Source organism: Carcharhinus amblyrhynchos, chromosome 28, assembly GCF_965287045.1.
Source record: "Carcharhinus amblyrhynchos chromosome 28, sCarAmb.v2.hapA, whole genome shotgun sequence".
In the NCBI taxonomy this organism is placed as follows: domain Eukaryota; kingdom Metazoa; phylum Chordata; class Chondrichthyes; order Carcharhiniformes; family Carcharhinidae; genus Carcharhinus; species Carcharhinus amblyrhynchos.
Window position 1 is genome coordinate 16202895 of NC_137351.1, and position 67018 is coordinate 16269912.

Below are 67018 nucleotides of genomic sequence, written 5' to 3' on the forward strand. Positions count from 1 at the left end.
GAGCAGTGACAGGCTTGTCTGACGTTGCTGTGTCCAGAAGCTGCTCCGTGCGTACGAACAGCAAATACTGCCACGTCCATCAACATGACAGCAAGTGACACTCGCACAGATTCCGTTATTGTTGCAATCCAGATGCTTCAAAGTTTGCTGCCATCATTATCCCACATTAATTCCCGACTGGACAGATAACCCTCTGTCCATGAAATGCCCATTGCTCTGTGGCCTCAGAGCCTGAGACGGGTTGTGTTAAACTCTGCTTGTTGCGGCAGTGTTTGTCCAACTGGGTTTGCAAAATCTCACTAACTGTCCTGTCTGGAGACAACACCCATCCCTTTAACCTGCGCTTAACCCTCTTTCCACTTACACTGTCTGTACCTTTAAGATTTGATTACCTGTAAAGACTCGCATTCCAACCATTATTTTATAAATTGAGTTTATGTATTTATATGCCCTATTTGTGAACATGACTCCCACTCACCTGATGAAGGGGCAGCGCTCCGAAAGCTTGTGGCTTGTGCTACCAAATAAACCTGTTGGACTTTAACCTAGTGTTGGGAGATTTCTCACTGTAATCAATTTCAGCACAGCACAGGGGCACTTTCATCTTGATACAGAAGTGAATCCCAATCATCAGTAGTGAGGCAAGAGTAAGTACCTGCGACATCAAAGCAGCTTTCGATTTGAGTGTGGCATCAAGGAGCCCTAACAAAACTGGGGTCAATGGGAATTGGGGGAAACGCCACTGGTTGGAATCGTACCCAACACAAAGGGAGATGGTTGACCCACACACACCATTGCCCACTCACTGACCCTCAATGACCATTAGCCATTCACTAACCCACACTGACCATCGCCCAGTCACTGACCCTCACCCACCCACTAACCCTCACCCACTTACTGACCATCACTCACTCTGACCCTTGGCCACTCACTGACCCTCACCCATTCATTGACCCACATGGACCATCACTCACTCTCTGACCCACACTGACCATTGCCCACTCACTGACCCTCATGGATCATTGCCCACTCACTGACCCACAGTAACCATCACCCACTCACTGACCATTGTCCACTCACTGACCCTCACCCACTTGCTGACCATCGCCCACTCGCTGACTACATGGACCATCACCCTCTCACTGATCCACACTGACCCTTGCCCACTCATTCACCCCACACGCACCATCGCCCATTCACTGACCCACACAGACCATCGCCCACTCACTGACCCACATGGACCATTACCACTCACTGCCTCACCCTGACTATTGGCCAATCATTTGTTGCCAGCTTGATTTGATTGTGATGTCCACCACAGTTGATCAGCCATGCCTTCGATTGGCTGACCTACACAAAAGCTATTGAAACGCAGAAATTGCTGCTGATGGGGGGGGGGAAAAATCAAGGCAAGATTTTATCCATGTGAACAGTGCTGGTTAATGATGCTTTATTGGAGCTTGTTTAGGGAGTGAGACAGACAGAATGAGGGTTCTGGGACAGCCACAATGGCTCTGTCTCTGTCTGGTCAACTCAGATCACTTCAGCTTTGCGGGAAGAGGTCGGAGCAGTTGCCCTAGGTGCTGCAGGATTCCAGAGAGCCGTACTCCAAAGCTGCATGGAATGGAATGGCACGATATAGGGGAATGGCTAGAATCAGCTCTGATGCCTCCCATGCTTTATTGTTTATTTAGTAGGGTCACAAGTTGGCTTACATTAACACTGCAATGAAGTTACTGTGAAAATCTCCTAGTCACCACACTCTGACACCTGTTTGGGTACACTGAGGGAGAATTTAACATGGCCAATGCACCTAACTAGCACATCTTTCGGACTGGGGGAGAAACCCATGCAGACACGGGGAGAAGGTGCAGACTCTGCACAGACAGTGAGCCAAGCTGGGAATTGAACCCGGGACCCTGGCGCTGTGAGGCAGCCGTGCTAACCACCATGCTGCCCCATGGCGGTTCAACGTGCTGATAAAAATGATAGCCTCTACTCCCTTCTCAAGAAAATTGGAAGTGTTTTTGCTGAAATTTCTCACCAGTTCATTTTACTTAGACATTTAATAAAACATTAAGATTCGGAGCACTGTCTGATCCAGGTCCTGTCATAGACTCCACACATCAAAATCCCTTCTAGTAACGAAGCAGCGTGTGTGGATCTGGATTTAGCTGCATTCTCCACCGTCCCTGTGCTCTCTCTCTGGGATTCACGACGTGGAGATGCTGGCACTGGGGTGGGGTAAACATAGTAAGAAGTCTCACAACACCAGGTTAAAGTCCAACAGGTTTATTTGATAGCAAAAGCCTCTAGATTTTGAAGCGCTGCTTCTTCATCAGGTGAGTGGGATTTCCGTTTACAAACAGGGCATATAAAGACACAAACTCAATTTACAAAATCATGGTTGGAATGCAAGTCTTCACAATAATCAAGTCTTAAAGGTACAGACAATGTGAGTGGAGAGAGGGTTAAGCACAGTTTAAAGAGATATGTATTATCTCCAGCCGGGACAGTTAGTGAGATTTTGCAAGCCTAGGCAAGTTGTGAGGGTTACAGACAGTGTGACATGAACCCAAGATCCCAATTGAAGCCGTCCTCATGTGTGCGGAACTTGGCTATCAGTCTCTGCTCAGTGATTTTGCACTGTTGTGTGTCATGAAGGCTGCCTTGAAGAACGCTTACCTGAAGATCAGAGGCCGAATGCCCGTGACCACTGAAGTTTTCCCCAACAGGAAGAGAACACTCTTGCCTGGTGACTGTCAAGCAGTGTTCATTCATCCATTGTTGTAGCGTCTGCATGGCGTCCTTGCTATACCATGCCTCGGGACATCCTTTCCTGCAGTATATCAGGTAGACGACATTGGCCGAGTTGCAAGAGTACGTACCGTGTACCTGGTGGAATGGTGTTCTCACGTGAGACGATGGCATCTGTGTCAATGATCCGGCACGTCTTGCAGAGGTTGCTGTGGCAGGGTTGTGTGGTGTCGTGGTCACTGTTCTCCTGAAGGCTGGGTAGTTTGCTGTGGACAATAGTCTGTTTGAGGTTGTGTGGTTGTTTGAAGGCAAGAAGTGCAGGTGTGGGGATGACCTTTGTGAGATGTTCATCTTCATTAATGACATGATAGAGGCTCCAGAGAAGCCTTCACTGGGATTGACAGCTTCCAGTGAATCCTCGCTCACTGTCACAACCAGAGAGTGAAAGGGACAAATACAGACACCAAGGTCAGCACTGGAGGCTGGGTCACAGGGTCAGTACAGGGGATAAAGGGATGGGCTCATTCAGTTTAATCCCAGCAATGTACTACACCTGCTGCTTCCAGGAGGTTAAAAATAATCACGGTTTTAATGCACAATGTTGGCGCTGTAACACGTGTATCCCTTGCTGCTTTCACCCAGGCTGGTGGGCTGACAGACTGATGCATTGTTTCTTGGCACATAACCACAGACAGTGGATGCAGCACCCTAGGATTTATATTCACATAATGATATATTCACGTAACGGGGCAGCACAGTGGTTTGCATTGCTGTCTCACAGCGCCAGGGACCCAAGTTCAATTCTGGCCTCAGTCACTGCCTGTGTGGAGTTTGCACTTTCTCCCAACTGTATGGGTTTCCTCCCACAGTCCGAAGATGTGCGGGTTAGGCTGATTGGCCGTGTTAAATTGCCCCTAGCGTCAGGGGGATTAGCAGGGTAAATGTGTAGGGTTACAGAAATAGGACCCGGTGGGAGTGTGGTCGATACAGACTCGATGGGCCAAATGGCCTCCTCCTGTACTGTAGGGATTTTACAATTCTATGAATCGCCAACTCTTTACAAATTATATTACAATATAACCTGATTATAACCTCTTGCATTTAGATACTGTCCAGGGTGAACAGCAAGAGCAGTGGGAAGTGACTGAGTGATGAGGGGTGGCTAGCGGTTTAATGGAGTGGGGTTCCTCCTCTGAGCAATGATACAAGGTGCATAAAACTCATGGATTGGGTGGGCTACAGGATGAGAGAGAGGGGGGATATCACTTAAATCTAATTTAAATGATATTTCGACAACTGCAAATTTACTGCGAATTTCTCTTGTCTCCTGCCTGCCGCAAATGCATCTGTCCATGGCAGTGTTGGTAAGAGTGACCGCCACACAGTCCTTGTGGAGACAAAGTCCCATCCTCACATTGAGGACACCTTCCATCATTGTGTGTCCCGGCTACTGTGCTAAATGGGACAGACTCCAAACATCCATGAGGTGCTGTGAGCCATCAGCAGCAGCCAAATTGTACACTAACACAATCTGTAACCTCATGGCCTGGCATATCCCCCACTCTCCCATTACCACAAAGCCAGGGGATTAACCCTGGTAACACGGTAGCAGAGTGCTTAGCACTGCTGCTTCACAGCTCCAGGGACCTGGGTTTGATTCAATTTAGCATGGCCAATCCACCTAACCCGCACATCTTTGGACTGTGGGAGGAAACCGGAGCACCCAGAGGAATCCCAGGCAGACACGTAGAGAATGTGCAAACTCCCCACAGACAATGACCCAAGCCGGGAATCAAACCCGGGTCCCTGGAGCTGAGAGGCCGCAGAGCTATTAACATACGAACCTCACTTGCCCTCCAGAGAGATGGTAATCTCTGCAAAAGGAATTGGAGACACTGCGCTCAGGTTTGGGTCACTTGCGAAGCTCTCTAGGGCCCTCTTGTGGCAGTAGACAATTCTCCAGCAGCACAGATCAAAGATCTGCATTTCTATAGCACCTTTTACAATAGCAGGGCATCCCAAAGTGCTTTAAAGACAACTAATAGATGTTAATAGCAGTGACTGTTGCAGCAACTGATTTTTGCATAGCAAGATCCCACAGCCAGCAATGTGATAATGACCCAGATATATCTTTTAAACAAAGGGAAGTTGTTCCACTGCGTCTGCAACCTAAATTTTATCAAACATTTGTTCAGCACCATCAGGTCTACTGTGACCAATACTGAGCACCGCTCTCTTGGACAGATGCGAAAGCTTAGGAAAGGCTGCAGGGAATATTTACAAAAATGGTTCCAGGGATGAGGAACTTCAGTTAGACACAGAAAACAGGAACAGAAAGGGGCTATTCAGCTCTTCAAATTACAGAGATGTTGTTCCCATTGCTCTCGAAGCTGTTGCCATTGGGTGGTGATGGTACAAGGGGCTGGGGAAGCAGATTTAAGGCTTTGGGCAAATTATAACAGGAGGGATTTGGGGAAAGCCCTTCCTCCACAGTGAGCTATTGAGCTGCAAATTACTGCCCAGGGGGTTGGGGGAAGGGGAGAGGGTGAATAATCTCAAAAGGATATTGGATAGGTACTTGGGGGAAATAAAGATGCAATGCCCAGAACCAGTGCAGGGGGAACTGACGGGAATGTGAGATGGAGGCAGATTCAATCCAGACTTGCAAAAAAGAATTGAGAAAACTGCTAGTAATATTAAAAAAAGGTGCAAAAGTAAGCCATTCGGCCCCTCGAGCCTGCAACATCATTTAATATGGTCATGGCTGAGCGTGCACTTTCCGTATCTCAATCCTGTTTTCTCTCCATACCCCTTGATCCCTTTAAGCCACATCTAGCTCTCTCTTGAACATGTCTAACAAACTGGCCCCAACAGCTTTCTGTAGTAGACAATTCCACAGGTTCACAACTCTGAGTGAAGAAGTCTGCACTGAGAGACCAGGGAAGGTTGGTGGTGATCTGGGTACCTAAAAACTTGAAGCTTTCGACCATTTCTACTTCGTCCCCACTGATGTAGACAGTGGCATGCCCTCCACTACGCTTCCTGAAGCTGATGACAATCTCTTTGTTTTGCTGGTATTGAGGAAGAGATTATTGTTGTCGCACCAGTTCGTCAGATTCTCTCTCATTCCTGTACTCTGTCTCGTCATTGTTTGAGATCTGACCCACTGCGGTGGCGTCGTCAGCAAACTTGAAAATCGAGTTGGACAGGAATTTGGCCAGACAGTCGTAGGCGTATAAGGAGTACAGTAGGGGGCTGATGACACAGCCCTGTGGGGCACTGGTGTTGAGGATGATCATAGAGGAGGTGTTGTTGCCTATCCTTACTGATTATGGTCTGTAAGTTAGGAGGTTCAGGGATCCAGTCGTAGAGGGAGGAGCTGACTCCCAGGCCACGGAGTTTTGCAGGAATAATGGCATTGAAAGCTGAGCTGTAAACAATAAATAGGAGCCTTTGTTTTCTAGGGTTGAGTGCAGAGCTGGGGAGATGGCGTCTGCTGTGGACCTGTTACGGCGAAAGGCAAACTGTAGTGGATCCAGACCATCTGGTAGGCAGGAATTGATTTGTGCCATGACTAACCTTTCAAAGCATTTCATAATGATGGATGTCAGAGCCCTTCACTCAAAGGGTGGTGAATCTCTGGAATTCTCTGCCCGTTGAAGTGGTGGAGGCTGCCTCGCTAAATATTTTTAAGACGCGGGTTGATGGGTTTTTGATAAGTGAGGGGATTAAGGGTTATGGGGAGAGGGTGGGAAAGTGGAACTGAGCCATGATCTTATTGAATGGCGGGGCAGGCTCAAAGGGCTAGATGGCCTACTCCTGCTCCTATTTCTTATGTTCTTATGATAGTCATCAAGGCACACTGCCTGGCTTTTCTTTAGTATAGGAATGATGGCACTGTTGCTTGACCAGGTGGTAGTGTAGTTCAACAAGCACAGGGTGATAGGGGAACAGAACTCAGTGTAAATTAGGGCAGGGATAGGAGAGTTTTAGATAACCTTAACATTATGGTGGGTAGTGTGTGGGAGAGAAATCAGAGAGCTTAGGAAGAGTTGAGTCTGGAAGTGACAAAGAAATGAAGATTTCAATAGGAGGGGGGCTGAATTATGGAGGTGGAAATAAGCAGGTTCTGTGTTGGTGTAAACATATGGTCAGAACCTCAACTTAGGAAGACCTTCATTATTGCAGTGAACTGAAATGGTCCCAACACAAACCGATGGAACACCACTTGGAAGCAGACACCCCCAGCCTTCAATCCATAAGAATGGAAACAGTTGCTTATTCACGCCGAGGCCAACCCTTCAACTCTATTGGCTTTTGTCTAGTGTCACATTGACTGGGTTTACCATCGACCAGCCAGTAAAACCTCAAAAATATCTACCAAGCTGCTGAGATGTGACCCTGCCAAAGTCATTCATGTCTCTAACAACCTCTTACAGGTTAGTTAGGTTTTAACTTTAGTTCTTAAGAAATAAATATTTTAAGGGTAGGAGGCATTTTTTTAAAAAAATGCTTAAATTACCTTTGTATTACTGGGGAGGGGTGATGATGATAGGGATGTAATAGGTGTGATTTGCATGTGGAAAACACAGCACATAAATCAGCTTTGAATAGCTTAATGTTTTAAAGTAAGCTCGATCTGATTTGCACCCTGCCATCCCAACACAGCCACACTGTTTATCTGCAGATATAGGGTTCAACTCAGGCTGCCATTGGTGGAGGCACAGCTAGCGAAAGTGAGTTAAGCACCACTACCATACAACAGTTCGAGAAGGTCAGATGGTACAGGATAAATAATTCATCAAATAAAGCACATGAACTTCAGGCTCCAATTAAATCAAGGCATCAAAACAAACTCTCATTTCCGCAACTTTATCTCAGGAAAGCTGGAACACAAAGGGAAAGTTAATTATAAAGATCCACTCAGTCTGCATCTAGAACAACTGCACTGAGTCTGGACACAGCCCCTCAGGAAGGGTACTTTAGCCTAGGAGGGGGAACTGTGCAGATTCTCATCAGAATTACATCAAGACTAAAGCAGTTAAATTGGGAAGATAGGTTGCATAGATTAGACATACATTGCCTTGAATTTACAAGATCATAGGATCCCTACAATGCAAAAGGAGGCCATTCAGCCCTTCAAATCTGCACCCACTCAGATTATTTTACCTAGGCCCTGTCCCTGTAAACCTACATATTTACCCCGCTAACCTACATGCCTTGGGACACTAAGGGGCAATTCAGCATGGCCAATCCACCTAACCTGCACATCTTTGGAGTATGGGAGGAAACAGGAGCATCCAGGGGAAACTCATACAGATACAGGGAGAACATGCAAACTCCACACAGAGTGACCCAAGGCTGGAATTGAACCCAGGTCCCTGGCAGAGGGCAGCAGTGTTAACCACTGTGCTACCATACCACCTAAGATAAAATGGGTTATTTAATTGAGGAACTTATGAATGAAGGTTGATAGCATAGAGAGAACACATTTCCTCTGGTGCTGGGGTCTGAGATGGGAAGGTTCGGGGGTCGGGGGGTGGGGGTGGTGGGGAGGTGTGGGTGGGTTTACCAACCTTAAAATTGGAGCCAGGCCAATCAGGGGCCATGACAAAAACACTTCACAAAAAGCAGTGGCACCTTGGAACACTCCCTTATCGCAAAGTTGATTTTTGATTTATTATTGTCACATGTATTAGTATACAGTGAAAAGTATTGTTTCTTGTGCACTATACAGACAAAGCATACCATTCATAGAGAAGGAAAGAGACTGCACAAAGTAATGTTACAGTCATAGCTAGAGTGTAGAGAAAGATCGACTCAATGCAAAATAGGTCCATTCAAAAGTCTGATAGCAGCAGGAAAGAAGCTGTTCTTGAGTCGGTTGGTATGCAACCTCAGACTTCTGAATCTTTTTCCCCGATGAAAGGAGATGGAAAAATGAATGTCCAGGGTGCGTGGGGTCCTTAATTATGCTGGTTGCTTTGCCGAGGCATCGGGAAGTATAGATAGTCAATAGATGGGAGGCTGATTTGTGTAATGGATTGGGCTACATTCACAACCTTTTGGAGTTCTTTATGGTCTTGGACAGAGCAGGAGCCATACCAAGTTGTGATACAACTAGAAAGAATGCTTTCTATGGTGCATGTGTAAAAGTTGGTGAGAGTCATAGCTGACATGAAACTGGGGGTGCAATATGCAATGTGACAGAGGATTTGACAGGAACAAGGGTTATGGAGCTAATGGGTAATGCACTCCATTGGCTATGAAAACACTGATTGGGCGAAGGCAGCTTATGGGGCTGAATAGCCTCCTCTTGTTATACTGCTCCTTATAGGATCTAACAACACAGAATGCCATTTGGCCAATCATACCTGTGCTGGCTCTATCAGTGCTACCCACTTTCCCCCACAAACTCCCTGAAAGTTTCCTCCTTTCAAATATTCATCCTTTGGAAAGTTATTAAATCTGCTTTAGTCAGCCTTTTGGGCAGCACACTCCAGATCATAACTTGCTGTGTCAAAATATCTTCCCCATCTCTTCCTCCTGCTGATTACCTTACTCTTGACATTTAAATGACAGAGTCCACCAGCAATCATGGGATCTCCCCAGGGCTACAGCAATGACAGTTATACACACAGGGTCAGAAATATACCTTGTTTTCTGCTTCCTACGGTTTCAGAGATAAATCCACATCTCTCCAACAGTCTCCAGCTCAGTTGACTTACATTATTCCTTCCTGTTCCCTCATAAGAGTAGAATGGTTGTAACCTTGGTGATCTAAATTGGTCAATTATCATAACCCTGAAAATATGAATAGGTTTAAAAATAACATTTTATTGTCAGTAATTTCTACAGACAGAACAGTAGAAACTCCAGTTATATGTAGCAGTTTCATCACAGGAAACATTATGCCACAAGCAAATGAAGCTTTAAAAAATAAAGGCGTTAGAAATACAATAACCTTACAATATTTAAGCTTTTTCGATATCAACAATCTTCTAAAATAGAGATGTTCAGTGTTTTGCAATTACATTTTAAAGTGCCATAGATTGATAACCTGAATATACTTAAAAATAGATGGCCATCAATTTCTATTGTAGATCTGTGCAAAAAAAATACAATTTTTAATTATATTTGCAAAGCTCTTTTTAAAATAGTAAACTGTGCCTTAATTAAAATATCTCAAGGGTTGATTCACCAAGTGCTGAGTGGCCTACACGGAATAATTCAGGTTACATTAAAAGTTTAATGATATAATGACTGAATATTCCCTCAGTTCTCTCGTCATTTACTGAGATTAAGTTCCATACTCGTGAGCCCAAATGGTGAAATCACAGTCAAGGTCAATCCTGCTCACATTCGAGGTCACCCCAGGTAGCGAGCAGCAGCCCGAGACGTTTGTGACACCACCACCCCAACCCCGATACCCAAACTGTGCCCCTGGCTAGGAAGAAACTCAAGCCGCACGTTTCTGTGTTGCAGTTGGTAGGACTTCAGAAATCCTCGATGGGGCAGAGAAATCCAAATTTAACAAAGAACGCAATAAATGTGTCAGGTTATCTCTGCTTTCAGTGTGTTGTTGGAGTGCTCCTCACGTAAAGCAAAGAGAAGGGACATCACTGCTTTAATGATGCATTCGGGTAGGTAGTTGACTGTGTAAGTGCATATTCTGACAATACATCACAGTTAATACCACGAGTTTTGGGAAGCTGTCCCAAATCTCCAGTGATTGCTCATTATCTCACTCCCACCGAGTTATACCACTGACACAGCCTGCATCGTGCTTATTAATAATCCTAGTGCATCACAGGCAGCATTACTCATGGTTAGTCAGGTAAAACTGTCAGCAGATGGCTTTATTCTGTTGCAAACGTGCTAATTTGTTGTGCTGGCATCAACCTTGGCTTATCCAAATCTACTTCTCTAACTTACCCTGTTCTGAATCATTCACTTTGATGACCTACACTGACTCTGGTCTCCAAAAGTCTCCCATTTAATATTCTCAGGCTGGTGTCCCACGACAGACATCCATGCCCTGACATTTTAACTAATCTCTGTTTCAGCTGGTATGATTGCACTGCTGCCTTTTGGATAACAAATGATGTTAAACCAAGGCCCCAGCTGCCCTTTCAGGGGGAAACACACAAAACATCCATGGCCATTAACCACAGAGGAAGAAAGGAGTTCCTCCAGTGTCCCGAACCAACATTTAACTCACAGACAGTATCACAAAGGGACAATCATTCCCACATTGCTGCTGATGAGAGCTAGCTTTGTGAAAACTGGCTGCCACACTTCACTAACTACATTCCAAAATAAAAGTACTGCACTGCATTAAGCTTTGGAGAACCTGGAGATTATGAAAAGTGCAATATAAATGCAAGTTTGTATGTTATTTCCCCATCCTTGCTGCTCTGATTTAGTTTTGCAATTCCTTTTCTTGTTCCTGAGGCAGTTAGGGATGTGACATGAATGAATTTGTAGAAATGAAAGTTATTGACAAAAAGCATGACGGCTATTACTGAAAGAAATGATTCATCTTGCTTGATGTTAAAAACAAAGACAGCTGAATTGAAGAGCAATGTTAATTATGTTCTACAATAATTGGAAAAAGGCTCAAAACAGGATAAATGTGAGGTTATTCACTTTGGAAGTAAAGACAAGGCGGCAGATTACTACCTGAATGGCTGTAAATTGGGAGAGGGGAATGTGCAGCGGGACCTTGGTGTCCTTGTGCAGTCACTGAAGGTAAGCATGCAGGTGCAGGCAGGCCATAAAGAAGGCAAATGGCATGTTGGCCTTCATTGCGAGAGATTTCGAGTACAGGAGCAGTGTTGTTGCAATTATACAGGGCCTTGGTGAGGCCACACCCAGAGTATTGTGTGTAGTTTGGTCTCCTTTTCTGAGAAAGGATGTTCTTGCTCCCGAGGGAATGCAGTAAAGGTTTACCAGCCTGATTCCAGGGATGGCAGGACTGACATATGAGGAGAGATTGTGTAGGTTAGGATTGTTTTTGCTGGATTCAGACAAATGAGGGGGGATCTCAGAGATTTATAAAATTCTAACAGGGTTAGACAGGTAGTTGCGGGAAGAATGTTCCCGATGGTGGGGGTGCCCAGAACCAGGGGTCACAGTCTGAGATTACAGGATAGACCATTTAAGACGGAAATAAGGAGACATTTTTTCACCCAAAAAGTGGTGAGCCTGTAGAATTCATTATCACAGGAAGTAGTTGATGCCAAAACATTGAATGCATTCAAGAGATGGCTGGTTATAGCACTTGGGGTGAATGGATTCAAAGGTTATGGGGAGAATGCAGGATTAAGCTATTGAGTTGGATGATCAGCCATGATCATAATGAATGGTAAAGCAGACTCAAAAGAGCCAAATGGCCTCTTCCTGCTCTTATCATATATGTTAGGGGGAAGAGAGACGGTATTAATGGAATATTTCTCAGCTTGGTCTTAAAAAGGAGACTAATCTGTGTCCCCTTAGATTTAGTCTCCCTGACAAGAGGAAATACCCTCTTAGTATCTGCCCTGCCCAATCCCATCAGGATCTTTTGTTTCAATATTATCTGGGTCATTGAATCCATTAAAGGCAGAGTTAGACAGATTTTTGAGAGACAATAGGGGGGAGGGTTATGGGGCAGCTGACAGGAAAGTCAAGTTGAGACTACAATCAAACCAGACATGATCTTATCAAAGGGCCAAGTGGCTTACACAAACTCCTAAGTTCTACGGTCCTATGAGTCAGTGTGTATGCAGAATTAGGAGACAGGAAACTGAGGGTCAGGGTCAAGACAAGAACCTTATGGTCTTTGCTGCTCCTAAAAATAAAAATTAAAATTAAAATGCAAGTTATTGGAGACCAAAGCTACTCAACTCCAATTAATGCGCAACTGAATCTGTCGGTGTGATTACTGATTTGCCAGTGGATCAGTATTATTTTGACTCTAGTAAATCAGCAAATCCTTTCATCTCACCTGGCCATGGTTACTTCACTTGGCAGAGACTCGAATTGGTGATTAAAATACTGAAACCTTCATTTTGTTTGTTACAATGATTTTCTGTCAGACTGGATAGAAGCAGATTTAGCAGAAAGTTGCCTCAAACTGCACAGCAAATGGGGAAAGAGTTATGGTCAGCTGTCCCATTCTTCAGACTGGCTGCCATCATCTGCTTCTTCATCTGAGTCTGGGGATACTTTCTTCATTCGCTTCATGGCTGCTTTAATGCTACGCTCCAACTCATTGACTGGATCAGTATTCACAGGCACGTTAGGTCCCACAGTTACTTTTCGCAACTGGATGCCTTTCCGAATTGTAGCTAACATGTTTTCACGCAGGTCATCCGATCGGTCCACACATTGCAGCTTTGTCCGATCAACTTTTTTAAGCAAGATTTCACCACGCTTCAAGGAAGCCAGCACATCATCCATCGTTCCTGTGTGGAGATAGAGGGGGAGGAAGGCATGGGAAGGGGGAGTACAGACTCAAGTTATAATGTAACTGCATTGTCTAATTGCTCTAATATACTCGGAGAACCGTGCATCACCTTGCTCAAGATTTACTGTCAACTGACAAAACAACAGCCAAAATGCAGATTTTAAACCAATCACCACCATTCCATTTAGAAAAACAAACACCAACATGAGCGACTGTATGTATATTACTTGGCACTGCAATTTCATTACCTATATTTTCCTTGATGGATTTCTTTGCTGAATTCTCGGCAGAGAAGACGAGTCGCTGAACCTGTTCACCATCTACTGAAGTACTTTTGTGACCCAGCAAAGTACTCAGGGCAGGTGGTATTGGGGGAGGGGGTGGGAGTGGGGGTGGGGGTGGAGGAGGTGGTGGGGGAGGAATTGGAGAAGGTACTGAAGAAATCCCTTGCATCTCTGGCTGTCCTGGTGGCACAGTACTTGCTGGGAGGAAGATTTGCACTGGAATATCACGGGTAGCTGGAAGACTGTTCTTTGCTACTTTTGAGGTCCTGGTGCGCGCTTGTTTCTTTCTAGCAGAATGATCCACAAGGGACTTTGGCTGTTCAGATACCGAGGAAGCTGCAGACAAAGGCGTGAATGGTCTCTGCGCCTCAGGAGTTTGGCAACAAGGTTGAAATACAAAATGTGCTGAAGAGTTCTGGAATTGAATTAATTTTTAAATCACAAATTTTGCAATTTAATGAATCCAAGTGTATCATTTATACTCTATAAAATGTAGAAAAAGCTTCTAACAATGGGGACGGTGTGGCAGGGTCTGTGGGTGCCAGGATTCTGGCTTACACCCTCAATGGGATTTCATCACTAAGGATGAGGTTCCCAGTGCCAGGAGAACAATTTCAGGCTGGGTAATTACAGTAGAGTCTTCATCACTACAACCCTGCAAGAGGCACATGACACCAGGTAAACAAATGGAGGTAAGAATTTAAAAGGTGCTCTGTTCAGGACAGGTGTGTCTCTTTATAATGGGGTAAAACATCCCAAAGTGCTTCTTAGGGACGTTTATCCAAGAACATCTGACACTAAGCCACTAAAGGAGATGACCAAAAGGTTGGTCTTAAAGGAGGACAGAGAGAGATAGATAGAGGTGCAGAGGTTTGGGGAGCCAACCCCAATACTTGGGGCCCAGGCAGCTGCCAATGGTAGTGATTAAAATCAGAGATGCTAAAGAGAATAAGATGAATGCAGAAATCGGCGGCTGGAGGAGAGTTTGGGGGAAATGAAGGGTAAGGCCATGGAGGGGTATGAAAATAAGGACAAAAATTTTAAAAACAAAGGTGCTTGTTTAGCTGGGCGTGTGTAGGTCAGTGAGCACAAAGAGATGATGGGGAGATGGGAATTGCTTAGAGTTTAGACAGGTGCAGCAGAGATTTGGATGACTCAATTGTAGTAGGAAGGGGAAGAGCAGCCAGCAATGCATTGGAATAGTCAAGTCTGGGAGTGAGAAAGGCACGAATGAGGGTTTTGGAAACTCAAGCAGGGACAAAGGTGGAAATAGACAGTCTTCGTGTTGGCACTGGTGCAGTTGGATACTCATCTCAGTTAAATATAGAATCATAGAAAACCTATAGTACAGGAAGAGGCCATTTGGCCCATTGAGTCTGTACCCAGGTCCTATCCCCATATATTTACCCACTAATCCCTCTAACCTACGCATCTCAGGACACTAAGGACAACTAACCCACACATCTTTGGGCTGTGGGAGGAAACCCACGCAGACACAAGGAGAACGTGCAATCTCCACACAGACAATGACCCAAGCTGGGAATCGAACCTAGGTCCCTGGAGCTGTGAAGCAGCAGCGCTAACCACTGCGCTACCGCGCCACCCAAGGACACCAAGGTTATGAGCAATCCAGTTTACCTCAGTTACCAGGGAGAAGAATGGAGTCAGTGACTGGGAAATGGAATTTGTGTTGGGGACTGAGAAGAATGGGTAAGGTCTTCCAATAGCAAGTTGGAGAAAATTTCTGCTCACCCAGTACTGGATGGGTGTCAGCAGTTTGATGATTTTGAGATAGTGAAAGGGATGATAGAAATGATGGAGGGGGAGCATTACTGTTAGCAGCGTACATGGAAACGAAAGCTGTGCTTGTGGACGATGGCACTGAGGGACTGTAGATGAGCACAGATTTTTGGGAAACAGGTAGGGGGAGAGTAACAAGCACCCACTCCATATCTCTTGGACCAAAACCACGCTAAGGTCAAGAGTCCAGGGTCGAGGACAGATCCTGGAAAGTGCGGGTCTTGCTCACGAGACACAAATGTGGCAGCTCTGAAAACTGGGATTATGAATGAGAAATCAGGACAACGGGGATCAATCTCTACCTCTTTAAATGTACGGAGTCGCTGCAAAGTCTTCTGCCGCTCCTGGTTGACCCATTCCCTTCTCCTTTTGTCTTCCTCCCTTTTCTGATCACGTTTCTGTGGAAATACAGCTTTATAGAGTGAGTCTGAATGAAAGAGCTCCCCATATCACCCCTTACATCCATGCTGTGTGTTCACTCACCGCCTGGATAATGTGGTGTTGGCGCATGCGTTCCTGGTTTCCTTGCTGCTGCTGCTGCTTTGTTTTTTGAGATTCCTCACACTGATCCTATTGACAGGAAGGTGCCATTAGAGTCTGTCGGTGAAGATGGAATCCAATAACTTGACTTTCTAGACAATATATCTTGTGGGATCTTCCTGGTTTTTCTAAGTCTCAACCATGCAAGTCAAAGTGAGATTCATAAATTAGTGGAAGCTACTTGGAAAGGATTTGATGAAAATGGTGCCATGAATTACACACAGGCAGTGCTTCAAGTTGTTTCCTGTGTAACAAAAGGCTCTACTACCTGCTCTCCTGTACTGCTTCATTTTGATCTGAAGCTAACCACACACCCATCCCAATCTACTATCAGGGCACAACGTTGTTTTCTGGAGGATACCTTGCCAACCTAAAAGCACAAACTTCATCAACTAACACAGCATTCCATCTATATCCTCTACACAATATTAGAGAATAGCAAAGTAACACGGAAACAGGAGGGAAGCCCATACAAAGTACCCGGAACACCAGTGACCAATCCACCAAAAGACACTGAGAGGGATTAATAGCAATACTAATAATTATGGAGGAAAATGATAGCTATATTAATAACTGTGTCCAGTGAAAAGAGTTAACAGAGAAATCATAAAAGCCTAAACAATGTTTAACTGCAGGATAGTAGGCAGCTAGTTCCAGACACCCGACCTTCAGACGAGGAACAGGAAAGATGCTGTGCTGGGAAAAGGCCTTTAATTCGGGCACTGGACAAGAGAGTGCTCTAATATCCAAACACAGCTGGGATTCCTAAAAGGTAGGGGAAATCAATACTCAACGGAGGCAAGTAAAAATCTCACATCAATTGGACAGTATAATCAAGCAAGTGTAAGGTGATTGTGATTGGTTTTAAAACTGCTTTTATATAATGTAACCTTAATTAATAACTATGATTGGATGTAGATAACTCCTATTCTGTTATTGGTGTATGCTAATTACTTGTAATCGAAGCTGAGACTTTAATTGTCTATGTGTACTTCTAAATTTTTCACTCTGAATGACTTCATTTGGCATCCTGTAACTACAGTGTTTAATAAATCATCTTAAACCACTCTGGCTTGTTCTGGCTACTTGAGCGGAACAATAGTTACGAATACAATAAGGAAACCATCGTAACAGCTCCGTAACACATTGCTTTGCTGAATGAAGTCAGCAATTGTTGTACATCATCTCACATTTACTAAACATGTTATTTGGCATTGGATTCTTTCTTTTGAATACCTCAAATATAAAACCTTTAACGAGGCACTTTGCCTGTAAGATATTGACAAATCAGGATTATTGAAACATTCAAGATTCTGGAGGAATTGGACAGTGTAGATGCTGAGAGGATGTTTCTTCTTGTAGGGGGAATCTAGAACTAGCGGGTCACAATCGCCCATTTAAGATGCAGTGAAGAGGGATTTCCTCTGAGACGATCATTTATCTTTGAAATTTTCTTCCTCAGAAAGCAGAAGGGACTGGGTTACTGAATATGTTCAGGGCAGAGTTGTATAGGTTGCTGATTGACAAGGGAGTCAAGAGTTATGGGGAACAGGCAGAAAAACGTAGTTAAAGCTATAATCAGATCAACAATAATTTTAGTGATGGACTGAAAGAAGTGCTCCTCCTCTTAATTCTTATGTTCTAAAATGTAATGAACAATCCATTTCTGGATGGTTTGTAGGCCAGAGAAAACTAGCAACCACTGAGAAAGCTTTGTGCAAAAAAAAGCCAATTTATAGCCCAAGGGCATCCACAAGGTGTAAGTGACGTTCGAAGTTTAACTGATATAAAAAGAAATGCTGAGGGCACCATTCTTACTCCGTTGAAATGGAGATGAAAGATCCAGTGCATCCTTGGCCTGATCTGGTCAGAGGGCCACTGAAAACAAGGCAATTCCCTCACCCAAGAAACAATTAAACACGGTCAGTGGGTGGGTAAACTCCCATTCAGGTTAGAGGTTGACACAGGATTGATTGGCTGAACAAAAGTCACTTGAGAGAAAATAATCTTTGCTGATAAGATTTATGAAATTGCAATTCTGGAAGCTGCGGCGGTGTGAGAAGTAGAGGGACTCAAATTATCGAAACAAAGTATCTCAGTTACAGTGGATTTCACCAATTACCCGCTTATTTCTCAAATAGGATCGACGTGCACCAATACGACCTCGCTTCGTCTCCAGCTGGTGAGCCTTGTGCCATAATTTCTTAATTTCTACTGAGCGGGTGTCGTGTACCAGCCCCTGCTGCTCAGTCTGAAGCTGTTCAGGATCTTCATAGGTATCATAATAAATCACCTCCTCCTCTTTTTCTGCAATCAAAGAGCAGTGAAGAATTTCTATTGGCTGGCAGTATTTTTCTCTCTCAATCCGAGTACATTTTTAACTCATATTTTTGGTGTCTTTTTACTCATTATTTCTGGTTTGTGTTTCTCACCCTCTCAGTTATGAACCCTAGCTCCCTACTCGCTCCAGTCTGTTTGATATTTAGATGTGCCCCAGGGTAATAACATGGAACATTCCTTTAGTGACTGATTCTAGTCAGTGTCTTCCTCCACATCTTTGATGAGCTGTCAAATGGTAATACACTGAACCTGGCTCCTGGCTTTAAAACACCAGCAAACTGATTGAAAAATGACAAATGGATAAATAGCAAACAAGCATTTGCAATAGATACAAAATGGTCTCAATTCCTTACAGTGACAGAGAATATTCCAGAACTCCAAAACTGAACACTTCACAATGGCAGCGAACGTTTGCCTTGTTCCTACCTGCTGAGTGTCAGTTTCTGTTTTTATTTGAGATAACAGTGTATTTGGTTCAAAATGTTATTTTCAAAGTAATGAACAGAAATATGTCGAAAAATTCTCAGATTCATAGAATCCCTAGAGTGCAGGAGGAGGCCATTCGGCCCATCAAGTCTGTACCAACTCTCCTATAGAGCATCCCACCCAGGCCCTATCCCCATAACTCTATGTACTTACCCTGCTAATCCCCTTATCATACATATCTTAGGACACTAAGGCACAATTTACTCTGGCCAACCCATTTAACCTGTACACCTCTGGACAGTGGGAGGAAATCGGAGCACCGGGAGGAAACCCACACAGATACAGGAAGAACATGCATAAAAACATAGAAGCTGCAGCAGAAGGAGGCTATTTGGCCCTTCGAGTCTGATCCACCATTCATTACGATCATGGATCCAACTCACCAATAGAAACATGATGTTGACCAACCATGCAAACTACACAGTCACCCAAGGCCAGATTTGAACCTGGGTCCCTGGTGCTGAGGTTTCAGTGCTAACCAGTGCGCACTGTGATATCTCAACTTCCCACAGAAGGTTCTAAAATGAGAACCATTTGCTAGTTCAATATTGATAGGGTAGTAACCTGAGAAAAACATTTATAGGATGTTATAGTTACAACACTGCTTCCAGACACCAACCAGCTCACTGTGAATTTCCAAAAGATAAATTAAAATTGTCCAAAGATGATCAGAGTAACGAGGGAGGTTGGTTAAATTCTGGTTAGTAAATTACACATGAATGCCAGTGTCATCTCAATTGTATTCTGCTCCTGCTTAGTGCTGCGAGCACTGAATGAGGTGCAGATCGACAACACTGTCTGTGATTTTATTTGTTCGTTCGAGGGACGTAGGTATCATTGATGAGGCCAGCCTTTATTGCCCATTCCTAACTTCTCTTGAGAAGGTAATGGTGAGCTGCCTTCTTGAACTGCTGCAGTCCATGTGGTGTAGGTACACCCAGTGTCACTGGGTCAAAATCACAGGGAGTTCAAGGATTTTGACCCAGTGAAACTGAAGAACAGAGGAGAGAATGAAGGCCAATACTCTCAAGGTATTATCCTTCAGATGATAGATCCTCAGTTGAATGTATCTACCCATTCTCTAGTTAATACTTACTTCAAACATCCGCTGACATTATTCCTGATGTCCGGGCACAACGTCCTCTTTCAAACACCAAAAGTGTAACAGAATCACGAGCCTCTGTGCTGCTTGCTTTCTTACTCAGCGGCCAGCATCTTGGAAATGTGACATTGCTGAGAGCGGTTATGACATTAAGCAAAGCCAAACATCACTTTTGCCCTAATACACATCAATCCCCTCTCCTCTCAGTGGCAGACACAAGCTTCAGAGGCACCTGAAAGGGTAAGCAGGTTACTCAGAATAAACTCACCTCGAATCTGTCTGCGAATGGTATCCAACTGTGCAAAAAGGAGCAGCTCCTCATACTTCAACATTTCCAGCTGAATATTGTACAGTTCCAGCTGAGTTTCATAATACTGTATCTCTAACGTGTCCACCATCTCCGCTGCTCCCTCAGTTTCAAGATGTTCCATCTAAAATTAAAGCAAGAGTTTTACAGAGAATGTTTCACGCTTGCAGAGAGAAAAATTATTCAATGCGACCAACAGGTGTTACCTTGTGTTGAATCTCGACTTTTCTGCGATTGAGGCAAAGCTCTTTTGCCCTGGTGTGTTGCAAGGTTTCCTTTGCAAACATGAACTTCAGTTTCTCCAGCCTGGGTGCAACACTGCTCCAGGCAGCTTTGCCAAAATGATTTTGATCATCCTCCATCTGTTTCTGCATGGCTGCAGGGCGTGTGAAAAACATCAGGTAACAGAGTTTCATTACGGACACATTCATAAATCTCCCACCGAGTACTTAGCCCTCACTCTGTGTCAGATTATAAAGAGATGCTACTGAGACTGTACAGAATGGTCACTGCCCACACCAGACACATGTAAAAGGAGATTGTAAAGTAAGTGCACAATTAAGTTTGAGCGCACACCTTTGCTCTCTTTATCTTGTGATTCCCTGTGAGACTAAAAATCTGTCAATTCCATTGATGGAATAGAGTGTGCTGGACATACGGTAGCTTATTAATGCACCGACTATGTGCTTGCTTCCTTTCTCAGGGACAAATAATTGTGCCATTAGAGAACATAAAACAACACCACAATAACAAGTTATACTTTTAAATATCTGAGAATAACCACATGCAGTTCATCAGCTTACCATTCATTTGTGGGACATGGGCATCGCTGGCGGGGCCAGCAGTTATTGCCCATCCCTAGATGCCTGAGGGAAATTGAGAATCAACCACATTGCAGTGGCTCTGGAGTCACATGTAAACCAGGCCAGGTAAAGACAGCAGACTTCTTTCCCTCATTCCCACATTAGTGAACCGGATGGGTTTTTCCAGTAATCAACAATAGTTTCATGGTCATCAGTAGATTCTTAATTCCAGCAATTTTTTTTTTATTGGATTCAAATTCCACCACCTGCTGGGATTTGAATCCGCCTCCCCCAGATCATTAGCTGAGTTTCTGGATTAATAGTCTAGAAATAATATCACTGGGCCTCCCCGTTTACACCCGAGTTTCCGTATAAACGCACAAAGTAACTTCCGAGCTCCCCCGTATTGGATTTGGAGGTTTCCCGAAGCTGGGGAACCCCTCTCAGAATATCACCGGTAAGGCTGGCATGGCAATTACCCAGAAGTGAAAACTTTCCAATTGCCTACACTAAGAAGCACCCCAAAATGTGATTTAAATCATAAACTTCGGACAGTTCTGACAGAGTTACACCAATAGTTACACAGAAAATGTTAGAAGAAATAAAACCTCTGGGTAACTATTGGAAATACCCAGACCTAACCCCCCCACCCCTCTGACCTCCAGCATCCTCCCCCACCCACCCTACTCCTCAAGAATTGCTGCAGCATGAACGTCACCCGGCTGGGGTCGAAGCATCAGGCAAGACAGGCAGGGAAGAAGCCAAGGTGACAATCCAAAGCTGATTGCCACTCCGAGGATGTTATCCTCAACTTTCCCTCCCGCAGCTACACACAGAAATGAAACAACCCTCCCTTCCATCTTCCTCATTGCATCATCCACATGTTCACCTGAACCTCAGCTCACCAGGACAAGACTCCCTCCTCCTGGGGTACATCAGCATCTTTACTGTTATAAATCACTACAATCACATGGAATCAAACACTTCCCAATATTGTAAATCAGAGACTGCTTCTCAAGCTGTCTCGACTCTGATCAGATTTACCTGCCAGTGCTTTCACAGTTTCTTTAAAGTAATCCACCGTTATGTCCTGGATGGAGCAAACCGCTTCCTGCATCCTCCTGGTCCACTCCTCTACATCTTTCTGCAGGCTTTGAATCCTCCTTGGACCCAACTCGTCAAACTCCAGGGATTTCTACAATGATAAAAGAGCCAGTCACCTTTTAGATAAAACCGTGGGAATCTGATTTGAAATAATGATTGTTAGTGATGGTGCTTGAGAGCAGGAGGCATGCATAGGGACAATTAGAGCTACAGCCGTTTCTGTGATACAAACACAAAACAGTCACACGGTTTACATGGACAATCTAGAAAGGGGAATCCCAAAGCACAGACCAAACCATTCTCAGTACACAGAGGCAATGAGTGTGAGCACAATGTAATTAGCTGCAACTGTTTAGACTCTCGGGTAAATATATTTGGATTGTTGAGGTTGAGTGTGAATGGAATTCAGTGACACAAAATAAAATCTCCTCAAGCACTAAGATTTTCAGCCTTGAATATTCCCCCAAAAAACAGCATTCATTCACCTTGATAAATCGGTTAAGGAAGTCATTTTACAATAGATTAAAATTTAGAATTTTTTTCCTTCCTCGCGTTTTAATTTCTGAAGAGGAATTTCATCCCCCTGGACAATGAGTCCCCCATCTCCCCTGACCCAGTGTAGCCAACCCTGATGCCAGGTGCCAAACCCAGCCCAGTCATGCCATCAGCTGGATATTGTGCTGTGTCAGAATTTTCTTCCTCAATGTTCAGATATTGGGTCATTGCTACAAGGCATTTCAGGTAACAGCAAAATACTGTGGATGCTGGAATCTGAAACAAAAACAGAAAATGCTGGACAATTTCAGCAGGTCTGACAGCATCTGTGGAGAGTGAATAGAGCCAACATTGAAAGTCAGGATCACCCTTCACAGCTAAGATTAAAGAAAATCAGAGGTTAAAAGTGTGCATTAATTGATCAGAATGTGGGAAAGGCAAAACAGAGGTACAGATGGTTATAGTAGTAAGTCTGAAAGAGGGGATGGGGGGGTGCAAGGAGAGCAGGAATGGAAAACTGGAAAAATGGAAGTGAGAAAGAAGGGTGATGAAAATGGATTAACAGATGAAAAGGAGGAAGAGAATGAAATCAAATAAATGGAAAAGGGGTGAAGGGGAGAGTTCAGACTCGGAAGTTACTGAACTCAGTCCAGAAGGTTGTAAAGTGCCCATTTAGAAGATGAGGTACCCTGTTTAAAAAGGGTAGCAGGCAAAAGGCAGGGAATTATAGGCCGGTTAGTTTAACGTCTGTTGTAGGAAAAATGCTTGAATCCGTAATCAAAGAGAAAATAGCGAGGCATCTTGAGAAGAATTGTTTGATAGAGCAGACGCAGCACGGATTCGTTAAGGGGAAGTCGTGTCTGACGAATTTATTGGAATTCTATGAGGATGTGTCTAGTGTGGTGGATAGAGGGGAACCGGTGGATGTGGTGTTTCTCGATTTTCAGAAGGCGTTTGATAAGGTGCCGCACAAAAGGTTGTTACAGAAGGTTAGGGGGCACGGAGTTGGGGGTAAGGTGTTAGCGTCGATAGGGGATTGGCTGTCAAATAGGAGGCAGAGAGTGGGTGTCAATGGGTGCTATTCGGATTGGCGGTTGGTGACTAGTAGAGTGCCCCAGGGATCGGTGCTGGGGCCTCAGCTATTTACCATTTATATAGATGATCTGGAGGAGGGAGCCGAGCGTAAGGTGTCGAAATTTGCCGATGACACAAAGATAAGCGGAACAACAAATTGTGCGGAGGGTGTGGAAAGTCTGCAGAGGGATCTAGATAGGCTGAGCGAGTGGGCGAGGACCTGGCAGATGGAATACAATGTTGGCAAGCGTGAGGTTATCCACTTTGGTAGGAATAATAGTAGGGAGGACTACTACTTACAGGGCGAAAAGCTGCAGCATGCTATGGTGCAGAGGGACCTGGGGGTCCTTGTGCCTGAGTCGCAAAAACTCAGCCGACAGATGCAGCAGGTGGTCAGGAAGGCAAATGGGATGCTGGCCTTCATAGCGAGGGGGATTGAATATAAAAGTAGGGAGGTCTTGCTGCAACTGTACAGGGCACTAGTGAGGCCGCAGCTGGAGTACTGTGTGCAGTTTTGATCGCCGCACTTGCGCAAGGATATTTTGGCCTTGGAGGGAGTGCAGAGGAGGTTCATTAGGCTGATACCGGAGTTGAGGGGGTTCAGCTATGAGGAGAGGCTGAATAGACTGGGCTTGTACTCGTTAGACTTTAGAAGGATGAGGGGGGATCTCATTGAGACGTATAAGATGATGAAAGGGATGGATAGGGTAGAGGTTCTTCCCACTCAGAAAGGACAGCAGGACTAGAGGGCACAGCCTCAATGTAAGGTGGGGGGGGGGGTAGTTTAGAACAGAGTTGAGGAGGAACTTCTTCACTCAAAGGGTGGTGAACCTCTGGAATTCTCTGCCTGTTGAAGTGGTGGAGGCTACCTCGCTAAATATATTTAAGATGCGGGTAGATAGGTTTTTGGCAGGCAAGGGGATTAAGGGTTATGGGGAGAAAGCGGGAAAGTGGAACTGAGCCACTTCAGATCAGCCATGATCTTATTGAATGGCGGGGCAGGCTCGAAGGGCTAGATGGCCTACTCCTGCTCCTATTTCTTATGTTCTTAGGTGCTGTTCCTTCAGTGTGCATTGGGGTCAAATAGAATGTTGCAAAAGACCAAGTACAGACAAGTGATCAAAACGGCAGAGTGGTTTGTTGAAGACATTTCAGGAACTGAAGTCAGTCTGACCTGGATTCAAGAACCAATGCTCCAAATAATCTATTCTCGTTAAATGTTTGGTGACAGGTTTTAACATTAAGTTATGAAACATGTTGTCACTGTCCAGCACCAGATTCTTCTAGATTAAGCATATAGAGCATCTTCACCCTACTGTGGCATTCCAGCAATAGTTAACAGCTTCGGAAACTTGTATTGGGCTGTATCCAGTGACAGTTAAAGACAGGTCCTTATTGCTGGATTAAATTTCAATCCACATGCCGAGATTTTGGTGTTAAAGCACCTGCTCCAGTCATTCTTTAAGAGGCTGAGAGATTGTTTCCACTGTTCAGGGAGTCCAAGTACAGGGGACACCGCCCAAAGCACGCCCACGACACGGGGACACCGCCCAAAGCACGCCCACGACACGGGGACACCGCCCAAAGCACGCCCACGACACGGGGACACCGCCCAAAGCACACCCACGACACGGGGACACCGCCCAAAGCACACCCACGACACGGGGACACCGCCCAAAGCACGCCCACGACACGGGGACACCGCCCAAAGCACGCCCACGACACGGGGACACCGCCCAAAGCACGTCTTAAACAAGGGGGCACAGTCTCAGGATAAGGGAGAAATGTCTTCACTCAAAGGCTGCTGAATCTTTGGAATTCTCTATCCCAGAGGATTGTTAATGTTCCATCTGTGGTATTGACAGATTTTTAATCTCACAAGGAATAACAAGATATGGAGATCAAACAAGAAAATGGAGTTAAATTCCAAGATCTACCATGGCATTAAATGGCAGAGTGTTGTTTGTTCTCACTGGGGCGACAAAGGTTGAGGGGCGATCTGATAGAAGTCTACAAGATTATGACAGGCATGGACAGAGTTGATAGTCAGAAGCTTTCTCTCCAGAGTAGAAGAGCCAATTACTAGGGGGCATTGGTTTAAGGTGCGAAGGGCAAGATTTAAAAGAGATGTACGAGGCAGATTTTTTTTTTTTTACACACAGAGTGGTGGGTGCCTGGAACTCATTGCCAGGGTAGTGGAAGTGGATACAATAGTGACCTTTGAGGGGTGTCTTGACAAGTACATGAACGAGATGGGAATAGAAGGATATGGTCCCCAGAAGGGTAGGGGGTTTTAGTTAAGGCAGGCAGCATGGTTGGTGCAGGTTTGGAGGGCCACAGAGCCTGTCCCTGTGCTGTAGTCTTCTTTGCTCTTTGTTTCAGAAATGGCTGGAAACACTGGGCACTGCAAAGGCTTTGGGTCCTGACAATAGCAACTTATGCTCTAGAACTTGTCACTCCCACAGCTAAACTGTTCCAGTGCAGCCACAACACTGGCATCTACCCAGTAACGAGGAATATTGCCCAAGTACGTCCAGAACATGAAAAGTAGGACAAATCCAACCCAGCCAATTACTGCGCTATCAGTACACTCCCAATGATCAGTGAAGTGATGGAACGAGAACCAACAGTGTTATCAAACAGCACCTGGTCAGCAATAACCTTCTCGCTGATGCTCAGTTTGGGTTCCATCAGGGTCATTCAACTCTTGCCCCCATTACAGACTTGATTCAAACATGGACAAAAGAGCTGAATGCCAGATGTGAGGTGAGAGTGACTGCCCTCAATCCTAAAGCAGCATTTGACCCAGTGTGGCATCAAGGAGCCCTAGCAAAACCGGAGTCAATGGGAACCAGGGGATAACTCTCCATTAGTTGGAGTTATACCTGGTACAACTGGAAAACCACAGAGCTCTCTGAGATTCTAGGGGTTGGAGAAGGTTACAGAGATAGGGAGAGTTGAAGGAGCTAGGAGGTTACAGAGATAGGAACAGTTATAGAGGTTGGAAAAGGTTAAAGAGATAGGGAGAGTTGTAGGAGCTAAAGGATATTACAGAGATAGGAAGAGTTGTAGGGGGTTTAGGAAGGGTTGTTGGGGCTGAAAATGATTACAGAGATTGGGAGGGTTGTAGGGCCAGGGCAGGAGGGGTTGGGCGAACCACTATTGGTGTGAGTTTAGTCTACAAAATTATGAGGGACATAGACAGGAAAGAATTTTCCTCTTTAGTGGGGAGGTTGATAACCAGAACCTTTTCACCCAGAAATCTGGAATTCACTGCCTGAAAGGATGGTAGAGGCGGAACACTCAACATAAAAGCAGCATTTAGATGAGCACTTGAAATGCCATAGCATACAAGGGAATAGACCCAAGTGCTGGAAAATTAAAACAGATAGGTGTTGATGGCTGGTACAGACACAAAGGGCTGAAGGGCCTCTTCTTATAGTGATAAAGCTTTATGACACTGTAAAGAGAAATGTATGTGATGGTTGGAGGTCAATCATCTCAGCTCCAGGACTTCACTGCAAGAGTCCCTCAGGGTAGTGTCCCAGACTCTACCATCTTCAGCTGCTTCATCAATGACTTTTCCTCCATCAGGGTAAAAGTGGGGATGTTTCCAAATGACTGCATAATGTTCATAATTGCGACTCAGATGCTGACAAAGTCCATGTCCAAATGCAGCAAGTCCTGGACAACATCCAGGCTTAAGCTGACAAGTGGCAAATAACAATCATGCCGCACTAGTGCCAGGCAATGACCATCCCCAACAAGACATTCAATGGCATCACCACCAATGAATACCCCAGTAACAACATGCAGGGAGTTACCATTGGCCAGAAACTGAATTAAACTTGCCATATAAATACTGCGGCCACCAGAACAGGTCAGAGGCTAGGAATCCTGCAGAGAGAAATTCACCTCCTGACCACACCCCACCACCTCCCAAGCCTGCCCACCATTTACAAAGCACTTGCCAAGAATGCAATGGAATACTCTCAACTTGCCTGGATGAGTGCTGTTCCAACAACACTCAAGAAGCTATCCAGGACAAAATAGCCTTGCTTGATTGCTACCCCTTCAACAAACATTCAATCTCTCCAATACCAACGAACAGTGACAGCAGTGTCTACCATCTACAAGATGCACTGCCAGAGCTCACCAAGGCTTCTTAGCCAGCATCTTCCAAACCCACGACCATTACCATCTAAAAGAACAAAAGCAGCAGTCACATGGAAACTCCACTACCTGGAATTTCCCCTCCAAGTCACTCACCAGCCTGACTTGGAAATATATCACGGTGCCTTCGCAGTTGCTGGATCAAAATCCTGGAACTCAGTCCCTGACGGAACTGTGGGTGTACCTACATCACATGAACTGCAGCGAGTCAAGGCGGCAACTCACTACCACCTTAAGGGCAACTAGGGGATGGGCAATAAATGCTGGCCTAGCCAGCAACACATATCCTGCAAAACAAATAAAAATAGCAGTCTCTAAGGGGTGTATGGTCGATACCTGCTCATATCTTGTGTTCAATTGTTACTACTGATTGAAGACATTCCTAGTTTTATAAAATGAACTGTAAAGAATAAGGATCCACAAACGTGCGCTGAATTACCAAGGCCTCCTGCTTATAGAATGAGGCACATTCTCTCATGTCCCGGAAAGGCTGAAGTAAATACTGGTAGAATTGTGTGGCCGCAGCGACCAATTCCTGATAGGCCTCATCTTCTTCTTGGTAAATGGTTTTCAGAGTTACCATATCCTTAGCGGCCTTGTGTTGGTGCAGAATCTGGAAGAGATAAGAAATAACAAGTGAATGACTCAGACCAGAGTTACCGCTCCTTAACACAACAGAGCGGCATCACCGCATCATTTATATATTAAAGGCTTCAAGAATTCTACATAAGGGAGACCCTAGCTGGGGGGAGGAAGTTGAGGGGATAAAAAACATCCAGCAGAGGTTTGGCGAAATTTGAACAGCATTTAGGAAGGACTATTACTTACATGGCGAAAAACTGCAGCATGCGACAGTGCAGAGGGACCTCGGGGTCCTTGTGCATGAGTCACAAAAACCCAGCCTACAGGTGCAGCAGGTGGTCAGAAAGGCAAATGGGATGCTGGCCTTCATCGCGAGGGGGATTGAATATAAAAGTAGGGAGGTCTTGCTGCAGCTGTATAGGGCACTGGTGAGGCCGCAGCTGGAGTACAATGTGCAGTTTTGGTCGCCGCACTTACGCAAGGATATTTTGGCCTTGGAGGGAGTGCAGAGGAGGTTTACTAGGCTGATTCCGGAGTTGAACTATGAGGACAGGCTGAATAAACTAGGCTTGTACTCGTTAGAGTTTAGAAGAATGAGGGAAGATCTCATTGAGACATATAAGATGATGAATGGGATGGATAGGATAGAGGTGGAGAGGGTCTTCCCACTCAGAAAGGGCAGGAGGACTAGAGGGCACAGCCTCAAGATAAAGGGGGGGGGGGGGGGGGGTTTAGAACAGAGTTGAGGAGGAACTTCTTCACTCAAAGGGTGGTGAATCTCTGGAATTCCCTGCCCGTTGAAGTGGTGGAGGCAGCCTCGCTAAATATATTTAAGACGCGGGTTGATAGGTTTTTGATAGACAAGGGGATTAAGGGTTATGGGGAGAGGGTGGGAATGTGGAACTGAGACACGACAGATCAGCCATGATCTTATTGAATGGCGGGGCAGGCTCGAGGGGCTAGATGGCCTACTCCTGCTCCTATTTCTTATGTTCTTATTATTTAAGGACATTTACAGCAGCAAGTGAATTCAGGCAAGGTAGGAAACAGGTGATGGTAGGGTGATAGACACAGGCACTTTTAATGCTGGTGAATACAGAAGCTAAGGTCAATAGGGCAGTGAGGTCATGAAGTGTCTGGTTTAGTGGACCAATTGGCTATCTGTTGAGTGCAAAAGAGATTCTCTAACATGGGTCTAGTGTTATTAGTAGATGTTATTTAATATCAGCTAGCAGCTGGGTCACTGAATATTTTTAAGACCGAGTTAGAGAGATTCTCAAACAAGGGGGTGAACAGTTACAGTTGTTGTCAGGAATGCAGCGTTGAGGCCACAATCAGATCAGCCACGATCTTATTAAATGGGGGAGCAGACTCAAGGGGCAGGAGGTATTGGGTAAACCCAGAGTCGGTGTGAGTTTGGCCTAAAAATTATGAGGGACATAGATAGCAAAGAACTTTTCTCTTTCATGGAGAGGTTTCTAATAGAGGAGGATTTAGGAAGAGGCGACACACACTGGCAATGTAAGACTCCACTGGCACACAGACTGAAAGTGTTAAAGAAGTTATTGATGTTGGTTGGCAGAAGTTGAAAGTCTGCTTTGCTCTCAGTTATTGTTTCGAGTGGGCGGAGGACAGGAAGAGAAGAATTAAGTCGATGTTTTCACAGTTTTATCATCTTCCTTTGCACTATCCTGGGACACAAACCAGCTGCAGATTTTTTCATCACAACTAACAAGGAGTGCAAGTGAAGATTGGGGGGGGGTCCCATCGATTCCATCGAGGGCCCACCTTCCCTGTAGGGGGGTGGGGGGGAGGACATGGACCAAACCAGCTTGCTACCCTCAGAAGTCAGGCCAGTCAGATCAGTTCTGGGAATGGGGAGTGGGGCTGATCCCATTTGACACCCCAACAGCTGTGATCAAGCAGTTGCTGTACAGCACACAGCTCACTCCCTGGCTGTGTTTCATTTCTTTCCTTTTGATTCACAGTAACAAGTTGCATTTATATAGCATCTTCAATGTTGCACAGAAGAGGTAGCAAATCAGATCAATAGAATGGTGGCACAGTGGTTAGTACTGCTGCCTCAGTGCCAGGGACCTGGGTTCAATTCCAGCCTTGGGTAACTGTCTGTGAGGAGTCAGCAGGTTCAACCAGTGTCTGCATGGGTTTCTTCTGCACACTTGTTTCCTCCCACAATCCAACGGTTTGGTGGATTGGGTATCCCTTAGTGTCCCATGGTTTGTAGGATTAGTACGGTAAATACACGTGATTACAGGGATAGTGAAACCAAAAGAGAAAATGCTGGAAAATCTCAGCAGGTCTGGCAGCATCTGTAAAGAGAGAAAAGCGCTGACGTTTCGACTCCAGATGACCCTATTTCTGTTATGGCAAAATCACCGGTGCCGAACAGGCTGTGAAAATATTCTCGGTGATGTCTCTATCCATGTTAGGAAAGACATTTGATTTTATGTTAATAGTTAATTAAATGATGATTACATCGCTGCAACTTTAACAGAGTAGATGTTGGGCCTTGAGGGCTGTGGACAGGTTTGTCTCAGTGTTTTGTGTGGGTACATGACATCGGGTTATCTGAAATAGATCACGAACACTTCATGCAGTCTGAGAGTTGTAGTGTTTATCTGCGAGAGTCAAGTTGCACATTCTCAGCCTCTGACTGACGCTAGCAGCTGATTGTGTCAAATATACATCTGTGGATCATCGCTCCATCTGATCAGAGGAAACTGCTCCCCATACCCTTGACTGCCCAGTAGAGCAAGAATATATAATACATTCAGTGACCACCGTGTCATCTCACTAATCCTCTCACCTCACACCATACTCTACCCACCCCCTCAACCCTCTCCCCCCTCATCCTCACCTCCCTGAGTCTCTCCCGGCTCCGGGCCAGTCTCTGTTCCAGGCTTTTCCTCCGGAACTCGGTCAGATTCTCGAAATATTCCCCGTCCGCGGCTGTGGGGAACACCGACTCCAGGAGGATGCGGCGGCCGCACAGCTCGGCGGCGGCGTCCAGGTAGCGCTCGAGCTGCCGGCAGACCGGCTCGATTCCGGCTCCCGGCGCCGGCTCCTGGGCCAGGGAGCGGCCGGGGAACAGGAGACCCCAGAGGCCGGGGGGCCGGAGCTCCGGCAGCGCCGGGAAGCAGGGCTCCAAGGCCGAGCAACCGGCCGCCAGCTGCCGGTGGATGGAGGCCAGCTCCTCCGGGCGGTAGAGCGCAGCCCAGCTGGACTGGGCCTCAGCTGAAGCCTCGGTCTCCGCTCGGGCGGCGCCCCGCTGCCGGCCGCGGCTGTGACAGGTGACGGCGAACTTCCCTTCCACTTCATTCCAGGCCACCAAGAACCTCAGGCGACTCCTGTCCGCCTCGACGAACGCATCGGCCTTGATAGCGACCCAGCCCTCCAAACTGTCCGGCTGCTCCGAGTCCATCAGCCCAAGGCCTGCGGCCTACTGCCTGGCCCCGCCTCCTCACCCTGACCACCCTCACGGCCCCGCCCCCTCATCCTGACCACCCTCACGGCCCCGCCCGTCGCGCCATTGGCTGGTTCATCCTGACCCCGCCCAAAAACCCCGGACCGCCCCGCGCTCTGGCTCCACCCCTCACACAGTCCCCGCTCCCACAGTGACCTCTCTCTCACACTGGCCCCGCCCCTGGCACTGCCTCCCCAGCCCTTCACAACTGACCACGCCTCTTGCACTAACCCCGCCCCCGCACGCTCACACTGGCTCCACCTCCCACGCTGCCCTCGACCCCGTCACACTGACCCGCCCCCTCACACTCACCTCCGCCTCCTCGCTCTAACCCCGCCCCTCACTCTAACGGAATCGGGAGTGGCGCCTGATTTCCAGTTCGGTACCTCGCAGCTGAGTAACTCCAGAATCTGATCCCCAGCTCAGCCCATTGCACTTGATTTCATTTCTACTTTTTATCTCATTTGTTTACTTATATCACTTTTTATTCTTATTTCTGTTTCCCACTGGGAAATACTGCTGTCCAGCTTGTCTCCGTGGCCGTGGGCGCATTCCTTCATACTTTGCGCCTTCTGCCATTACGACATTCCCACCTCTTATAGCCCCCCCACAGGATTTACATAGACAAATTGGAGTTGGGCACCAAGTGTAGTGTGTCAAAATTTGCAGATGACACTAAGAGCAAAGTATGCAAAGGAATATAGATAGTCTAAGTGAATGGGCGAGGGTCTGGCAGATGGAGTACAGTGTTGGTCAATGTGAAGTCATCCATTTTGGTAGGAACAACCGCTAAATGGACTATTATTTCGAAGGTAAAAATGGTGGCATGCTGCTGAGCAGAGGGTGTTCTTGTGCAGGAATCGCAAGGAGTTGGTTTGCAGGTGTAACAGGTAATTAAGAAGGCAAATGGAATTTTGTCCTTCATTGTTAAAGGGATGGAGTTTAAAGACAGTGAGGTTATGTTGCAGCTGTATAAGGTGCTGGTGAGGCCACACTGGAATACTGTGTACAGTTTTGGTCTCCTTGAGAAAGGATATACTGGCACTGGAGGGGGTGCAAAGGAGATTCACTAGGTTGATTCTGGAGTTGAGATGGTTGGCTTATGAGGAGAGACTGAGTAGACTGGGACTATTCTGTTTGGAATTCAGAAGAATGAGGGGAGATCGTATAGAAACATATAAGATTATGAAGGAAATAGATAAGATAGAAGCAAGGAAGTTGTTTCCACTGGCGGGTGAAACTAGAACTAGGGGACATGGCCTCAAAATAAGGAGAAGCAAATTTAGGACTGGGTTGAGGAAAAATTTCTTCACACAAAGTGTTGTCAATCTGTGGAATTGACACAGATTGACAACACTGTTGAAGTAGTGAGGCTACTCATTGAATGCTTTTAAGACACATAGATAAATTTTTGAACAGTAAAGGAATTAAGGGTTATGGTGAGCGGGTGGGTAAGTGAAGCTGAGTCCACAAAAATATCAGCCGTGATCTTATTGAATGGCGGAGCGGGCTTGAGGAGCCAGATGGCCTACTCCTGCTCAAGTTATGTTCTTATAAACATCTTCGATTTTCTTTGTCTTTAGCTCTGAGTCTAGCGAGTCACCCAGACTTGAAACATTGGCTCAATATCTCTCTGACAGATGCTGTCAGACTTGCTGAGATTTTCCAGCATTTTCTGGTTTTTTTTGCGTCCTACTCCTTACTCTAGACACCCCCCCCATCACCACCACCACTACCATGCAGTTAGAGGAGACAACATCCAGTCTGTCCGGCCCTTTTATACCTTTCAGTGAGATCCTCTCTCACTCTTCTACATTCCAGTGGATACAATCAGGCGCAGTCGAATCAATCTCATATACATAGCTTCCTTTATCATCGAACCATAGAATCCTGACAGTGCAGAAAGAAGCCACCCGGCCCATCGGGTTTGCACCGACTTTCCGAAACTGGAGCCCCGGAGGAAACCCACGCAGACACGGGGAGAACTCCACACAGACAGTGACCCAAGACTGGAATTGAATCTGGGTCCCTGGCAGTGTGAGGCAGCAGTGCAAACCATTGTGCCACAGTGCTGCCCAACAATTTCACTACTCCTGAATTCTTTACCACAAAACAAAAACAGAAACAAAATCTTGCAGAAGATGGAAAACTGAAAATGCTGCAAATCTACAGCAGGTCTGACAACAGAGAAACAGAGTTAATCTTTCAGATTGTATTGAAAAGGAAACTCAGTAAGGTCTGAAACAATAAGGAACAATAACGTACAGTATGAGAAGACTCATGTGGGAGATGGTACTGTTTGATTTTGTGCTATAAAATTTGACAACTTTCCCAGGAGATCAATTTCCGTGCTGCTCTGTGCTACAGGAGGGATGACAATGTCACATTGGGCTACATAACAGGGTGATGTGCTCAATACGACAAGATTGGGATTGTGTGATCTAATTACAACCAAATTTTCAGGCATTGCAAGCACCAACTCTGCAAACAGGGACATAAAATTTTGCAAAAACATTTGCAAGTTTTAGCAGTGGGTTATATTTGAGGTTTCCCAGATCAATTGCTTTTTTATCTCTGTTCTAATTTTCACTACCTAATGGGAAGGCCAGCTGACCAGAGTAGGTTGATGGAGGAGTGTTCTGAAACTCCAGTTCTCTTTCTGATGCTGACTGACCTGCAATTTTGACAAAGAATGGTTTTTTAACTTTCTTCTATATTCTGCACTGTATCGGGGACTCTGGTGCTCAACTTTTTCATTCCACCTAAGTCATAGGGAAAGATATTGTAATCGGTTTAAACACAGCAATGAGCTGATTCCTTTCTCAGTCTCTCTGGCTATTTGCATTCTGTATTTGGTCTGTAAAGAGTGACTGTTGCTTGCGTTGGCACAGTATTTCACTAACTGCTAGCACATCAATAGCTAAATATACCCCAGCTAGACTCCCAAATCCTGGGTGAGAGCAAGAGGGAGAGAGTGAGGATCGGAATGAGAAAGTGAAGGGGCTAAAGGACACAGAACAATCCTGCAATACTGATTCCTGGACAGGTATAATTGCTGAGTTATCTCTATTTCTGTGTGAATGAAACAATATTTCAATCACCAAAAGAGGGTCTCTGCGCACAGTTGCATTTCACATGAACAACTGCGGGCTAAATGTGAATGGAGCCTAAATATATGCCATAATATTAATTATAAATATATACCGTAATACTAAGTATAAATATATGCTGTAATATTGGGTATATAAGTATAGGATGTGGAGGCTTTGGAGAGAGTGCAGAAAAGGTTTACCAGGATGTTGCCTGGTATGATGGTATTAGATTGAATAAACCGGGATTGTTCTTCCTGGAAAGACGGAGGCTGAGGGACAACCTGATAGAAGTTTATAAAACCATAAGGGAGGTATAGATAGGTATGAATAGTTGGAAACTTTTTTCCAGGGATGAAATGACAATTACAAGGCACAAATTCAAGGTAAGGGGGGAAAGGTTCAGTAGAGATGTGCAGGGGAAGTTTTTTACGCAGAGGGTGGTGGGAGCCTGGAATGCGCTGCCAACTGAGGTGGTTGAGGCAGATATGTTAGTGACATTTAAGACTTATCTGGATAGACACATGAACAGGTGGGGAATAGAGGGATACAGGCGGTTGGTCTAGATAGGAGAGTGTGATCGATGCAGGCTTGGTGGGCTGAAGGGCCTGTTCCTGTGCTCTACTGTTCTTTGTTCTTTGTCTACCGTAATACTGAGCATAAATATACACCAAAATATTGAGTATAAATATAAACCGTAATATTGGATATATAAATATGTGTTGTAATAGTAAATATATAAATATGTACTTACAAGATAATGAAGGGGCTAGATAGAGTAGAGGTAGAGGGATTCTTTCCGCTTAGAAAGGAAAACAGAACTAGAGGGCACAGCCTCAAAATAAGGGGGGGGGGGCAGTTTAGAACGGACTTGAGGAGGAACTTCTTCACTCAAAGGATGGTGAATCTCTGGAATTCTCTGCCCATTGAAGTGGTGGAGGCTACGTCGTTAAATATATTTAAGTCATGGGTAGATAGATTTCTGATAGACAAGGGAATTAAGGGTTATGGGGAGAAAGCAGGAAAGTGGAACTGATCCACTGCAGATCAGCCATGATCTTATTGAATGGCGGGGCAGGCTCGAAGGGCTAGATGGCCTACTCCTGCCCCTATTTCTTATGTTCTTTCTGTAATATAAAAATGTTTTGTCATATTGCATATATAACTTTGCACTGATCTTTAGGTCTTAGAGATCAGTTTGTATTTCTAGATTTTATTTCTTTACCTGTAAGGAACAGATTGTGTATATTCCTCCTGCACACAGTCTCCTTTCCTGAATTAATTTAAGTTGGTAAGTTCAGACTGTGAACCCACAATGTAGGAAAGGGAACTGCACTCCTCAATGTGATTTCACATTTCTGTTCAAGTTGCCTGTAATTTACAAGAGGAAAGGATCAACTAAAGAGTGCTGAGAAGTCCACAGCTTTGTGATCCTGGTGAAGAGTCTGAGTAGACAACTGTGCAATTGTTTCAACACGAGGAGGAAGCAGACTGCAACATCATGGGTGGAATTTTATGAGAATAATTCCAAGAGTCCAGCTAGCATGAAAACAGGGAAGTTCCAGATCTGTTTTTTGAGAGAGTTTTTATGTCCAATCTTGTGTACAAAGAACATGAGAAAATGGGCGAGACCATTTTGAGCTACTACAGGCAGTGAGCGGGGCTTAATTCACAGCTAGGAGCAGAGGGAGCTATTGCGCATGTGCAGACCTCTGTCACAGGGGCCTATGGCCGATCATGTGACTTAGAATGCCCGAAAACGTACACCCTATCGCCCAACTGATTACCTTCCTTCCCCCCCACCAATCAGAGCTACAGAGTAGCAGCCAGCCCCCCCCCCCCACCGCGCTTACCCCACCAATCAGAGCTGCAGCGGGCCCCCACCACCCATTCGGACCACCCTGGCCTGGCTCTGCCCCCTCCAGAACCAGCCCCCATAGACCCCACCCCATTAGTGCTGTCCTCTGGCTCTTCTGAATAGGCAGTGCCAATATGCCAGGCTGGCATTGCCAAGGTGTCAGGCAGACACTGCCAGGTGGGCAGTGCCAATGTACTAGGCTGGCATTGCCAGGGTGGCAGCCTGGCAGTGTCATGATTGGCATTGCCCAAGGGGCACCCCCCATTGCCCTTGGCCTCCCCAAGGGGCTTCATGGCCTCCAGTTCTATCGGCGAGGGCAACATGACCGTTCCCCATTCATGGGGAGCAGGTGCTCTCCTTGCCAGAGAGAACCTCTTCCAAGAGGAAGTCAAGTGTATTTGTGCGCCTGTTCCCAATCTGTGTGCCAAAGATTGTTTGACCTTTGACTCCAACGTGGCCCCAAAAATCCAAATAGCTCCATCCCATCTTTGTAGATCAAACTGGCTACTTAGATTCTGAGGCCATTCTGAGCATTGCTATTTCACTGGAAAGAGAAAAATGGAGACAGAGGGAGGAACGGAAATATATTGAGATAGAGAAAGAGGGGATAGAACAGATAGAGGGAGTGGAAAATAGAGTGAGAAATTGACAAACAGACAGACAGAAATAGAGGGAGAGAGAGAATAAGACAGAGACATAGAAATACACACTGGAATTCCACTGCCACACCCACAGTGGAATTGGAGGGGGTGAAGGGCAGACTACAGAAATGTTTGTTGACCTCGGGTGGGAATTTCCGGGCTTGCTCGAGCAAGGCCATAAAATTCTGCCCACAGGGTCAGAGACTAGGGAGAAGGAATGAGGAGAGAGATGAAGAGGCAGCAGTGCTAAGGCACAGTGGTTAACACTGCTGCATCACAGCATTAGGAATTCAGGTTCAATTCCAGCCTTGGGTCACTATGTGGAGTTTGGACGTTCTTCCTGTGTCTACATGGGTTTCTTCCAGGTGCTCCGGTTTCCTCCCACAGTACAAAGATGTGCAGGTTAGATGAATTGGCCATGATAAATTGTCCCTTAGTATCAGGGGAACTAGCAGGGCAAATACATAGGGTTATGGGGATAAGACCTGGGTGGGATTGCTGTCGGTGCAGGCTTGATGGGCTGAATGGTCCCCTTCTGCACTTTAGGGATCCTGCGTAAAATAGACTTAATCATAGAGACAGAAAAGGAGACAGGGAGAAATATTGGGAAATCTGACACGGTCAGAGAGAGACAGGGAGAGAAAAACAGGTACAGCTTGATGTTAAATCCTCATAACGGATTAGAGTAACTAATATATCAAATTATTTTTAAAAAACATGATTCTAAAAATGTGAAGCCATTGTAGAGTGAATGACCTGTGGAATTGTTCAGAGCTGAGTGAAATGGTTTACTCGCTGCTAGACAAAGCTGTCCACCAGAAACAATCATTTGAAAAGTTATTTTTGCAGTTTGGGTTTTGTTAATGAACTTGGAGTCTGTGAAGAATGAGCTGGAGGTGTAATCGGTGCATTTAGCAATTTATCGAGGTGTGTATAAAAGACTGTTAGTGAAGTTAGAGTGTATGTTCACCCATGACCCTTCACCACCTGTCATAACCTTCTCAACACTGACATTCACAAACTACTGAAGTTAAATATAGAACAGAGAGCTACTGGAAACTGAGGATACATTGGAAGGAGAGAGATAGAGAGATATTAAATATAGAACAGATACACTGGAGGGAGAGAGATAGATAGAGATTAAATATAGAACAGATACACTGGAGGGAGAGATAGAGATTAACAGCCTAAACAAAATTATCAGTTTAAAATCAATGCTTCAAAAACACATTTGAACACACATTCATACACAGACCTCCCCAACATTCATTCACGCTCTCATTCACTCTCTCATTCATTTCCTCACTCACTCATTCTTTCATTCACGCACAAACTCACTCACATTCACTCTCTCACACACAAACTCACTTACATACTCACTGTCTCCCTCCAGTGTGTCTGTCCTATGTTTAACCTCTATCTCACACACAAACTCACTCACTCTCACTCAATCCTTCACTCACACACACAAACTCTCTGTCACACACAAGCTCACTCATTCTCACTCACTCCCTCACACACACACAAACTCACTCACACACTCACTCATTCATTCACTCTCTCACACATTCATTCACTCTCTCACACATTCATTCACTCTCTCACACACTCATTCATTCACTCTCTCACACACTCATTCATTCACTCTCTCACACACTCACTCATTCATTCACTCACACACACACACACACACACACAACTCACTCACACACACAAACTCATTCACACTCACTCATTCTCCCTCACACACAAACTCACTCATATTCACTCATTCTCACTCTCGCACTCACTCATTAACACCCCCCCTATCGATCTGTGAAGTGAAGATGCCGGCATTGGACTGGGTTGGGCACAGTAAGAAGTCTCACGACACCAGGTTAAAGTCCAACAGGTTTATTTGGTAGCATGAGCTTTTGGAGCGCTGCTGCTTCATCACGTGAGTAGCTACTTTCAGGCAACTTTCTGAAAGCTCATGCTACCAAATAAACCTGTTGGACTTTAATCTGGTGTTGTGACACTTCTTACTGTGCTCATCGATCTGCAGATCTTTCGTTACAATGTGCCCAATGGTTACAGTTGAGGTTTCTGGATGTGTTTCAAATGTTGATGGGAAGAATCTCATCTCTGGAATTCGCTGCCCTTTGAAGTGGTGGAGGCTACCTTGCTAAATATATTTAAGGCACGGGTAGATAGGTTTTTGGCAGACAAGGGAATTAAGGGTTATGGGGAGAAAGCGGGAAAGTGGAACTGAGCCACTTCAGATCAGCCATGATCTTATTGAATGGCGGGGCAGGCTCGAAGGGCTAGATGGCCTACTTCTGCTCCTATTTCTTATGTTCTTAAGAATGTTTCTGTTTTTGTTGGTCTTTGGCAGGTTTGACTGAAGTTTATGATGGCAGATCAGCTTCTTCTGGTGGATCCACTGATCCCAGGGAATCCGGATGCTGAAGACCCCCCAAGTGAAGGGATCTCGGTGTCTGAGAGAGAGGGGGACCTCAGCAATGAGGAGCAGCGAGAAGCCACAGGGTTCCAGTTTTATCACAGTGATCTGTATGAACCCAGAGAACGCCTGGAGATCTTCAATGAGAAACCACTGGAAAAGCAATCCCAACTTCCCGCAATGCTGGATCCCGGTGTCCACACTCACTCCGGGAGTTTGCCCATCTCTCCATCTGTTGATTTACAATCTCCAAAGGGAGAGATTGAAACTGGTGGGAACTTGATGGATTTTCCCAATTTCCTCTCGGGAAATCAGTTTGATCCCTTCCAGCAGATTGTAGATTGCTCAGAAAGCGCCAGTCAATGCAGTGATCGCCTCCTCAGCCCCATCTCTGACAGGATGGAAGTGGAGTTAGAATCGACTCAAACTGGACATCACAGAGAACCAGTTACACTGGCAAAGGAGCCTTCCATAGAAACCGAGCCTGAAATGGACAGCCAGGAGATTTCAGAGGACACAACTCCTGATGTTTATTGCCAGTCCTGCCAAATCCCAATTCCTGCTTTTGAAAAGCTGTTTGGACCCCACAAGCACCATCGAGTGGCCCCACTCTCGTTGGCGGCAGAGGCTGCTAAGGTATGGAGAGAAACCAATGTTCCATCTCACTGGGAAAACTCCATAGGATCCTCAATAAGTCAGTGTGGATGTTTGAGTTGGTGGACGGAGTGCCAATCAAGCGGAATGCCTTGTCCTGGATGGTGTTGAGTGTTGTTGGATCTACAACCATCTAGGCAAGTGGGGAGTATTCCATCACACTCCTGACTTGTGCCTGGTAGGTGTTGGATAGTCAGAAATTGAGTTGCCCGCTGCCAAATTCCCAACTTCTGATCTGCCCTTGTAGCTGCAGTATTTATATGGCTGGCCCATTGAAGTTTCTGGTCAATGGTAAAACCACCTCCCCCAAAACTATCTCTGGCTCATTTACCCATTTGTACCCTGAACAATGAAAACAAAATGACCCCCTCTCCATCCCTGGTTGAGACTGAGTCAGTTTCTGCTCCCAATTCTGAGCATTGTACTTTTGAAAAAGAATTGAAAGCTTTGAATGGACACAAAACATTTATTCAAATGGTTCCAGGGATAAGGGGATACAGTTCTGTGGATAGACTCCAGAAACTGGGAATGTTCTTGATAGAGCAGAGGTTAAGTGGGAACTTGAGCAAAATGTTTATCGTGTAGCATTTTGATCGAGTAAATAAAGAGGAACTGTTCGCCATAATTGACAAGTTGGTAACCAGAGGATTTAAGGTAATTGGCAAAAATGCAACACAAGGAGTTGTTTTTCAGACAGTGATTGGAGGCTTGACCTGATAGTGAGGTGGATACGGATTCAGTAATAACCTTCAAAAAGGAAATGGATAAATAATTGAAGGAGAAAGGAAATGCAGGCAAGGGATGATTGCTTTTTAATAGTGTTAGTGCTGGCTGAATGGGCCGAATGGCCTCCTCTATACTGTGCAATTCTATGAATGAGAAATATCAGCTGTATTTCAAACTCAGTTCAGTTTCCATTCTAATTTTTCAGCTTGAATGCCAGAACAATGTGAAAAAGCTGGAGCAGCAAGTGGTTCAGATGGAGACATTTGTTAATCACCTGGAAGAAATCTTTGTCACGGTGGAAGTAAGAGTTTCATTTTAAACATCTTCCAGTGTTCAGGTTGTGCTGAAACATCATCTTTTGCTTCATCTTGAAGGATTGGGATGTGATGCAAAAGTGTTAACTCCTTCACGTCATACTTTTACCTAGCAACAAGAAAACCCCTCACTTTTGACGAGGTCCCACCTGCTTTCCTGGGGTGGAGGGGCCAAAGATCCAATGGGATTACTTGAGCAGATGATGGGAATTCTTCCCTGAGTCATGGTCTATGTTTACCCCTTAATCAAAATCACTAAGGAAATAACCGGTTATTATGGAGCGGCACGGTAGCACAGTGGTTAGCACTGCTGCTTCCAGCTCCAGCCTGGGTTCAATTCCCGGCCTGGGTCTCTGCCTGTGTGGAGTTTGCACATTCTCCTCGTGTCTGCATGGGTTTCCTCTGGGTGCTCCGTTTTCCTCCCACGGTCCTAAGATGTGCGGGTTAGGTCGATTGGCCATGCTAAAATTGCCCCTTAGTGTCTTGAGATGCACAGGTTAGAGGGATTAGCAGGTAAGTATGTGGGGATGTGGGGGTAGGGCCTGGATGGGATTGTGATCAGTGCAGACTCGATGGGCCCAATAGTCTCTTTCTGCACTGTAGGGTTTCTATGATTCTGTGTCATCATTGTGGGAGCTTGCTGTGCATAAATTATCTCTCACCTCTCCTACTTGTGCAGGGAATGTGGGTGTCCCTCGCTGGGCCAGCATTTGTTGCCCATCCCGAATTACCCTTAAATTGAGCGGTTTACTCAGCCGTTTCAGGGGCCACTTAGAGTCAACCACATTGCTGTGAGTCTGGAGTCACATGTAGGCCAGACCAGGTAAGGACAGCAGATTTCCTTCCCTAATGGACATTCGTGAACCAGATGGGTTTTTCCAACAATCGACAATGGTTTCAGGGCCATCATCAGTCTTTTACTTCCCCTACATTACCGCAGTGACTCTATTTCTTAAGAACTTTACTGGCTGGAACGTACAGTAAATCCTGATTGCTTTCCCCCATTGTGTGGTGTGAACTGGAGATCTTAGAACATAGAACATAGAACACTACAGCACAAACAGGCCCTTCAGCCCACAAGTTGCGCCGATCACATCACCTACCAACCTACAGACCTATCTATAACCCTCAATCTCATTAAACCCCATATACTCATCCAGAAGTCTTTTAAAAGACCCCAGCGAGTTCGCCTCCACCACCACTGACGGCAGCCGATTCCATTCACTCACCACCCTCTGAGTGAAAAACTTACCCCTAACATCACTTCTGAACCTCCCTCCCCGCACCTTAAATCTGTGTCCTCTCGTAGCGACCATTTCAAACCGGGGAAATAGCCTCTGAGAGTCCACCCTATCTATTCCTCTCAACATTTTGTAAACTTCTATCAGGTCGCCTCTCAACCTTCGTCTCTCCAGGGAAAAGAGTCCCAGCTCCCTCAACCTAACTTCATAAGGCATGCCTCCCAGTCCAGGCAACATCCTTGTAAATCTCCTCTGCACCCTTTCAATAGCTTCTACATCTTTCCTATAGTGAGGCGACCAGAACTGCGCACAATACTCCAAATGAGGCCTGACAAGGGTCTTATAAAGTTCCAGCATTACCTCCCGACTCCTAAACTCAATCCCTCGATTAATGAAGGCCAGTACACCATACGCCGTCTTGACCACCTCCTCCACCTGCGAGGCCGATTTAAGAGTCCTGTGGACCCGGACCCCAAGATCCTTCTGCTCCTCAACACTACTCAGACTTCTGCCCTTGATAGTGTACTCGTTCATCCCGTTGGTTCTGCCAAAATGGACGACTACACATTTATCCGCGTTGAAGTCCATCTGCCACTTCTCCGCCCAGTCCTGCATCCTATCTATGTCCTGCTGCAACTTTTGCCATCCTTCCAGATCATCCACAACACCACCGACCTTCGTGTCATCAGCGAACTTACTTACCCATCCCTCCACTTCCTCATCCAGGTCATTTATGAAAATGACAAACAACAAGGGTCCCAGAACAGATCCTTGAGGCACTCCGCTGGTGACTGACCTCCATTCAGAAAAAGCCCCATCCACAACCACTCTCTGCCTTCTGCAGGCAAGCCAGTTCTGGATCCACAAGGCCAAAGGCCCTTGGATCCCATGCCCTCTCACCTTCTCAAGAAGTCTTGCATGGGGGACCTTATCAAACGCCTTGCTGAAGTCCATGTACACTACGTCCACGGCACTTCCTTCGTCAATGTGTTCAGTCACATTATCGAAGAACTCAACTGGGCTTGTAAGGCACGACCTGCCCTTGACAAATCCATGCTGACTATTCCTGATCATGTCAAACCTCTCCAAATGTTCGTAAATCTTGTCCCTCAGAAGCCTCTCCATCAGCTTACCAACCACTGAGGTCAGACTCACCGGTCGGTAATTTCCCGGGCTATCTCTGTTCCCTTTCTTAAAAATAGGAACTACATCCGCAATCCTCCAATCCTCTGGAACCTCTCCCGTCTCCATTGACGACGCAAAGATCATCGCCAGGGGCTCTGCAATCTCTTCCCTCGCCTCCCACAGTATCCTGGGGTACATCCCATCTGGTCCCGGCGACTTATCTACCTTGATAGAATTCAAAAGTTCCAACACATCCTCCTCCTTAATATTCACGTACTCAATCCTTTCCATCTGCTGCAAATCCATAACAAAATCTCCCAGATCGGCTTCCACCGTGAATACTGAGGCGAAGTACTCGTTAAGCACCTCCGCCATTTCTTCTGGTTCCACACAAACCTTTCCCCCCTCACCTTTTATAGGTCCTATCCCTTCTCTTCTTATCCTTTTACCTTTCACATATTTATAGAAGGCCTTGGGATTCTCCTTAATCTTACTCGCCAAGGTCTTCTCATGACCCCTTCTGGCTCTCCTAATTTCCCTTTTAAGTTCCCTCCTACAGTCCTTATACTCCTCAAGATCTTTTAACATCTCCTAATTCCCTGAACCTCTTGTACACCTTCCTTTTCTTCCTGACTAGGTTCAACACATCCTTTGTGCACCACGGTTCCCTCGACCCACCAAAACCCCCTCGTCTCATCGGAACGTTGTCATTCAGAGCTCCAGACACACATTCCTTGAATATCTGCCACCTTCCTTCGGTACTTTTCCCTAAGAACGCCTCCTTCCAGTTTATTTGTCCAAGTAACTTCCTGACTTCTTCGTATCTCCCCTTACCCCAGACAAACACCTTCCTAGCCTGCCTGATCCTATCTCGTTCCAACGCAATTGTGAAGGAGATAGAATTATGGTCACCATATCCAAGATGCTCTCCTACCGAAAGATCCATCACCTGCCCTGGTTCATTCGCCAGTACCAGGTCAAGTACAGCCTCTCCCCTCGTAGGCTTGTCCACATCTTGTGACACAGTGGGTAGTGTCCCTGCCTCAGGGCCAAGCTCTGGGTTTAAATCTCACTCCAGGACTTGATAGTCAAGGAAGATGTGTTATTAATGTGACGAGACAAGTTTGACCATCAACTTGTGAATCTTCCAGCACACGCCAATGGCAGGCAACAGGAGTGGAAGAGATTCCTAGTCAGCTATATGATGGAATGAAATTAGAACCTCTGCCATCATCCTGAAAGATGTGCTGGTTAGGGTGGATTGGCCCGGACAGGCACCGGAGTGTGGCAACCAGGAGAATTTCACAGTAACTTCATTGCAGTGTTAATGTAACCTTACTTGTGACACTAATAAATAAACTTTACTTACATGGAAAAGTGCACGTTGCCATTGAACTCTGACTCCCTGATTGAACCATAACTGCCAGGTCCATAGAGCTGAAATCTCTGATGTGGGGGAAGCTTCAGGACTGTCAATCTGTGAGTCTCAAACACCATTTTTAACTCCAACAGGAAAATATTGGTAAACAGGAACATTACCTGGAAGTGCAGTACGATGATTTAATGCAGTTTCTCGTGCAAGGTTATGAAGACAGGAGTCAGGAATTGGAGGAGGAGAAGAAATTGAAACTGGAGAAGCTGTATGGGGAGCTGATGAGCTGCGGGCAGAGTATTGACCTGTATAAAGAGCTGCTAGAATCCACTGAGCAACTGTACAAGACTGAAGACAAACCGGCATTTCTGAAGGTAAACCCATCAACAGTGCCTGACGTTCCCTAAAACTTGTTAGATGATGCATGTTCTCACTTTGGGATTGAATCATTCCAATTCTCACTCTGGGATTGAATCATTCCGATTGTTACTCTGGGATTCAGGTAGAAATCTCGCTACCCTGTTAGTGATTGGGAGAATTGATTGTTTTCCTAATGTAGTTTCTGTTTGGAAGATGATTCAGCTGCTTTCCTCTGTAATACTGAACCTTTTCTTCTTTTCTTGCAACTACAGAATGGACAGATAATATTAGCCAGGTAACATTGGCATGTTGCTGTGTCTCTGGTAACTCTGGCATGTTGCTGTGTCTCTGGTAACTCTGGCATGTTGCACTCTATCTCTGGAAACACTAGCATGTCACACTGTATCTCTGGCTACACTGGCATGTTGCTGTATCTCTGGTAACACAGGTTTGGTTCACTGTATTTCTGGTAACATTGGCATGTCTCACTGAATCCCTGGTAACACTGGCATGTTACACTGTATCTCTGGTAACACTGGTATGGTTCACTGTATTTCTGGTAACATTGGCATGTCTCACTGTATCCCTGGTAACACTGGCATGTTACACTGTATATCTGGTAACACTGGTATGGTTCACTGTATTTCTGGTAACATTGGCATGTCTCACTGTATTTCTGGTAACACTGGCATGTCGCACTCTATCTCTGGTATCTTTCTTGAATGATGATCATGCCGCATTGCAGGAGTAGAGGCTGTGTATTTGATTATCACGTTATTTGGTTGTCTGATTATCTATTTATTTGGTTAACTTGTTATCTGGTTATTTGTTTACCTGGTCATTTTGTTATCTGTTTATTTGATCATCTATATTATCTGGTTATTTGGTTAACTTGTTATCTGGTTATTTTGTCATTTGGTTATGTTGTTAATTTACCTGGTTATTTGGCTGTTTATTTGATTATCTGGCTATTTGATTATCAGGTTACCTGGTGATCTGGTTGTTTGGGTGTCTGGTTATTTGGTTAATTGGTTAACTGATGAATGTGTGGCAGCAGTGAGGGAAAAACGCAATTGCAATGTCACAGGGAATCAATGAGTTGATTGGCCAGTAAGTGCTCAGTGTAGGGAAGGGGCAGTCTGTCTGGAACAAGGGAAGGTTGGGGTTGAGATACTAACACAATACCAATATACAAAGGTAATGTCACCGTAGTCCCAGGTGGCCATAGACCATGAGCGTGAGATGTCTGGTGGTGATTTAACCTGAGGGTCACCACATCTCAGGCAAGAGGCAAACTTGAGAAGCTGGAGCTTCATGAATAACCTCAGCCATGAGGGGAATTGAACCAATGCTGATGGCATTGCTCTGCATCACCAACTTGCCACCCAGCCAACTCAGCTAAACTAAGTCCCAAAGTAGAATAAAGTTAACGTAAGAAAAGTACAGGTAAGTCATGGCAGAGCAGCTCAATCAAGGGGGATGTGTGTCCTTCCTGTGTGCAGTCATGGATGCTACTGGTGTCCAAAATGACCAAATGTGCAGGAAGTGCTGCCAGCTGCAGAAACTTGAGCTGCAGGTTTCAGAGCTTGAGTGGCTGCTGGCGTCACTGTGACATATCCATCAGGCTGAGGGTTACGTGGGAGGCACATTCAGAGACGTAGTCACACCACAACTTAAGGGCCTACAGGCACAAATGGAATGGCTGACCATCAGGCAGTTCAAGAGAGCCAGATAGGTAGTGCAGGAGTCCCCCAGGGTCCTGCTCACAAATCAGTTTTCTGTTTAGGAAGCTCTTGAGGGAGCTGGTTCCTCAGAGGAGCACAATTAGATTCAGGCTTGTGGCAGCATGAGTGGTTTGTCTGTATAGGAAGGGAAGAAGAAGAAAGGAAGAGCCATACCCATAGGGGATTCCTTAGTTACAGCACCAGACAGACATTTCTGAGGCTGTAGACGTAACTCCAGGATGGTATATTTCCTCCCCGGTGCCAGGGCCAAGGATGTCATTGAGTGGCTGCAGGACATTCTTCTGTGGGAGGGTGAACAAGCAGAAATCATGGTCCCCACTGGTACTAATGATATTGGTAGGAAGGGGAAATGGGATCCTGCAATCAGAATTTAGAGAGCTGAGTAGAAAATGATCAAAAACGACCTCAAATGTAATAATTTCTGGATTATTGTGGGCAGCACAGTGGTTAGCACTGCTGTCTCACAGCGCCAGGGACCCAGATTCAATTCCAGCCTTGGGTCACTGTCTGTGTGGAGTTTGCACATTCTCCCCGTGTCTGCGTCGATTTCCTCCGGGTACTCAGGTTTCCTCCCACAGTCCAAAGATGTGCAGGTTAGGTGCATTGATTGTGTTAAATTGTCTTTAGTGTCCCAAGCTGTGTAGGTTAGGTGGATTAACCATGGTAAATGTGTGGGGTTATGGGGATTTTGTGGAGAACCTTGATGGGATGTTCTTTCAGAGAGTCAGTACTGAACCAAGGCTGTAATGAGGACAGGAGCTGAGGAACACTGACAAAACCCAAACTGAGCATCAGTGATGACAGGATTGGGATTGTTGTGATTCACTTATGGTTCAGTAACTGGCAGGACGTTCAGAATGAACATTCAAACCACATTTTGTATCCAGCAGCTGTCAGGGGTTTCAGGAGAGAAGCTAATCAACGAGGTATAAAATTAGGGAAAAATACTTCAATTAAAGCAATGGCGGCGGCGGAGGAGGGAGGGGGGGGGCACTTTGACCTTTGACCCTGAATTAGTCTATCTAAACCAGGGTAGCAATAAGAGGAGCACAGTGATTCTAGTGTGCTTGGTTCAGAGCAGAGACCATTCCTGACGTGACCATAGCTGGAATGTGTATTTATGGAACTGGATCACATTAGCACCTTGTTCAGTTAATTAGGTGACACTGTTTGCCTCGAGCTGGACAAGAGGAGGTTCCACCTGAACAAGGCACATGTGACTCCTCCGCCCATCAGTCTCCCTTCCCCCATTGAAGACTGAGTCCACGTGAAGCCCCATTACACACACTGACTCCATTCTCTGTACCCCAAACAGACTGGAAGAGTTTCTCCAAGCGGACTTTAACCCAGAGTTCCCAACAACAACAGAATTTGAGAAATATCCTATAGACATGCCCGAGGTGCAGCGACTAATCGACTCAATCAGCAGCATGCCAGGTATGTGAGTAACTCACACACTTATTCACACACCCTCACTGTCTTTCTGACGTTCACGCTCTCTAACCTTCTCTCTCACATTTACTCACCCTCTCTCTCGCAGTCACACACACAGTCACACTTGCATGTACACATACACACACACACTCTCTGTCGCTCTCTCGTATCTATCTAACAAACAGCCTGTTTGTTATTTTGGGGTGAAGAGGGGTCCTTGGGGAAGTGGGTCTATGTCATTTCCCATCAGTCTCAGTGTCTATGCCCCAGTGGAAAGTGTGGGCAAACAATTAAATTAACTGGGGTGATATTACAAGGTTAATTAATCCTCTTTGTAAATTAGATTAGATTCATTACGTGATAGAAATCCACTTTGCTTTCTGTTTCAGGTGGTTCCCCTCCTTTTGGGATCTGCCCCTTTTGATTTGTCCCTTTGTTAATTTGATTTAGTTTATTTGGTTAGCCAATAAGAGTGGTAGAAATCCACTTCCAGGATGTCAAGGATTATTTCTAGAATGTTGAGACCAACAGTTGGAATGGTTTCACACACTGAACCTCCTAGCATCCTGGAAGGTCACAGGCCCTCCTGATTGGCTGTAAACATCACCAACCACAACCTGGTAAATGATCAAGTCCCAGATTAAAACTGCACAGAAAATCCTGACAACCTCCAATCACATGGGCACAGCCACTCGCTGTCCAATCAGAACATGGGCCAAATACAGAACTCCAGTCCTGAGAGATCCATTTCTGGAAGACATCATGACCACTCGCGCTGCGGCAGTCAAACTGACAAACTATAACTGCTTCTTCAACCATACCCAGATATATACCAGCTTGCTGAGTTACAGAGAGAGTCTCCCATCATTTTATTGTGATGTTGTGGTCATTAATCTGTCTCCTCATGTCTGTTCTCTTTGCAAGTTCCCTCAGCTCCTTTGATGTGCCCACAGGCTTCTGATACAGCAACCACCAACTCTGTGAGAGTCCGCTGGAGTCTTTCAGCTGATGATACAGTGGAACATTATCAACTGTACTACAGACAAGTGCCAGAAGAAGGCACACTGCAAAACGAGGCAGCTCCAGGTTTGTGACCCAGAAATAGAAAGAGGGAAATAAGAGAGATCAGAGATTGCAAACCGAATGCAGATGGTGAATGGCGGTTTCCTCCACATGTTCACATTACGCAGCAAGGATTCTCTCACAGCCATTCAGATTCCTTTTCCGATTCTCCTGATATTCACTGGAGGTTGGTAAATTCCCCTTTCCAAATCCTGAGGGTGGGGGATCTGGATCTTAGGATATGTCCGCTCTCCTCCCTTGCTCAGTAACACTGAGTGAAACACATTAGTCATAGAGGTTTACAGTATAGAAACAGGCCCTTCAGCCCACACATGCTGCACCTGAATCACTGACTTTATTCTGGGTGATGTCTGAGGCTCAGTCATACTGACCAATGCTCTCATTCACTCAGAGTTCTGTTGTAAGAGTTTTGGGTAAAGAGCTGGCGGGCACAGAGGAGAGAGAATGCTGACTGTCAAGAAGCAAATCTGGGCAGATCCACACTGAGTCTCAAGTTCCGGCTCATTCTCCTCAACCCAAAAGCTCTTCAACCCAGATGCCAAACATGAGACCAGGCTGCCAATTGGGGAGCGATTAATATCAGTGATGCTCAGAATTACAGGCACGCAGAGATCTCCGAGGGTTGTAGGGTTGGAGAAGATTACAGAGAGGGAGGGAAGTGACTATGGAGGGATTTGGCAACAAGAATAAGAATCTTAAAATCAAAATGTTCCTTGTCTGGGAGCCAGTGTAGGTCCAAGAGCACAAGGCGAAGGGCAAGGGGCGTGAGTTTAGACACCAACAGCAGAGTTTTGGATGATGTATAGTTTATGGAGAGCAGCCAGGATGAGTTGGATTAGTCAAGTGTGGAGGTTACACAGGCCTGGATCAGGATGAGCTGAGACCACGACAACGTTAGGGAGGTGAAAATATCTTTGTGATGGCGTGGATACAAGACTGGCAGCTCATCGCACAGTCAAATATAATCGACAAGTTGCCAACAATCCTGGTTCAGTCTCAGATTGTTGCCAGGAATGGGATGATCTCAGTGGCAAAGGGAATGGAGACAATGGCCACAGATATGCTCAGTGTATGGGGCTTGTATCGATCATTCCACTCCCAACTACAGAAACTGGACTTGTTTACTCTGAGCGCGCAACCCCCTTAGACTTCGCTTCTTACTGCAGTTTGTCTGTTGTCCTCTTGAACTCTCCAAACATCGCCCCCATGGCTCTGAGGAGCTCAGTCTCGAACACCAGACTGTGAGACCAAAATCCCCAGGCTGTCCCAACTGGAATCATCCCAGAACTTCCCACAGCTGATCACAACATTAAACATTAATCAATTCATTCTCCAGAAATGCTTCAAATTCTCCCGAATCATCTTCACCTATTTCAGTAACTGGTTTACTCTGTCTCTCATTCCTTCACAGACACAAGCCTGAAAGTGAAGGAAATGTATCACACAGTCAGTGACCTGAAGCCTAACACCGTGTATGAATTCTGGGTTACGGCCACAAACTCTGCCGGGACAAGCGCTGAGAGTGACCGGGTCAAACACACGACAGGTACAGAAAGTGGGAGGTAACTGGGAAACCTGGCCATAGGTCTCAGATCAGAGACATCCATGGGTGACATCTGGAACTGTGCTGATACGAACCATAAAATGAATCCAATTATCAGCAATCTGTACTGGCAGCAAGTAGGAGAAAGAATAACATGTTCAGTATTGGGCAATGGCCCAGTGCATAGGGTGCTAACTTGACTGGTGCCCACAATAAGGCCAGAGGGTTCGCTGTCACACATCCACACTGGATTGATATTTCACCCCTGCTGGTCTGCTGTGTTAAACATCATGATCAAAAGAGAAAAGAGTCAAACAGAAAAGGTAATTCAGCAATGGGAACAAGGTGTAGATGTTCCAGGAGGAAGTTTCAGTTTAAAGTTTAGTAATTAGTCACAAGTAGGCTTACATTAACACTGCAATAAAGTTACTGTGAAAAATCCCCTAGTTGCCACACTCCGGCACTTGTTCGGATACACTGAGGGAGAATTTAGCATGGCCAATGCACCTAACCAGCATGTCTTTCAGACTGTGGGAGGAAACCAGAACACCCGGAAGAAACCCACATAGACATAAGAAATAGGAGCAGGAGTAGGCCATCTAGCCCTTCGAGCCTGCCCCGCCATGCAATAAGATCATGGCTGATATGTCGTGGCTCAGTTCCACATTCCCGCCCTCTCCCCATAACCCTTAATCCCCTCGCTTATCAAAAACCCATCAACCTGCGTCTTAAAAATATTTAGCGAGGCAGCCTCCACCACTTCAATGGGCAGAGAACTCCAGAGATTCACCACCCTTTGAGTGAAGAAGTTCCTCCTCAACTCCGTTCTAAACCGCACCCCCCCCCCTTTATCTTGAGGCTGTGCCCCCTAGTCCTACTGTCCTTTCTGAGCGGGAAGAGTCTCTCCACGTCTATCCTATCCATCCCATTCATCATCTTATACGTCTCAATGAGATCTCCCCTCATTCTTCTAAACTCTAACGAGTGCAAGCCTAGTTTATTCAGCCTCTCCTCATAGCTCAACCCCCTCAACTCCGGTATCAGCCTAGTAAACCTCCTCTGCACTCCCTCCAAGGCCAAAATATCCTTGCATAAGTGCAGCAACCAAAACTGCACACAGTACTCCAGCTGCGGCCTCACCAATGCCCTATACAGCTGCAGCAAGACCTCCCTACTTTTATATTCAATTCCCCTCGCTATGAAGGCCAGCATCCCATTAGCCTTCCTGACACGGGGAGAATGTGCAGACTCCACACAGACAGTGACTGAAGCGAGGTTGGGAGAAGGAGTGAAATTTAGCTTTGGTTTCTGAGATCCTCCAGTTCTATTGTGGCTCTGAGATGTTGGGTTCTGTATTTTAGTTCCTTTAGCTCCAACTATCAACAGGCGAGCGGTGGCGAGCTGCCAGAATGCGGCCCTCATCGAGTGGGAATCCAGGAGCCAGAATCCCGCACGTTCCTACACTGTGGAGTTCTGCCAAGTCTGCAGCGGCTGTGATTGGACAGAATCTTTCACAGAGTGAGTAACGATCACAACACGGAACAAATATTAATGTTAAACCATGGAATAGCCATGATTCAGCTATAAACGGGTAACCTTTCAACCCTTTCAGTATGTGGAACTGGTACTGCAGAACCTCCCATAAAATGGGCATTGATGATGTCCCACATCCCAACACACCTTTGTATCAGTGTTCAAGTCAGGTCCATCGCCACTTAGAGTGACCACCCCAACAGGAACAGAAGGTCATTGGGCCCATCAAGTCTGTTTCACTATTCAATGAGATCATGACTGATCTGAAATAATCCTCAACTCCACTTTCCCGCCTTATCCACATAATCCTCGACTCCCTGACTGATTAAAAATCTGTCTTATCTCAGCCTTGGAAAATAATTTGATTTCATTTTATTATGGTCACATATTAACATACGGTGAAAAGTATTGTTTCGTGCATGCTATACAGACAAAACATACCCTTCATAGAGAAGGAAATGAGAGAGTGCAGAATGTAGTATTTCAGTCATAGCCGGGGTGTAGAGAAAGATCAACTTAATGCAAGGTAAGCCACTCAAAAGTCTGACAGCAGCAGGGAAGAAGCTGTTCTTGAGTCCGTTGGTACATGACCTCAGATTTTTGTATCTTTTTCCCAACGGAAGAAGGTGGAAGAGAGAATGTCCGGGATGCATGGTGTTCTTAATTATGCTGGCTGCTTTTCCCAAGGCAGTGTAGACAGAGTCAATGGATGTGAGGCTGGGAGGTTGCGTGATAGATTGGGATACATTCACAACCCTTTGTTGTTTCTTGCGGTCTTGGGCAGAGCAGGAGCCATACCAAACTGTGATAGAACCAGAAAGAATGCTTTCTATGGTGCATCTGTAAAAGTTGGTGAGAGTCGTAGCTGACACGTAGAAAGTAGAGGTTTTCGTCCACTTTCTTAATTATAATGTCAACTTGAAGGTGGGGGGGGACCAGGACAGGGTTGTTGGTGATCTGGACACCTAAAAACTTGAAGCTGTCAACTCTTTCTACTTCGTCCCCATTGATGTAGACAGGGGCATGTTCTCCTTTACGCTTCCTGAGGTCGATGACAATCTCCTTCATTTTGTTGACATTGAGGGAGAGATTATTGTTGCCACACCAGTTCACCAGGTCCTCTATCTCATTCCTGTAGTCTGACTTGTCATTGTTTGAGATCCAACTCAGCTTCTACAGCCCCCTGTGGGAAAGAATTCTACAGATTCTTTGTAGTAACCTCTGAAAAGAAATTCCTCCTCAACCCTGAATTAAGTGGATGACTGTCTTACTCTGAGATCATGCCGTGTAGTCCTAGTCTCTCAGTATCGACCCTGTCAAGCCCCCTGAGAATCCTATTTGTCTCAATAAGGTTACCTCTCATTCTTCTAAACTCCAGTGAGCACAGGCCCAATCTACTCAACCTATCCTCATAACAAAATCCCTCCATTCTCACGATCAATCGAGTGAATCTTCTCTGGACTGCTTCCAGTGCCACTATATCTTTCCTTAGATAAGGGGACCAAAACTGTTCTCAGTTTTCCCGGTGTGGTCTAACTAGCGCCTTGTATAATTTTAACAAGACTTCCCTATTTTTATACTCCATTCCCCTTGAAATAAAGGCCAACATTCCATTTGCTTTCCCTATCACGTGCTAAATTTGCATACCAGTTTTTCGTGATTTATGTACGAGGGCAAATCCCTCGGTGCTACAGCTTGGTGCAGTCTTTCTTCATTTAAATAATATTCAGCTTCTTTATTCTTCCTACCAAAATGTAGAACTTCACATTTTCCCACTTTACATTCCATCTGCCAAGTTTTTGTCCACTCACCTCACCTGTCTGTATTCCTCTGCAGACTCTGTGTTATCCTCACCACTTGCCTTCCCACCTATTTTTGTGTCATCTGCAAACTCAGAACAGTACATTCACTTCTTTAGCCAAGTCATCATTATAAACTGTAAATAATTGCGATTCCAGCACTGATCCCTGTGGCAATCCACTAGTTACAGGTTGCCATTCCTGAAAATGCCCCCTTATTCCAACATTTTGTTTTTTATATCAGTTAGCCAATCCTCTATCCATGCTAATGTACTGCCCCCAAGGGGCTCTTATCTTAAGTATCTTTTTGTCTGGTACTTGATCAAATTTTTTTTGGAAATCCAAGTATATTACATCAACTGGTTCCTCTTTATCTATCCTGATCATTACCACCTCAAAGAATTCTAATAAAGTTATGAGACACGCTTTCCTCTTCATGAAGCCATGCTGAATCTTCTTGATTATATTATGCATTTCTAAATGCTCTGTTATTGCATCCTTTATGATGAACTCTTAATATTTTCCCAATGATGTTATTTATTCTGATAAATCTTTAGTTACCTGTTTTTTTTTAATCTCCCTTTTTTAATAAGGATGTAACATTGGCAGTTTTCCAATCCTCTGGGACTTTTCCAGAATTTAAGGATTCTTGCAAGATAGCTACCAGTGCATCCACTATCTCTGTAGCTCCTTCCTTTAATATCCTGGGTTGCAACCCATCAGGTCCAAAGGACTTATCAGCCTTTAGCTCCATTGTTTTCCCTAGTGCTTTCCCTTTAGTGATTGCTATTGTATTTATTACCTCTCTGATTTTTGCCCATTGATTATTTAATATTTTGAAATGCTATATTTGCTAGTTTATCCTTGCAGTTTATCTTTTCCCTCTTTTTCGTTTTGGTCATCTTTTGTTGGTTTTTAAAACTTTCCCAATCCTCTAGCTTACCACTAATCGTTGCCACCACATTGTATGTTTTTTCTTTCAGTTTAATGCTATCCTTGCCTTCCTTGGTTAACCATGGTTGATTTATCCCCTTCCTAGAATCCTCCTTCATGGGGATGTATCTTTGCTGAGCCATGAACTATTTTTTGAAATGTCTGCCATTGCTGATCAACCATCTTTCTAGCTAAATCCCCAGTCCACTCCAGCCAACTTCGTCCTCATTCCTTTGGAATTATCCTTATTTAATTTTAGCAGAGTTGTTTCTGACCCAGTTTCTCACTGTTATACTGGATGTTATATTTTACCATGTTATGACCACTGTTTCCTGAGGGATCTTTTACTCTGAGATTATTTATTAAATCGGCCTCATTTCACATCATTTTTATTTCTGCTTTTATTTCAAGGTCTTTGACTGGGATAACCACTTGTAAAACAGTAATTGAACTGGAGGCCAATGAGAGTTACATTTTCTATGTCAGAGCATTGAATGAAGGAGGTTGCAGTGAGAGGAGTTTACCCATTAATGTTCGAACCAAAGGTAACAATATCAACAGCTTTCCCTCAGCTCATCAATATAACTGAACACAGTCAGACATTCTGAGAATTTCAGCCATGTCTATGACCCTCTGGAAGTCAGCAATATTATATCCAATATCAGCGCGAGACACTTATCTCACTGCGCTGCGCCCTGTACCGTGCTATTTCCCATACCGTGCTGTGTCCTACTTCCTGTCCTGTTCCGCATTCTGTACAGTTTCACACTGCACCCCACACCCTGTCCTGTCCCGTCCCGTGCTGCGTCCTTCACGCTGTCCCGCCCTGTACTGCGCCCCGTACGGCACTGTGCCCTGTTCTGCAAGGTGCCCTGTCCTGTCCCGCACTTTGTCCCAATCATTTTTTTTACAAATCCTTGCCTAAACATTGGAATTTTCAATGATGGACTGTTTCTCGGTCACAGGGTGTCAGTTGTATCTGATTGAGGAGACAGCACATCTCTCACTTTCTATTCTGGATGATGGATTGACAATTGTTTACAATGAGGATGCTGTCCTCACTGATCGGATGTCCTATGATGACCGGTTTACAAGGTGGGTTCATGAAAATAAAACACATTCAGTTTCCAATATTCTCCCATTCATCAGAGATACAGCCACGAACTGGATCCTTGGTCGAACTGTCCACCACATTGTCTATGTTCAGCCCTGACACTGAACGTTGAAAGACTCAATTGTTTCAGCTTTGAAAATATGGTGACGTTTTGATAGGTGCTGAGGGAGCGCCACACTGTCAGAGCGGCCGTCTTTTGGACGTGATGTTAAATTGAAGTTCTAATTGTTTGTTCCGAATTTCCAGGTTGATGAAGTGAAAATAATTATGTCATGACCAGGGTGGCATAGTGGTTAGCACTGCTGCTTTACAGCACCAGAGACCCGGGTTCGATTCCAGCCTTGAGTCACTGTGTGGAGTTTGCACGTTCACCCCTGTGTCTGTATGGGGTTGCTCCAGGTGGTCCAGTTTCCTCCCACAGTCCGAAAGTTGTGCAGGTTAGGTTGATTGGCCATGCTAAATTGCCCACTAGTGGGGATTAGCAAAATAAATTTGTAGGGTTACGGGGATAGGACCAGGGTGGGTTTGTTTTCGGTGCAGTCTCAATAGGTCAAATGGCTTCCTTCATTGTAGGGATTCTGTGATCATGGTAAAGAGAACTCTTGGTGTCTTGGCCAACTTTCATCCCTCATCCAAAAATCTGATGATGTGGTCACTCATCTCATTGTCCCTATTTACTAATGGGATGAGTCACGGAATTCAGCGTCATTCAATGTGTGGAATCCTTAGGGAGGCGTGACTGAAACAAGCTCAATAGGCGCCAGCCACATCAGTTAATGCATTCTTAGTGAGTCAATAAAGATTGTAATAGTTTGATTGACTGGGATCACGTAACCGTTCTCATGTTACGTGGTGGGGGGAGGGGAAGTGGAGGAGGAGGAGTGGTGGTTCTAGGTTGAGAGTGGGAGACAGCAGGGAGATAGTGAGTTTGGCTGGATAGGGAGGGTCTGTTGTGTCTCCTGTGGTTAATCTTTGATTCCAGAGCCACTGTTAACTGATCAGGAACATGAATAACTGAAAACTCACTGATTGAGACCTGTTTTTATCGTAGCTGTGCTGCTGTCATGGGACAGTTAGTTCCTGTGCGAGGACAACATTACTGGGAGGTTGAAGTGACGGAAGAGCTGGAGTATCGCATTGGTGTGGCCTCCCCAAACATCCCACGGGACAGTTACCTGGGCTCAAACATCACGTCCTGGTGCATGAGACACACACTCACACCATCCAGGTACAGAAACTTAGAGTCTGAAACTCCACTAACTAGTAATCCTTTACAAGAGTCACAACTTTTTCTCCTTCATTGTGTCTCTCGCAAAATTATTTTATATTAAAATGGTTTAAACTTTAAATTATGAGTAATGAGACCTTGATTCTGAGGATTGTCTTGAAGCTAACACTCTGATTAGTGAAGATGCATTTCTGTGAGTTTAGCTTCTTCACACACTATCTGTGAAAACTAAATTATGTAGGTTTGCAAAACCCTCTTAGAATATTCTTTTGCTCCTCCAGATGTCGCTCCAGTCCTTTCAATGTGTCCATCTTGCGTTCTTTCCCATTTACATAAGAACATAAGAACATAAGAAATAGGAGCAGGAGTAGGCCATCTAGCCCTTCGAGCCTGCCCCGCCATTCAATAAGATCATGGCTGATCTGTTGTGGCTCAGTTCCACTTTCCCGCCCTCTCCCCATAACCCTTAATCCCCTCTCTTATCTTACTGTTGATTATTAAAGCAGTTGGGTAACCCATACACAGCAATTACACCACTCAGCATAGCCCAGGCCTATTCCAGACAGGAGCTGGCCCCTCACTGTGGCACCATTGGGAATGGATCCCTCCCTGGTCACTCTCTCACTAGGGTCTGAAAGGAAAGAAGCTTTTTCACCAGTACTGACTGCAGTCATTCGCACCCTACTGCATCCCTCATTGAGTCAGGAAAGGTAAATAATTCTGATTTATTATTGTCACATGATTTAACATACAGTGAAAAATATTGTTTCTCGCATGCTACACAGACAAAACATACCGTTTATAGAGAAGGAAATGAGAGATTGCAGAATGTGTTAACAATCATAGCTAGGATGTAGGTGTCCGAATAACAGCTTCAGGCAGAAGCTGATTCTGTTTGTAGAATGCTCATTGCTATCCTGATCCTCCCCATTAGTTTTTAATGTCCTTTACAGGATGTGGGTGTTGCTGGCTAGGTCAGCATTTTGTTACCCATCCTCAATTACCCCTTGAGAAGGTTGTGGTGAGCTGTCTTCTTGAACCATTGCAGTCAATGTGATGTAGATAGCATAGTGGAGGGCATGCCCCTTTCTACATCAATGGGGACAAAGTAGAAATGGTCAAAAGCTTCAAGTTTTTAGGTATCCAGATCACCAACAACCTGTCCTGATCCCCCACGCTGACACTATAGTTAAAAAAGTCCACCAATGCCTCTACTTTCTCCAAAGACTAAGGAAATTTGGCAAGTCAGCTATGACTCTCACCAACTTTTACAAATGAACCATAGAAAGCATTCTTTCTGGTTGTATCACAGCTTGGTATGGCTTCTGCTGTGCCCAAAACCGCAAGAAACTACAAAAGGTCGTGAATGCCCAATACATCACACAAACCAGCCTCCCATCCATCGATTCTGTCCACATTTCCCACCGCCTCAAAAGCAGCCAGCATAATTAAGGACCCCATGCACCCAGACATTCTCTTTTCCGTCTTCTTCCGTCAGGAAAAAGATACAAAATTCTGATGTCACATACCAACTGACTCAAGAACAGCTTCTTCCCTGCTGCCATCAGACTTTTAAATGGACCTACCTTGCATGAAGATCATCTTTCTCTACATCCTAGCTATAACTGCAACGCTACATTCTACAGTCTCATTTTGTTTTCCATGAACGATATGCTTTATCTGTATAGCATGCAAGAAACAATACTTTTCACTGTATGCTAATAATAAATCAAACAGGTACACCCACAATGCTGTTAGGGAGAGAGTTTTGGGTTTTTGACCCAGTGAAGGCACAATGATATATTTCCAAGTCAGGAGGGTGAATGGGTTGGAGGGGAGGTGCTGGTGTTCCCAAGTATCTACTTCCTTCTAGATGGTCAGGTTCACAGGATCGAGGGAGAATTTTCCCTTCACCTTAACTCTCCCTCTGGCCCTTCATATCGCTGAGAAGTCGAGGACTCTGAACAATATTTTAAACAATGCTGAGTAGCGGGAGCTGCATTGCTATTTTCCCTCTCTGACTATCCCTGCTGCAAAGAGGTGTGTTTGTGTGATTTGGGGGTGGTTTCTGGTGGAGATTTTCTGCTACTTTCATTCTGCTTTAACCTGCAGGAGTAAGTTTGAATTCCTTCACAATGGAAGCAGCCCAGATTTGAGAGTCACCGTACCCCCCGACAGAATTGGAATCCTCCTGGACTACGACGCTGGGAAAATCTCCTTCTTCAATGTTGACATCGCTCAACATCTCTTCACCTTCACTCAACTATTCCAGAATCTCGTTAATCCCTGCTTTGCTTTGGAAAGTTCTGGCATTTTAAAAATCTCTTGTGGGATTCCTATCCCCGAGTTTGCAAAATTACCATGAACTCCTCCTTTAGTCCGAGCTGCAGCAAGTGTTGTGTGGGACAGGGATTCAAAGGAAATTATCCTTTAAAGGTGCAAGTGCTTTTCATGAGTTTAGTCCCAGGGATGCAGTGCTGTAGTTTTCCACCAGGGGGACCCAGTGATCATTGCCCTAGTGGTGGAAACAGGTACTGCAGCCCATTAATCCCAATCTCCCTGCCTGCACCTCCCCCCCGCCCCCCCTGCAGAACCCAGTGTGGAAGAGGCCATACGACCTGTTGCATTTGTACCGACTCTGACAGATTATTTTACCCAGGCCTTCGCTCCTATCCCTGCAACCCCATACATTTACCACTGACAGTCCACCCAACCTGCTCATCTTCAGCATGTGGGAGGAAATCCACGCCGACACAGGCAGAAAGTGCAAACTCCACACAGACAGTGATCCAAGCCAGGAATTGAACGTGGGTTCCCCACTGCTGTGTGGCAGCAGTGTTAACCACTGTGCTGTCATGCCACTCGTATCTTCATTCATTTTTCCAGGGCTATTTGTCTGAATCTGATCCTAATCCCACCCAGTGCAGTGTTATTCTTGATGGAGCAGCCCAAAGCTCCAAGCATCTGAACATTCATTTGTTAACCTTTAAATTGCAATCCTTTAGAGATAAAGGTGTATCTGTCCATTAGCTTTTAGTGACTTATGTATGTGGTTCTGAAATCTCTCTCCCAACACCTTGCAGTGTAACATGCCTCAGGAAATTGTTCCATCTGCAAAAACCAAACTGACAAAATCAGACACACACAGTTTAAATTCTTTCATTCATAACTCAAAATTTGTGACATTAAAATATTGTCCCATGTGTGGAATGTTGTCCAGTGGAAAGGTCTAGAAGCTTGTCTGGAATAACACAGAACAACAAACAACAGGATTCAGTACTGCTATCGTCCTTGTAAACTCTACTACACCCATGATTCACTAATCATCATGTATGCTGTTCCATTTCCTCAGCTCCCAGCCCACCACCGTCTCCCCCCCCCATCCCCATATCCCCATCACCTCCCCACCCCATATCCCCATCACCTCCCCCCGCCCCCATCCCCACCCCCCCATCCCATTTCCCCCTCCACTCCACCCCCCCACTCCACTCCACCCCCCCATTCCACCCCCATTCCACCCCCATTTCCCCCCATTCCACCCCCATTTCCCCCCACCCCCACCCATTCCACCCCACCCCCACCCATTCCACCCCACCCCCACGTAGTTTCATGAAAGGAGAATAAAGTTCATGTTTGGATCAGTTTGAGGGTAACTACTTATTTCTGGAAGATTTATGAAGAGGAGGAAATGGAAGCCAAACAGGAGTTCTAACCGTCACTCGGTGACCCAGGTGTTTCCCTCATTTCCTCCAATCACTGCTCCCCAATTTATTTACTAATGTTTATCAGTCACAATGATCTGAAAACTTTCAATTCTACAATTAAAACTAAGTGCCAGAATTCTCCAGTTTCATGTGCCTTATTCCAGTGATGCACATGAGGCAGTGCCAGTGAGAACAGAGAATTTGGCACTCAGCCACTACAGTGGGACTGGAGAATCCCAGCTGCAGCGAGGCTGGTGCATGGCAGGCGAGGCCCCAGCCTGAATCTTGGTGTCAGATTGTCTCCCTTTTAGGAACTTGAGTAGATGACCATTTAGATCCTCAATGAGATCACTGTTAATCTGTGGCCCAACATCAGAAACCCAACTTATCCAATATCCCTAAATATCCACAATTAATTGAAACTGATCACTCAGATTAACAACTGACTTTGAATAAATTGTCATTTGCAGAAGAGAGTTCCAAACTTCTACCACTGTTTTAAAAGGACCCTCCATCTGTTATAGAATTCTTTCCTACTTTCAATCCAAAAAGATTTGGCTGAAATATTTGGTGATTTTTCCTGACCAATTTCCCAGCCAGTATAAGTATTTTCTCAATTTACGCCTTAAGCGCTTTTAGCAATGAGATTGTAGCACTCGGACTTGTTGACAGGGGAGGGGGAGGGTGAAGTACCCAGATCCCCTTGTGTGAATGCAACCACCAGAAACACTGCAAATGACTAGTACAGGGCCAGCTCTTGATGTGGGCAGAGAGACGGCATTGTGCATCATCCAAGGAATCCCATCCATGACCTGAAAAAAAAAGGAAGAAAGTGAATTTAAACAGCTCGCACGAAATAAAGCACCTCAATGTCCTCAACCCTGGGTTGTAGTGGATGGTGTCAGATGGTGTAGTAATTGTGTCTCTAGGTCAGTATTATACAGCACCAAACAAGTAACAAGAATGTTGTAAATAACTTCATCCTTGTACAAATTTGGAACATAATTCCCAGCGATGTGAAAAATCTGTCATCATTCTCAATGGGGTGATGATAGAAGCCAGCAGTTCTTTTGCTATCAAACTTAGACTACAATTATTGTGTTCTGTATTGTCCATCTCCCCTTTCTCACTCAACTACAATCTGTAGCCACGTAGAGAAAGGAAAGAGGAGCCATTGCTAATATTCTCTATCTGACAATAAACTAACAGAACTTTTGGAAATATTCATTAGGTCGGGTAGCACAGTTAATGTTTCAGAATCTATTCAGTATCAATTTCTTTCAGAAGGTCCATTGTTATCACCACAACTAATTTAGTGGAATTCTTTAGTCACAAGAGTTTTACAGCACAGAAAGAGGCCCATTGTGTCTGTGCCAGTCATCAAGCACCCATTTAGTTTAATCCCATTTTCCAGCACTTGTGCCATAAGCTTTGTGTGCTAGGGCGTTTCAAGTGCTCATCTTCTTAAATGTTGTGAGGAAGTAACAAGCAACACAGATAATGGGAAACCTGTAGATGTGGTGTACTTAGTTTTCCAGAAGACAATTGACAAAGTGCCACATAAAAAGTTATTGCACAAAATAATCTTATGGTGTAGGGAGCTAACATATTAGCAGGTCTATGATATTTACAATTTAGATCTGGTTGAAGGGATGGAATGTATAATTGATAAATTTGCTGATGAGACAAAGATAGGTGGAAGGTAAATCATGTGGGGGACATAAGGAGTCTACAATGGGACATAGGTAGGTTAAGTGAGTGGCAGATGCGGTATAATGTAGGAAAATGTTTCATCAATGACTGTTCCTCTTGCAAGGTCAGAAGTGGGGATGTTCAAACGCAGCATGATCTGGACAGCATCCAGGCTTAGGCTGATAAGTGACAAGTAACATTCTTGCCGCACAAGTGCCAATGATCATCTCCAACAAGAATCTAACCATGGTCTCTTGACATTCAATGGCATTACCATCACTGAATCCCCACACTAATAACATCCTGAGCGTTACCATTGACCAGAAACTGAACTGGACAAGCCATATGAACGCTGTAGCAACTCCAAGATTGGGAATTCTGCAGTGAGTAACAACTCCTCACTCCCCAAAACACTATCGACTTGCCTGGTTTAATGTAGCCCCAACAGTCAAGAAGTTCGACCCATCCAGGATAGACCAGCTCCACTTGATTGGCACCCCATCTTATCTACAACCTTCAACATTCACTCCATCCACCACTGATGCACAGTGACAACCACGTGTGCAGGACCCATGGCCCCTTGTTTCCTTGGAGGACAAGACTGGGGAGTTAAAAACAGCAGACACACTTAACAGCATTTTGCCTTGGTTTCCAGGGTGGAGGAGACTATCTTGCAGATTACACTAAATAGTTGAGAAAGCAAGTTGCAATGAGATAGGTTAGTTTAGGTGAGTGGGACAAAACTCAAAGGTTCAGAATTTAATCTGAGACACGCCTTATCAATGTCACATTTTAGTTCAAGTTTAAGTTAAATTGTGAAATCAAAAGCATTAAAATGTAACTCAAGCAGTTTGAAAAAAAACAGGCAAATTGTTACCAATTTTATGAATAAAAGCAAATTACTGCGGATGCTGGTATCTTAACCAAAAGAGAAAACACTGGAAAATCTCAGCCGGTCTGGCAGCATCTGTAAGGAGAGAAAAGAGCTGACGTTTCGGGTCCAGATGACCCTTTGTCAAAGCTAAAAGGCATAGAAAGTGGGAGATATTTATACTGCAGAGTGATGGAATGAAAGATGAGTCATAGCCACAGAAACCAGGGGAAAGGCTGCTAAGGGCAGTCCACAGAGAGAATAAAGGGTCTGAATGGGCGAACGGCAGAGAAGCTGCAAACTGTGACAGATGAAGATTGGGGGTGGGGGGGCGCGGATGGGACTGAATGTGGAAAAGGGGAAGCGGCAAAGAAAAATGAAGACCATAAAAAGGTAGAACAGTAAAAAATTAAATATAATAGAATGAAACAGAAGGGTCGAGATGAGGTAGAGCAAACATCTGAAGTTGTTGAATTTGATGTTGAGACTGGAAGGCTGTAAAGTGCCTAACCGGAAGATGAGATGCCATTCCTCCAGTTTGCGTTGAGCTTCACTGGAACACTGCAGCAGGCCAAGGACAGACATGTGGACATGGGAGCAGGATCGTGTGTTAAAATGGCAAGCAACAGGAGGGTCAGAGTGAAGACCAAAAGGTGCTCATCAAAGCGATCACCCAGTCTTCGCTTGGTCTCTCCAATATAAAGGAGACCACATTGAGAGCAGCAAATGCAATACACCAAATTGAAAGAGGTGCAAGTGAAACACTGCTTAACCTGCAATGAGTGTTTTAGACCTCGGATGGTGAACATAGAAGAGGTAATGGGACAGGTGTTGCACCTTCTGCGATTGCATGAGAAGGTGCCATGGGTGATGGGAGAGGTGTTGGGTGTAGTGGAGGAGTGGACTAGGTTATCCTGGAGGGAATGGTCTCTGTGGAATGCTGACAGAGAGAGTGAAGGAAAGATGTGTTTGGTAGTGGCATCATGCTGGAGTTGGTGAAAATGGTGGAGGATTTTTCTTTGCATGCAGAGGCTGGTGGGGCGAAATATGAGAACAAGGGGGACTCTATCCTTGTTCTGGGAAAGAGGGTCGTAGCACAGGAGATGCACTGCATGCTGTAAGGGCTCTGTCGACAATTGTAGATGGGAATCCATGGTTGAGGAAAAAGGAGCGCAGATTAGAAGCACCACTTTGGAAAGTGGCATCATCGGAACAAATGTAACAGAGGTGAAGGAGCTGAGAGAAAGGGATGGAGATTTTATGAAATCTATTTGAAGGAACTCTGCTATTGGTAGAGAATTCCCTCAAATAAGAGAATCCAAGCTGGACCCCCTTGATAGAAAGGGTGGCTGGTGGGGGTGCAGCTGGGGGGAGGGGGAGGGGGATTCAGAGGCATTCAAGGTGAGATTCAGTCTCTTTGACACAAACATTTAAACAGAAACATGCTGTTTGTATCAGTGTTTGGAGGTTTAATGATTTCAGAAAAACCGACCTTCCACCACCAGCCACGATCTTAGTAAATAGTAAGCTTGAGGGGCTGAATGGCCTCCTCCTGCTTCGTTCTTATGTTGACAGTGCCACTCTTACCCCTAAGAAAGATTGAGTCGCAGGCCCTCTGCACCACCACAAGAGGGAGAAAGACTAATTCCAAAACATTAGTCTTCTGTTTCTCCAACATCTTAAATTACTAATTCTTCTCCCTGTTTAAATCCTGTCAAGAGTCTCCTGTCTCTTTATCCTATTAGATTTACCCCCTGGGCATTCTTCATTTCTCGGACACTAACCTGACAATTGGAAAGTCCTCCCGGGGCTCGGATGCCGAAATACTCTTTTTAAACTTGCCCAGAATCCCCTCCTCTCCACTAAGGCCACCCACCCAATCCTTTCAAAGTGACTCTGACTCACCACCAACTTTTACCCTGTGCTCACACTCATTTAATATCTCTGGGAAGCAGCTGTAGAAACGTGGTGTTGCTGCTGATTTTTACCATCTCAAACTGCTGGCACTTAAAGAACAAAACCAGCACCCATCGCACTGACAGCAGAGAGGAGAGGGACCCTGTACCCCAGTGAGAGTCAGCACCTTCAGGAGAGGAGGGGGACCCTGTACCCCAGTGAGAGTCAGCACCTTCAGGAGAGGAGAGGGACCCTGTACCCCAGTGAGAGTCAGCACCTTCAGGAGAGGAGGGGGACCCTGTACCCCAGTGAGAGTCGGCACCTTCAGGAGAGGAGGGGGACCCTGTACCCGAGTGAGAGTCAGCACCTTCAGGAGAGGAGGGGGACCCTGTACCCCAGTGAGAGTCAGCACCTTCAGGAGAGGAGGGGGACCGTGTACCCCAGTGAGAGTCAGCACCTTCAGGAGAGGAGGGGGACCCTGTACCCCAGTGAGAGTCAGCACCTTCAGGAGAGGAGGGGGACCCTGTACCCGAGTGAGAGTCAGCACCTTCAGGAGAGGAGGGGGACCCTGTACCCCAGTGAGAGTCGGCACCTTCAGGAGAGGAGGGGGCAAACATAAGGAACACGGAACACATTTATCCCACTTGGGTAAACACACTGCAGTAAGCAATGACATTAATAATGCATCAATCCCAGGCCCCTAGACATCAATTGGCCCACTTAGTTCTGGTTGAACATCATGTTTCTGTCAGTGATGCTATTCAGAGACAAATCCCCTCATTGGGAAAGCAATGCTAATAGTTGCCATGGCAGCAGTCAGCATGGAAGTGGTGAACTCAGAA

General features: G+C 45.4%; 2 protein-coding genes across 6 annotated transcripts; one reads left to right on the plus strand and one right to left on the minus strand.

Moving 5' to 3' along the window:
• Positions 1-2317: 2317 nt before the first annotated feature.
• On the minus strand, positions 2318-31759 carry whamm (WASP homolog associated with actin, golgi membranes and microtubules). Of its 3 annotated transcripts, XR_013889619.1 has the most exons (12): positions 31176-31759; positions 28155-28328; positions 21914-22064; positions 20273-20442; positions 20028-20190; positions 17954-18138; positions 15775-15861; positions 15594-15689; positions 13456-13906; positions 12746-13205; positions 9413-9561; positions 2318-6187 (listed from the first exon to the last, which is right to left on the minus strand). XR_013889619.1 is itself a non-coding variant. In XM_080214421.1 (10 exons), exons 1-10 carry the CDS (start codon positions 31737-31739, stop codon positions 12904-12906), a joined length of 2343 nt encoding a protein of 780 aa, XP_080070547.1. In that variant the 5' UTR covers positions 31740-31759; the 3' UTR covers positions 9575-12903. The 3 variants fall into 3 exon arrangements, 1 of the variants encoding a protein (XP_080070547.1); XR_013889618.1 differs by lacking the exon at positions 2318-6187 and having other exon boundaries at positions 8401-9561; XM_080214421.1 differs by lacking the exons at positions 2318-6187; positions 9413-9561 and having other exon boundaries at positions 9575-13205.
• fsd2 (fibronectin type III and SPRY domain containing 2) lies at positions 31246-60571 on the plus strand. 3 transcript variants are annotated; one of them, XM_080214423.1, is made up of 13 exons: positions 31246-31328; positions 39744-40445; positions 41395-41490; positions 45382-45615; positions 45874-45896; positions 48662-48783; positions 49705-49866; positions 51275-51409; positions 52768-52924; positions 56083-56216; positions 56637-56766; positions 57837-58013; positions 60126-60571. In XM_080214423.1, the coding sequence occupies exons 2-13, from the start codon at positions 39759-39761 to the stop codon at positions 60376-60378; spliced, it is 2310 nt and encodes a 769-aa protein (XP_080070549.1). In that variant the 5' UTR covers positions 31246-31328; positions 39744-39758; the 3' UTR covers positions 60379-60571. The 3 variants fall into 3 exon arrangements, with proteins under 3 accessions (XP_080070549.1, XP_080070550.1, XP_080070548.1); XM_080214424.1 differs by lacking the exon at positions 31246-31328 and adding an exon at positions 32529-32671; XM_080214422.1 differs by lacking the exon at positions 31246-31328 and adding an exon at positions 34730-34827.
• The last annotated feature ends 6447 nt before the right edge of the window (positions 60572-67018 follow it).

Bases quoted from the DNA above. Each gene is read 5' to 3' on its own strand.
- whamm (XM_080214421.1), bottom strand. From the start codon at position 31,739: ATGGACTCGGAGCAGCCGGACAGTTTGGAGGGCTGGGTCGCTATCAAG. The intron at 22,065-28,154 runs GTAATTCAGCGC...TTATCATTGTAG, and splicing joins TCTATAAGCAGGAGGCCTTG to AAATCCCTGGAGTTTGACGA. The intron at 15,690-15,774 runs GTGAGTGAACAC...GTATTTCCACAG, and splicing joins AACACCACATTATCCAGGCG to AAACGTGATCAGAAAAGGGA.
- fsd2 (XM_080214423.1), top strand. From the start codon at position 39,759: ATGATGGCAGATCAGCTTCTTCTGGTGGATCCACTGATCCCAGGGAAT. The intron at 45,897-48,661 runs GTAACATTGGCA...TACCCCAAACAG, and splicing joins GGACAGATAATATTAGCCAG to ACTGGAAGAGTTTCTCCAAG. The intron at 52,925-56,082 runs GTGAGTAACGAT...TTTTATTTCAAG, and splicing joins TGGACAGAATCTTTCACAGA to GTCTTTGACTGGGATAACCA.